The 60948-nt window shown below is 38.5% G+C and overlaps 4 protein-coding genes across 8 annotated transcripts; 2 read left to right on the top strand and 2 right to left on the bottom strand.

Moving 5' to 3' along the window:
- The first annotated feature begins 512 nt into the window (after positions 1-512).
- On the top strand, positions 513-25766 carry rhoq (ras homolog family member Q). The gene is made up of 5 exons (XM_053639362.1): positions 513-929; positions 1269-1327; positions 17770-17934; positions 22418-22513; positions 24207-25766. Exons 1-5 carry the CDS (start codon positions 788-790, stop codon positions 24360-24362), a joined length of 618 nt encoding a protein of 205 aa, XP_053495337.1. The 5' UTR covers positions 513-787; the 3' UTR covers positions 24363-25766.
- Positions 25175-33657, bottom strand: pigf (phosphatidylinositol glycan anchor biosynthesis, class F). 4 transcript variants are annotated; one of them, XM_053639359.1, is made up of 7 exons: positions 33598-33657; positions 32948-33002; positions 32395-32635; positions 32186-32277; positions 29752-29868; positions 27524-27632; positions 25175-25310 (listed from the first exon to the last, which is right to left on the bottom strand). In XM_053639359.1, exons 3-7 carry the CDS (start codon positions 32620-32622, stop codon positions 25197-25199), a joined length of 660 nt encoding a protein of 219 aa, XP_053495334.1. In that variant the 5' UTR covers positions 32623-32635; positions 32948-33002; positions 33598-33657; the 3' UTR covers positions 25175-25196. The 4 variants fall into 4 exon arrangements, with proteins under 4 accessions (XP_053495334.1, XP_053495336.1, XP_053495335.1 ...); XM_053639361.1 differs by lacking the exon at positions 32948-33002 and having other exon boundaries at positions 33598-33652; XM_053639360.1 differs by lacking the exon at positions 33598-33657 and having other exon boundaries at positions 32974-33515.
- Positions 33658-33939: 282 nt separating this feature from the next.
- On the top strand, positions 33940-37470 carry cript (cysteine-rich PDZ-binding protein). Of its 2 annotated transcripts, XM_053639364.1 has the most exons (6): positions 33940-34026; positions 34186-34231; positions 35976-36041; positions 36249-36303; positions 36402-36505; positions 37172-37470. In XM_053639364.1, the coding sequence occupies exons 2-6, from the start codon at positions 34216-34218 to the stop codon at positions 37234-37236; spliced, it is 306 nt and encodes a 101-aa protein (XP_053495339.1). In that variant the 5' UTR covers positions 33940-34026; positions 34186-34215; the 3' UTR covers positions 37237-37470. The 2 variants fall into 2 exon arrangements, with proteins under 2 accessions (XP_053495339.1, XP_053495338.1); XM_053639363.1 differs by lacking the exon at positions 33940-34026 and having other exon boundaries at positions 34046-34231.
- Positions 37471-37684: 214 nt separating this feature from the next.
- gch2 (GTP cyclohydrolase 2) lies at positions 37685-45065 on the bottom strand. The gene is made up of 6 exons (XM_053639357.1): positions 44635-45065; positions 42619-42728; positions 42200-42255; positions 41413-41444; positions 41218-41302; positions 37685-39491 (listed from the first exon to the last, which is right to left on the bottom strand). The coding sequence occupies exons 1-6, from the start codon at positions 44900-44902 to the stop codon at positions 39365-39367; spliced, it is 678 nt and encodes a 225-aa protein (XP_053495332.1). The 5' UTR covers positions 44903-45065; the 3' UTR covers positions 37685-39364.
- Between the last annotated feature and the right edge of the window lie 15883 nt (positions 45066-60948).

The following is a 60948-nucleotide window of genomic DNA, read 5'->3' as shown; positions in this document are numbered from 1 at the left end:
TATATAGTAGGTAAGTACGCAGTTTCAGACGCAGCCCACGGCTTCAAGCAGTCGTCTATTTGCGCGTATAGCATGATAAATAATTAACTACACTTGAAGCTTTCGTAAAATTAAGAATGAAACACCCAAAACTGTATACGGTACCATAACGAAGACGAACTGTATGTTGATACGTGAAATTCTGGAGGGAACGTCGGACGGCGTGGCGTGGGGACGTAATGACGTGTGCCGTTAATCGATCTATCTTCTATAACATGTAAAACAGGAACATGAAAGGAATATTCTAAAAGCAACTCATGTAAACACCTTAATCACAATATTATCTTATTCAGAATAAGGTCGATAATTAGATTACTGCTGTCCATGTAAACATAGTCAGTGATATTTTTAAGAAGTAGGCTGTCTCTGCTCACAACAGTCTCTGCGTTAAATCTGTTGCGCTCCAAAGTAAGACTTGTACTTTTGCCTCGATCCCTTGATCGGGATTTCTTCCCCCGCCCATGTGTGGAGAGTGAGCTGAGCTCGTGGAGTCAGAAGAGACCGATTTTTGTCTTTAGAAAGTAGGCAAAGTGGAACAATAGAGAAGGTGTTGAGAAGCACAGAAAGGGTTGGGGATAGAAGGGGTTTAGAGAGCACAGGGTGTGTGTGACGGGAAAACGCAGAGGGGAGGAGGAGAGACGGCGTGTCAGGTGGTGAGTCAGGCTGGAGCTGCTCTTTAACAGCGAGAGGAAGCGGATCCGGAGCTGAATATGATGGTGATGATGATGATGATGATGTGCTGTGTGTCATGGCCAGCGGGACCGGTGCGATCATGTTGAAGTGTGTAGTGGTCGGCGACGGCGCCGTCGGCAAAACTTGCCTCTTGATGAGCTACGCCAACGACGCGTTTCCAGAGGAATATGTGCCCACTGTGTTTGATCATTACGCAGGTAAGTTCAGGATCGATGCATGATTTGTAGTAATGCAGTTTCATGATGTTTCTTACCATGCACGACCTTCTTTCTGTCTGTGCGTAAAAAATGCTGAAAAGAATCAGTGTATGCGCGCGTTCTCGCGCGTGTGTGATGTGGTGTGGTGTATTGTGGCTTTTCATTGTCTCGTGCTTCCTCTGATCGAAACCACCTGTGGGCTTCAGGGAAGGCAGCTGATGTGTTTAGCCACACTTCCTCCCTCACATGCCAGTCACATCATTAAACCTCATGACACATTACAGTATGTGGATCATCACATGTTGTAGTAAAGTAACTGTTGCATGTTTGATTTTGCAGTGAGTGTGACAGTTGGGGGAAAGCAGTACCTTCTTGGGCTGTATGACACTGCTGGTCAGGTATGAACAAAATCCATCTACCTGTCTCATTATTTTATCTTTTTCTCTGGTTACATTTTAATAAGAACACTACACTGTTATGCACGTCTGTGTGTTAAAACCTGGCACCTTATACTTTGTTAAAATGGTGCAATCATGAGTCACTCAACAGCTGATGCAACTTTATTTATATAGTCAAATTATTTTCAACAAATCGGTCACGGAATGTTTTCCTTAAAATATAATCTCATGAAATCTGGTGTTTGGTTTCTTTCTCTCCTACTCGTCATCCTCCTGTATAGGCTTAGTTGCATAGTTGTTAAAGCTGTTGCTTTTTCTAGTCAATTGAATAGAATAAAATTCATTTAAACATGAGTAATTTGGAAAAGGGTTAATAGGTAATGTGAATCTAACTGCAATTTGAATAAAACTAGTTATACATAATGTAATGTAAGGTGGGGTGGGTTCAAGAATAAAAAATTTTTAAAATCCAGAACACCAATCAGCCGTAACATTAAAACCACCTGCCTTATATTGTGTAGGTCCTCCTTGTGCCACCAAAATAGCTCTGACCTGGCGAGGCATGGACTCCACAAGACCTCTGAAGGTGTGCTGTGGTATCTGGCACTAAGACCTAAGCAGTAGATCCTTTAAGTCCTGTAAGTTTTGAGGTGGGGCCTCCATGGATCGGACTTGTTTGTCCAGCACATCCCACAGATGCTTGATCAGATTGAGATCTGGGGAATTTGGATGCCAAGTCAACACCTTCAACTCTTTGTCATGTTTCTCAAACCATTCCTGAGCATTTTTTGCAGTGTGGCAGAGCGCATTATACTGCTGATAGAGGCCATTGCCATTAGTTAATACCATTGATATGAAGGTGTGTACTTGGTCTACAACAATGTTTAGGTAGGTAGTACATGTCAAAGTAATATCCTTATGAAAGCCAGGATTCAAGGTTTCCCAGCAGGACATTTCCCAGAGCATCACACTGCCTTTGCCAGCTGGTCTTCTTCCCATAGTGCATCTTGGTGCCACCTTTTCCCCGGGTAAGTGACACACACGCACCCAGCTGTCCGCACGATGTACAAGAAAATATGATTCATCAGACCAGGCTACCTTCTTCACTGTTCCATGGTCCAGTTCTGATTGTCAGCTTCCCATTGTGTGTTCTGACACCTTTCTATCATAGCCAGCATGAACCTTTTAAGCAGTTTGTGCTGCAGTAGCTCTTCTGTGAGATCAGACCAGACAGGCTAGCCTTTGCTCCACATGCGCATCGATGAGACTTGGGCGCCTATGACCCTGTCACCGGTTCACCACTTGTCCTTCCTTGGACAACATTTGGTAGGTACTAACCACTATAAACTGGGAACACCCCACAAGACCTCTAATTTTAGAGATGCTCTCACCCAGTAATCTAGCCATCACAATTTAGCCTTTGTCAAAGTTGCTCAGATCTTTACGCATGCCCATTTTTCCTGCTTCCAACACACCAGCTTCAAGAACTGACTGTTGACTTTCTGCCTGATATATCCCACCCATTTACAGGTGCCACTGTAATGTGACAATCAATGTTATTAATTTCACCTGTCAGTGGTTTTAAGGTTATGGCTGATTGGTGTATATTTGCATGTGGATAATATTCATACAGTAAATCTGTGGAGTGATCATAACGAGGTCTGGAAGGATTTGCTTTCATGTGTGTTTTGGCAAACTAATTCAGTCACATTGGAAAAACAAATATAATTAGTCTTTGAGTGTGAATCTAGAAAGTTAATACGCTTATGGTGTCTTACTGGATTGAAAGCAAAAGTGCAACCATGTGATCCAAAATGAGGATCTTATGGAGTGAAACAGTTGAGCGCACTAATCAGGAGCGCCTGCTCTCAGAGTTAGAGAGGAAGCTTTTTTCCGTTCTTAGAAGGTGGTCTGCTTCAGAGAAACGGATCTCTGTGGGTCTGACGCTCTAATGAGATGGCTGAGGAAGCATGAGCTGTGTGAATAGAAGCAGATCTGCTGCGTTGTGCTGAGAGTGCACTATAAGAGGAGCTCTGAGACCCAGGCTTTTCTCCAGAGCAAAGCCGAAAGCTGGATCCGACATGGCTGCTATTTTTCATTCAGAGCACTTTAAAGGGTGCTGGAAATGAAGGAATGAAAATGTGAGGAGTGGGCCAGATGTTGCAGAAGGGTCAGGAAGGGCCAAATGCTGGGGTTTGATTTCAAAGCAGGCAAAATTTAAAGTCTTCCCTGTGCGCGCACAGCTGGGTTTGGTTTAAAAACACTACAGAGTTTGTGATTGATCAGAGCCCTTGTTTAGATGAGAAATGAGAGGGTGTGTCTGCAAACCTGGCCGTGTAACTCTGATTGAAAGAGAGCAAAGGAAATTCTTCGTGTTAATGTATTTTTGAGTATACGTAACTGTCTAGTGTGTTTACACAGAGAAATTCAAACAAATGTAGTAAGCTAAAAGATGGATTATGGACTGTATTTGACAAATAAATGAATGGTGGAGCAACAGAGTGCTGCAAAAATGAGTCCTAAAGTCCGGAAATTAGTTATTATTTTTGCACTTCCGGTTCCGTCGTCCCGAAGTCAATGGGGTTTTTAAATGGGTTGTTGGTTAAATGCCTGAAATAAGGTCTGTGGTTAACACAAGCTCAAGATATTTTCACGTTTTATTCTATGACATCAAATACATCAGTAATACCCAACTCGGGATTTTTGGCTATTGGCTTTTTGTCAAGGGAACCGGGGTGATGCTAACTTCTGGGTTGGCCTACTAAAAAAAAACATAATTTTTGCAGGACTCTATAGAGCAGTTTTAGCTAACAATGACAGTGGTAGAAAGTTTCCACAGAAATGTTACACTTCCATAAAAAAATGCATGTAGTACACCACCTTACGTTGTAGGTTAAGTTTGCTAGGTAACATCAGCTAGCAGTAAATGTGGTCTGGTAAGATCAGTCTTATGCTCACATGATCAGCTTCTCATATCGACTGTCAGTGTTGACATGCGTCTCTGCACAAAAATTGTTAGCATTTCAGGAATACTAGCTCACTAATAGCTTGGCTAGCAACAGAGCTGCCTCACTATGTGCATTAGTGAGTTCGTTTTTCAGCTCCGCTATTGGTGAGCTTTTTCAGTATGGAGGTGGTAGTGAAGCTGCTTTGTAAATTAAGTAGCTTGTTTTTTCTTGTTATTTAAAGTATTTTATGGACTGAGAAGCTCTAATGAATGCTATTATATTTACATTGTATATTTTACTTCAAGTTATTGTCTTGAGAAAATGACTTGCTGAAGTTAATGGCTGCTAACAAGACCAAATTGTTTGTCAGCTTCTTATGATTAGCTTTTGTTTATTAGCAGAAGATTAGACAAAAATTATCGATGTACCTCCGTTTGCCTTATAATAAATTGTACCTTTCACCAACTGCGTTTCCACAGGAATAATCTTTCTTTCATATAGGTTTTATTCCTTACAACCCACTTTGCTTGACATTTAAAATGTCTGGAAAAAAATGAGACTTTATGGTCCGTTTATAAAAAAAAGTTCTATGCCAGCTAATGTTAGCTAAATTCTTATAATATATTCTTCTCCAACCTAGCTACCTACAACATTTCAGACATCAACATTTTGTGTGAGATTTGTTTGAGATTAGTTGTATATACTTTGTGGTGTGTGTGGAAACTTCTTGAGCTTTAAAAAAATTTCCATTGCAGTGACATTATTGTTAAAATAGTAAGCATTCAAATTTATACCACAGCACTGTCGATTTCTCAGTTCTGATTGGTCAGAAACTTTCTGTAGCGCTGACGGCAAATCAAACTCGTTCTAATACGTTATCAAATACTTCTAATACACTATAATGTGTATTATTGTATTATAATAATCATTTATATTTCACAGTGAATTTGTATGGTAGATTCTCAAAAAATGTAAGCCTTACAATAAAACGAATTTAAACGTGAAAAAAAGTGTTATTTACTAAACTGAAATATGTACTGTTTGTGACAGGGAGGCTTTCTGTAATGAAGCATCTATTTAACATTTATGGAAGGAGAGTTGCTCCTTAATAAATAAAAATTAAATTGCAGTGGTTGTAATGGATAAAATACTTCACACCACCCTGTTGTTGATCATTTTCCTATAACAGCAAAGTGTTTTATTCCTTACTTAAGAAACGTCTCTTGTATAAACTGACTTTAGAATGTTTTGTATACTTATCTAGAAGATTAATGTGCTGTATATACTTGTAAGTTGGGTCAGAGTACATGGTTTGACTCAGCTGCAGAGTTTGCTCGTGGAGTGATCAAAGCAGCTGGAGGTTTTGGCTTGGGCAGTGTAATGCAACTCGCTCTCTCACTCATACACATGCTCGCACACACATACAGACGACTTGCACACATCAGGACACAGGATAAATATCTTACACAATGGTGCTTTATTTTGTTTGGCTCAATATTTCCAAGTTTATATTTTAGTTGCCAAACATTTCTTTATTCATTTCCATCAAAAGCAGCTTGGAGTGAGTATGCTGCCCAGAACAGTGTTTGAGAAATGTATTTTATGGTTCCTAATGCGTTTTTAATTGCTACTGATTTCACTGTACAATGTTTTTCTACATGAAAGTGCCTGGGAAATCATATTGGGTGTGTTTTTTTTTTTTTTTTTGGGTGGGGGGGCGGGGGGGGGGTCCTCTTTTTTTCTTTTTTTTTAATTTGCAATGCAACTTGTGGATTTTTTAAAATCTTTTTTTTGTGGAAAACTACTTGAATTAGCAAAATTGCAAATGCACAAAATTGTTTTGCAAGGCCTTTGCCAGTGTTTTTTTTTCTTCTGGTAAACGAGACCTTTTAGTTGTACTCCTGTTCGACACACGTGAATCGAAGAGGGCTTTGTCTGAATGATCACACATGACAAGTCTTGGCCCAAATCTGCGGAAAATTGCAAGTTCGTCCCAATACTGCGGAGTTGGCTTAATTTTGCATAATTTTTAACTTTTTATTATATGTTTTAGAATTTGCATTTCTGCTATCGCAAAGTCACGAAATCCTGGAGGGACTGTATAAACAACTGTATTACTGTATACAGTGGGATAATGGGGAAAAAAAATTGCCTATTGGGGGGCACGGTGGCATAGTGGTTAGCACATTTGCCTCGCACCTCCAGGGTTGCCGTTCTCCCCATGCTTCGGGGGTTCCCCTGGGTACTCCTGTCTCGTCCCACAGTCTAAAGCATTGTAGGCTGAATTGGCATTTCTAAATTGTCCGTAGTGTGTGAATGTGTGTGTGATTGTGCCAGGGTGTCCCCTGTCTTGTGCCCTGAGTTCCCTGGGATAGGTTCCAAGCTCCCCTGTGACCCTGTGTAGGATAAACGGTATGGAAAATGGATGGATGGATGGATATTCTATTATTAGTCTGATCCTCAGCTCAGGATACTGTCTGTGCAGGATTATTCTCCCCGTGTCCCTCCAGGTTCTTTGTTTTCCTCCTACCTCCTAAAAACATGCCATGGTTGGATTGGCTATGCTAAATAACCCCTTAGGTATGAATGTGTGTGAGCATGGTGACCTGCAGTGCCCTCCATCCAGGATGCATTCCCGCTTCATGTCCAGTGTTCCCAGAATAGGCTCTTGATACCGATGATAAATGAATGAATGATATTTTCATTAAAAAAATGATCAATTTTATAAAAAATGTCTGTACTTGGTTGTGGGTATAGCGTTTGTATCCGTTTTAATCCTGTCTAGAATAATGATTGCTTATGTTCCATCACCATAAATACAAATTATGCCAGTTATCAATCGATTTGTTGGGAGTGTGGTGTACTCTGTACTTGTGGGCGTGCATTGCATTAGCGTCCAATTAAATGCTTTCTTGAGGGCTTATGTTCTGTTTTTATAAGTATACTGTAAGTTATGATGGTTAGTAGTTGATATGGCAATAGTTCAAGCTCCTCAACATGCCTCCAACCCAGGGGTATAGGAGCGATTTTGAACCTGAGGGTGGATGCTGAAATGCTAACGTGTTTCGGGAGCATTCTCCCTCAAAATGGCTTTTTTTTTTTTTTTCCAAATAAAGCACTTAAATTCTCATTTCTAATGACTTTTGGGAGCAGAATGTACTAATTAGTGTGGTTGGAAGAGGGTATTTGCAGTGATAGAAGATTGAGAATACTCAGATTAGGGAGGGGAGATTATAAAGACTCGTGTGCATAGTCAGAGAGATGGACTATAATATAACTAGAATGAAAACTACGACATACCATAAACTGCATAATATCCTTTATTTTATTAAGGACGTTTTCCAGAATCACGGCAGAAAATGAAAACACACAGTCTCCAACTCATAGCTCCAACTGACCAACAGTGGGAGCACTCCTCACACGATGGCGCCCCCATCCCAAACATCCAACACGGCTAACTGGTAGCTATCCATACAACTTACAAGCTCGTCCTCCTCAGTCTTTTCTACTCCTGTGACCTTCTGTTCATCCTCTGCTGTCCTCTTCCTCTTTAAATATTGTAGTATGCTCATCTCTTTGTGAACATTCTGACTAACGTTACCATTAAATCGTTTATGGACACGTAGCAATAGCACATACACACAATTTTGGTGTGCTAGCTAGCTTGTAAACATATGCATATTTGACAGTTTCATAGGATAAATAAGCATTTTGACAACAAAATTGTTGATCAAAACCAGCAAACAATCAGGAATTTCATGGGCTGGAAAAGCTACGATATCCTACCTCAAATACAAAGTGGTAAATCTTTCATCTGTACGTTAGTGTGCTCAAGAGCATCTGAATGCTATGTCGTAACCGCCCTCACCTTACGATGAGAGTTTTTTTTCCACGGATGGTCACGGAATATTCTCGTCATCTCCAAATGAATCCATCCCTCTTTCATTGCATAAGAGTAGCCACCTCTCTGAAAGTCCATACAAGGTTTTGCTTGTTACCTTGCAGTGATGGACACTTTGCCCTCATCAAGCTAGGCAAACGGTTCAGCGAGCCCTAGCTACTCGAGTCTGACCCCTGTGCTTATTATAGTGGAGGTTTTTGTTAACTTTTTTTTATTGAATTATGTTTCAGAATGGATTCATTTGGAGACAGTCCAACTCAGAAATCCTCAGAGACAGGCAGGCAATGCGAAATAAAATTTGAGATTAGGGGAAAAAGGGGGGGGGGGGGCATGACAAAACCTAGATTTTGAAATGTGGCAGGCAATGTGAGCCATTATACATGCCCCCCCATGTATAATCGTTCCCATGCCCATGCTTCAACATAGCCCTACTGTTTCAAATGAAAATACACCAGCATGTGGAATCAAATCAGCACTCTCAATCAAGTCTGTGTTGACCAAATGCCTCTGATATGGTAGCAGACACTTATAGTGCTACATTTGCTGAAAATTTCATACAAGAAACCTCATGATTTTTGCAGTACTGAGCGATGTGTCTAGTAGATCTAAGCGTTTTTATCTGTGCTGTGTGTTTCTATGGTGCTCATTTTCAGTATGCATGTCTCTGCTTCTGGGCTTGTTGTTCCTGTTAGGTGGTGATGGATGAACTGTGCTATTCTCTGCACTCCATCATATTCCCACAGCCAGCTGATTAAAAAACCTCAGACAGACCTCATTTTATCTCACAAACTCTGCACTGCTGTGCTGAACCCAATGAAACTGTCTGTTACGTGCTGAACAGAGCTCTAGAGCTAAAGGAAAACACAAACTGATGATTAACTAAGCAGCGATATTCCAGCTGGCTGGGATCATGTTAGAAACATCATGTCTTGCTCATCATTTCTTGTGTGGATGGAAACAGAGCTTCACGTAGCTCGTTAGACGTGTGGATGTACGACTTCATGTACACTGCCTGATTGGTGTGACATGTAGAGTGCTCCAGCAGCGAGCGTGCTGAGAAATGAGGGAGGTGAATCCTCTCTTTAACTCAGAAGAACAGGAGAATGAACTCCAAATTGTTAGTGGCGACAGTGTTCATAGTGTCCTGATTTCAATTTCTGCCTTCACTTTCTCACACTCTGTCTCTGTTAGCGTACTGAGATCTGAGCAGGCTTACCGTCACTCAAGCTTCGCTCTCTTCTTTGGAAAGTGCATTTTAAATGTAGTTGTTTTTAAAGATTTAGAATTTGGTGTATTATTTTATGCTTCTGTAATAGTAATAGTTATACTATGTACTTGTATTGCCTAAAGATGAAAGATTTGGCTTTCTTCACCAAAGCATATCGCAAGGATTATCACAATATTATAATTTTATCATCCACTTGATTTGTTTTATCACACCTATATAGCTAGATGATGCATTTCTTAGACTACTCCAGAACTGAAAAATCCCCCATCTTTAACTGTTATTTAAACTTCCTTCAAATCCCAAATGGCTTCCTATTGACTATATATGCTCACTACATAGGATTTTAAGATTCAGCCACATAAAAAGAGTGAGTCAAGTAAAAAAAAAAAAAATTAGTTTGCTTCCAATTACTCATGAAAGTCAGGACATTTGGGGAAAAACATCTGTTGATTTCTTTTTATGATGGTAATTGCCTTATTTGCATACTTTTAATAAATATATGTTTTTTTAAAAAACTGTAATATAAAAAACCTGTTCTCTGTTAAAAGGTTAAGTTTCACTTTGGTATTAGTAAAGGAAAAAATATCCCATTAAGGGTGTGGTATATCTGTACATTCAAGTCCTCATGGGAAGTTCGTATTTATGAGTTGGGAAGTCGTAATTACAACATCAGATGCGTTCAAGCCACTTTGGTCAGAGCTAAATGGAGGTGTACCTTCTCTTAATTAAATACAAAAAAATACAGCAAGGTTTTAATAACTCTACTTTTAGAAAATGAAGAACAAAGAATGCTCACTAGGTGTGTTTAGCTTTTTTATGTTTTAAATCAATTAATGAGCCACTGCAAACTTTAACGTTACATATTATATCAGAATTGTACAGTGCTGTCATACTTTGTGCAGGCAATTAGCTTTCAACAAATATACCGTCAACTACAGACGTTGCATCAATTGTTTCCACCATGTTCTCTTACTGTCATGCCCCCAACTTGGAAACTCTGGGCTCACAGAAAATCATGAGTTTCCAACTAGTATTTATGATATTGTGGTGCCATTCATGTGCTTAAATACGATCTTTCCGACATGACTCGAACCCACCATATGGCCTTAATTTAAAAATAATTTTAAAAAAAAGCCCTGATACTTGGTTCTATAAAGAAAAATTAAATACTGTTGCATGGCATAAATAACATGCTTTTATTCAGTGCTTTTTCTTACATCAAGTGACAAGCTTCTTATGACAAAACTTTTAGGAAAGCTTTTTCAATAGACGTACATTAAGCGACTAAATATATAATAAAATAATAATAACTAAATAGATAAATAAATTAATGATGATGATGATGATGATAATAATAATAATAATAATAATAATAATAATAATAATAATAATAATAATAATAAGCACATTCGCCTCACACCTCCAGGGTTGGGGGTTTGATTCCTGCCGTGGCCCTGTGTGTATGGAGTTTGCATGTTCTCTCCGTGATGATCACCTTCTGAGAACGCAGATCACTCTCACAGCCTTTAGAGTTTGTAAATGTCCAGATTTCCAGACTGCTTATTTATTTCTTCCTTAATCTCTTCCTGTTTGCTCCCTCTCTTTCTCTCTGAGCTGCTCTGCACTCGATTTCTTGAAGGGATGAAAATCTACTTTGGCTACTTTGGAAGAAAAGAAGAACGATTATTGATATTTTTTTTGTCTCTTACACAGAAACTTTCCTTAAATCCTCAGTCACTGAAGACAGGGCAGATGAGTCAGACCACAGCTGATCGTTCTGTGTGTGTGTGTGTGTGTGTGTGTGTGGCCTGGTTGGGGTTTGAGCAGCACATGGAGATGTTAGCACATGTAGAGTGTGTGTAATCCCAGGTGCAGGAGGCCTGGAGCATCACGCCATGGCACCCACTCACTTCCAAAGAATATAGTGGGAAAGCCTTATCTAGGATGAGCGTGTGTGCTGTGTGTGCATGCTGAAGTGCCAGCAAGCCTCAATTAATCTGCACGGGCTGAGTAAATACAGGCATGAATTATTCTCTTTGGATAACAGCTCCCACGCCCACCCATCTTTCTTCTACTGCTTACCATCTCCATAGCATTTCATCTTTCGCCTTGACTATTTTTTTTTCTTTGCTTGTTTGCCGGAGCAGGGGTGTAAATATAACTGTCTTATATAAGGAACTAAGTGTTGTCAGTAATGAAAGACTGAGCGGAAAGTTGACCCATTTACAACATCAAATGACAGATTTACAGCAGTGCGTACTGATAAACAAAACGAACAATAACTGCACAATTTTCTTTAAGGGATTGACTGACCAGACAGAGGCAGAAAACACAACTAGATGCATGCATACACTGATACACATTTACAAGCAAGGCTGGGTGTGATGCATGGAAATCATGATTTTTATGATTGTTGCGACCAAAAATGCATTGAGGTTGTTTTTTGGGGGGTTTTTTTGTGGAAAAATACTTGAATTGGTGCAGTTGCGCGGCCTTTCACAGTGATGTTTGTTGCTAAATGAGACCTTTTAGCTATACTCATGTTCAAAGCAGACAAATTGAAGAGGGCTTTGGCTGAATGCATGTCACATGACACGTCTTGACCCGAATCTGTGGAAAATCGGAATGTTGCGGCGTTTGCTTGATTTTGCATTCATTTCTGTGATTGCAAAATCACAAACTCCTGGAGGGACTGTGGAATAACACTCCATGGTTAAAAAGAAAAAAAAGATGATCAGATGAACATATCCTTTGTAAAAATAGCTAGACACCCTCGTTTTCAAGTTTATTTGGTTTAATGCATGGACAAGGTTTAAGAACAACCTGGATGATGCAAACCCAACTGGCCAGAGTAGAAGTGGCTTTATTTATCCCTCCAGCCATCCATCCATCCATTTCCTGTACAGCTTATCCTACACGGGGTCGCAGGGGAGCGTGGAGCCTATCCCAGGGAACTCGGGGCACAAGGCAGGGGACACCCTGGACGGGGTGCCAGTCCATCGCAGGGCACAATCACGTGTGCACACACACACACACACACACACAAAATTTGGAAATGCCAATCAGCCTACAGTGTAGGGGAGGAAATCAGAGTACCCGGAGGAAACCCCTGAAGCACGGGAGAACTTGCAAACTCCACACACACATATAGTTATATAGTGTAGTTGTTAGCAAGAATGTATGGCGGAAAAACTGGCTAATTGGGTTGTGTTTTACTTTTACAAGAGCACCTGTTCCTGTTGGCTTGCACCATCGCAGTCCCACACTGTATCTGCTCGAATAACTGGCTGACATTTGCAACAGAATGGATATTTTGTGTGGGGTTTTTTTTTTTTTTTTGTAAGTAAAACCAAACCAGAGGACAGTGTTGTCCCTGTCTAGGAGGAACTAAGTTAGTAGATGTTAACAAAACTCCTGGTGATACCTTCTAAAAAAAAAACAACACACAAAAAAACTCCATGCTTCGTAGTTTCTTAGTTACGTACATTAATTCTGATTTGCTGTTATTTCAATTTTCCAGTTTCATGTCAGCTTGTTTTGTTTAGTTTTCACCCCTTTTTTTTTTTTTTTTTTTTTTTTACATAAAGGCATACAAATGTGAGAGCTCAGAACTGAGGAAAACCATTAAAAAATACTAAACATCAATCACAGACTGCTTTAACCAGCATGCAGAAGTGAGAAAGCTACAAACAGGCTGAGACATTAGTCATCCAGAGACCACTGGTGAATGCTTTATGACTACATAGGAAGCATGTCCTTCCCAAAAATTCCCTAAAAATACAGTAATGAAATGTTTACCCATATATCTGTATTACATATCACAGAATTCTACAAAAATATCACTGCAGTATCATCCCGTTTGTTCATTTAACGCAAACTGTTTCTGATGGACAGCACAGATTGCTTAAAAATGTCCACTGAAGCCAGTAACCGTATCACTGATAGAACTCCACTGACACTTTGCTTCAGTGGGATCCTGGTCCAGATTCAGGGTCACTGTGTTTTAATGGCACAAAGATTAAAGTTCATTATACAGCATGCTTTTAACATCATTTTGGGTCCTGTTAAGATACATGGATTCACTGGGAGTAAGTGAGTGTATGGTTGGGTGGGTTTTGCACAGGGGAAAAAAAATATAATTGGACAGTACGCTCTTCATAAACGAATTTTTGTCCTGCATGGATGCCTGGCTTCTCCATATGATTGTTGGGGGTTCAACCTCATAATCAACAGCCGGTCAGTGAAAAATTGAACATGATTGGCAGCATTTCAGACTTAAACATATCATCGCCAGTCAGTCAAACATAGACTCGGAGTGCTCGGAGTTTCAGTATGTCAGGAGCCTAATCCATAACTGTTTTACACTAATACTATAACTTATTTTATGTTTGTTATTTGTAGACATTGTAAATAAATTGCAAATATAAAGTTCTGTTAATTATTTGTCGTTGTTTCATTTATAATTTATCATTCTAGCTAGGTAGCTAGTTGTCACTAGCATTTTCAGTGAAATTTAGGTAGCTTAAGTAGCAGCTGATCTACTTTCTTGCAGACACCGTTAATGTTATTGAACGTTTGGAGTTTGGAAAAGTCTTTTCAGACTCTTACTTACAAGGAGACTGAGAATTAAACAGGAGGGCAGACAAATACCTAAAACTGATTTAATTCAGAATTCATGGTGCAAAAACAGCTCTTTTAAGATCTCTTGGTACAGTAAAGTAGACTGGCTGACCGGTAGTGATGTAACAAAGCGCGCGTACCACATGGCCTTGTCTCCTGACAGACTGATGTGCTTCCCCTATTTTTAAAAACCACTGCCGCAAACGTATGCTTGTACTTCAGTGGGTAATCTATGCTTTTTTTGGCATTACATCAGTACTTCTTTGTTGTTTAATAACTGATCTAAAGCAAATGCCCAGTGCAGTGAATCTTTAAAAGTAGCATTAATAGCCTTGTTTGTTCATATCACCAGGCTCAGTTAGAATGAGAGTCTACATCCAGAGGCTGTATACATGTACATACCTGTTCTACTGTTACAACCTCCAGCACAAAAACTCAAACTCTGCCTTGGCATTGATTGATTTTATTATACCACTTAAAATTTCACTCATGGGATTCACACAGCAAATTGCTTTAGTGGTATTGGATGTCAAAACCTGCTTCTTCTTTTTTTTTTTTTTCAATTGGGGAAAAGAATGATTTCTGGAATTAATAAAGCAGTAAATGTGAGATTATAATCTTGTAATTACAATCTTGTTTTTAATCATCACTGTTTTTGCATTAATTAGGTTAATACATTTATAGGCTGACTTGCTAGCCATCCACTATGGTGCGTCCCATCATCCTATTTGAAAATTTTCTCCACTTCAACAATGGCTTATTGTAAATCCTGTGAGTTCAGCCGCAGTGACAGACGTATGCTCTGAGCAGTGGCCCGTGAGCTGAATGTTTTATCGGACCAGTTGCATGAAACACACTCTCTACCTCTTTCCCTCTCTACCAGCCTGCGTTTCGGTCGGTATCGTGCTCAAGCTCAGCACGAGCTTTGCAGATGGCAAGCCGACGTAAAAGCCAAGGGTAGAGGTAGGAGAGGACGGTAGGGGAGTCGTTGATTTGTGTGCGTGTTTGTGGATAATGTGCATGTGGAAACAGAAACTGATCTCTCAGGAGCTGTAGAGGCAGGAAAAGTAACGCACTCCTGCTTATCCTACATAGACATTCAATTCCAGGTCCATATAAGACATCACTGTGGGTGTGTGTCTCTGTGTGATAGCGATTGTTCAGGAGCAATTGAGAGCGCTCGATTCCTGTACATTAGAGATAGCTTCTTGGATGTATTTCTGCACAAAATGTCATAACTGGATTATACCAAAAGCTTGATAAACATTTCTGTTGGGAAATAAGTGTGACTGGAAATACATTAAGCATGTGTTTTAATAGCCCTGGGAAAACCATAATGCAAGCTATAGAAATAATTTTGTTTTTCAAAAGCATAAAATCTTGGCACCCTGGATTGAAATGACCACTACTGTACCCAGCACGGAAACGTCTGCATGAGTGGGAGTGTGGTTTACAAACGACGCTATTGTGGAGAAAGCGAGCTTTGAGAGTGCTGGTATGTGTGCTGATCTGTGTGAGCTTTGCACGCTGTGAGCTGTGTGAGGCAAGCTGCAGTTGTTGGAGAGAGAGAGAGAGAGAGCTTTATGGCAATGCTTAAGCCACAGAGGGAAGGGTGTTTCCAGGTTCGCTGCATTAGACTGCTGTCTTTCTTTGTTCCAGTACATTTCCCTCAGCTTTTAAAAGAGCCAGCTGAGCACACACACACACTATACACACACACACACGTACACATACAGCCTCTGAAATGTCTTATACTTCATTATTAACGAGATCCAGATTGTTGCCACTGGTAACCTGCTACAGGGCGTAACCAGGGCGTTGAGATGCTCATCTAATAGCCTATTAAATCAGTGGTATTTAAATCTGTGTGTCGGAATACATCTGAACTTTACTATCAATGAGCTAATGAATTTAATAACCCTCACAGATCACGCACTGCATCACAAACATGAGTTCTAGTGAACGATCCAGAGAGATCTGGTGGGTGGCTGATTAGTTTGTCTGGGTAGAGGCCAGCTGTAACTAAACCTCACTCTCCCTCCCTCCAGAATGTTTCAACAGGCCAAAGAACAGTTGAGTGGTATATTTATAACACCACTGGTCCACAGAGACATGCATACATGTGTGGTCACACCACAGAAGCACCTGCTCTGTGCTGTGTATCTTGGTTGTGTTCCAATAAATATGATAAGATTATGAACAGGACAATACTTTGCTCAGATGAAAAAAAAAATACATCAGTTTGTAGTATTCTACCGCTTTTAGAATGACTGTAGTAGAGATCTGCACAGGTCTGCTCTGTGTAGAATAAATGAGACTCGTCTGTCTTTGACCTTTTGACGATGTGACTCGGTGCAGGGAGCCAGTGTCGCCGAGGCTCGATGATCACAAGCTTTTGTTTTGAAGAAGCAGAAGCAGAAGGGCAGCATTGCTCAAAAAAGGGACAACGGTAAAAAGTGTGATTGTCGGCTGTTTCGAGGTGGAGTCACCAATTATGTGAAGATGATGTATTGTTTTCACAGAAGCAGTGCAGAGCTTCAGTTCTTTTAAATGAAGCGCAGTCTCAGCTTTATGCCTCAGAGCAGTGCTGGGCCGGTTCTGACAAGTGTCTGTCACTTATTGAAACGTTTCTACAGCCACGTCTGCATGGCCAGAGGCGCACACTGATACAGCGGAGATGCTCAGACTTGAAATAAGAACCATGAATAACTCCCATAAACGCACACGCACGCGCGCACACACACACACACACACACAGATACAAATGGTCCCAAAAATATCAGTCACATGTTCCCTGTAAATCCAGGCTTCAGTTGTAGTGTTTGGTTTCCAAAGCACACTTTGCTCTTGCACGCTTTCTGTAGCCTGTTCGATCCCCACAAATGAATGCAAATTATTAAAGCACAAATATCTGGGTCATAATTTTTAATCTAAATCGGACTAACGTCTGCTCTATTGTCAGGCCAATGTAAAACCAGGCTCACTCTTAGGCTTAAAGGAATTGTCCGGCTTTTTTCAGCTTAATCGCTCCTATAGATAAAGATTATCACAGACAAGAATTTCAGCGCGCTTCCATGTACTGAGGAGAAACAACAACAAGCAAAAATACATTCTTTTCTCAGTCTCGTTTATAATGGATGTCTATGGGCAATGAATTCTGTCAGTAAAGATCTCAAGAGGTACACCTGTTACACTCTTGCATTAAGGTCTTCAGATGAGAGAGACATACTTATTGAGTTTTATCCAACCTTCCCAACACTGGAGTAATGGTAATTCAGATTACATGCACTCTCTCAAAGGTTTTATGTTATCCATGTACCTTCAGACCCACACTACGAACATAACCAAATGCTTTGTTCTGTAAACGTAGTCTTGTCTCTGAAATAATGACACGTTTAAGATGTTAATCTGACTAATGTATTAATGAAAAGCTTCTACAAAATACAACTGCTCTTACACTTCCATTGTAAGTGAGTATTGAGTAAACACATTTCTTATAGATTTCTCAGTAAAGGGAAAGAATAAGAAATTATTGTCTGGGGTAATCACACCTACGCAACAGATGTGGTAGATATTACAGAAATTATGTTGGAAAACACTGGAGTATTCCTTTATTGATTTATTAGAGTGGGTTTGTAAGTCTTTACACAGTAAAAAAAAAAAGAAATGACCACTTTTGTCTCCAAACCAATTCGAATTGCCCCCAAACCTGCTCATGTGCTCGTTCTGTATTCTTTCCCCATAGGAGGACTATGATCGTCTCCGTCCCCTGTCTTACCCCATGACGGATGTCTTCCTGATTTGCTTCTCGGTAGTGAATCCGGCCAGTTTCCAGAACGTGAGGGAGGAGTGGGTCCCTGAGCTGCAGGAGTATGCACCCAACGTCCCCTACCTGCTCATTGGCACTCAGGTATTCTCCTTCACCTTTCAAAGTGTCCACTTGAGGTGTTTGAGATCCATCAGTCTGCATTGCCATGACTTGCTCCATGCATCTGGTTATGGCTGTTTTTGAGGAAATCACGTAAACAATATCCAACCATATTGAGAATGAAATTTGACACCACTGTTTGACATCAATTTGATACTATTGCTATTGCCATAGTTTTATTTAATGGGTCAAAGCATAAAAATAAATGGTACATTTTTGGAAGAATCTGTTTTACTGAATCTTATAAAACAGTGCTTTTGAATACTCCATTCTGATTGGTTAGAAGGTGTTTTATAACAGTATGGCTTAACAGTAGATCTGGCTACAGGTTTATATTAATGCACTCTTTGTAATGTGCTACTCTTTCTATAGTAACAGCTCATGCACTTATATAGCAGATGTTCCAGATACACAGATAATAACAGAGGAACAATATTGATATTGATTAACATAGTTGATATTGTGAAGGTTCCTGTGAGGAAACGTCTATGACCACGTTTACATGGACAGCAATAATCTAATTATCGATCTTATTCTGAATAAGACAATATTGTGATTAAGGTGTTTACATGAGTCTCTTTTAGAATACTTCTTTCATGTTCCCGTTTTACATGTTATAGAAGATGGACCGATTAACGGCACACGTCATTACGTCACCGTGCCACGCCCTCCGACGTTCCCTCCAGAATTTCACGTATCAATATACAGTTTGTTTTCGTTATGGTACCGTATACAGTTTTGGGTGTTTTTATTTTTAATTTTACGAATGCTTCAAGTGCAGTTAATTATTTGTCATGCTATACGTGCAAATAGACGACTGCTTGAAGCCGTGGGCTGTGTCCGAAACCGCATACTTACCTACTCTATAGTAGAGGAAACACATGCACTTCGCCTACTATATAGCAGGTAAATATGTGGTTTCGAACACAGCCATGCTCTCTTGTTTGCCATCAAACAGTTGAGCACTGCCGTGTGTGTACGTGTCCTGTCGCACAATGTGGTGAAAGCTCCCACATTTACATTTACATTTATTCACTTAGCAGACACTTTTATCCAAAGCGACTTACAAATGAGAAAAATACAAGCAAAACGACATTAATAGTATGATTAAGGTGTTTACATGTCTGTAATGCACGTCAATAATGCGACTAAAACAGGAATACTCCACATGTCTTAATTCAGTTTGTGTTTACTTCAAGTATGACTTTAATCGGATTAAGGTAATAAAAAAAATTGCTGTTTACATGGTAGTTTCTTAATCAGAATATTGTCGTAATCGGGTTAATATTGGATTATTGTTGTCCATGTAAACATACTGTATTTGGCATTGTTGTAAGGAGTCTCCAGTGTCAGCATCAGTGGTTAGGCTGTTCTTTTAAGGTTTTAGATGTGGGAAATTCTTCAGGTCGAAGGGCTTTTCAGTGTCTTGGTAAAATGTCAAGCGGCATGCTGGTAAGGGAATGGCTGTGTGATCACAGGAACTAACTTATTTTTTAAAAAAACAGACATTCCACACCATTAAATAACTATAAATGGATAAAATGAACAATGTGTTATTCTTTTAATAAATCAAAAATTGTGATTGTTTGCAAACTGTGGTGGTAGAAAACACTTCAGGGAATGCTGTTGTAGGGATATAATCAGCTTTAGGGGGGTAACAATAACTCTGCTTCATCGGGCTGTGTTGCATCAACACATCGTTGACTACTTTCCTTTAATTCCTATAAATGTTGTAATAACATTTGTTATTTCAGATAATACACGGAGTGTTTAGAAGTTAAGTAAAATCTTTCTGCTTTAAATTGATCTCCTGTATCAGTTGACATGAAATTGAGCTCTACTAATCTTTTGCCAGATTTCATCTCACCATGATATCAAGTGAACAAACAGTACTGTGCAAAAGTTTTAGGCACCCTGTTTCTGTTTTTTATTTATTTATTTATTTTTTAACAAACTTCGTTATAGATTGTTATTTTATGACTTCTACATGATCGAGTCAGTACAAAAACATTTTAGATTTCCAAACATTAGTTTTCTAGCACAAAATTCAATGTTACAGGAAAATGTTTGTATGTCAGTAAAGAAAGCAACATATTAAGTAGTAAGAGACACTTTTCAGACAAAAAACACAATGAAGGCTGCTGGATTTTGTTGCAAAAATACGAAGCAAGTGCGACAGTCAAAGTCTCCCGAAGACCGTGATTGGTTCTGCAAGATGCTCAATAACACTTACACCTCATTTCCTTATAAAACTGCACTAATTCTACCGGAGACGACTTAAAAAAAAAAAATAATAATAATTTTAAGCAAAGGGTCGTGACACCAAATATTGACTTTGTTTCATTTCTTATTGTTTACTGCTCTTTATTTGTAAAATGGAGGGTTTTTTTAATGGAGAAACATTTAATTTCATTATTTCTGGAGGCATCTTTGCTCTACAGACTTTTGCACAGAACTGTATGTAGAAAAAAACAGAGTGGTAAGGGATTGTGGGTCAGGACTGTCGTGTCATGTATTTCCTTGTACACAGTAGCTGTCTCCCATAGCTGTTGCATTGCTTCTCAGACCATTTCTCTGAAGGATAGTCTATACACCAAATATCGATCATATGCATCACACATGGTTTTATGTAACTCAAAATTCTGCCATACTGTGTTAGACTTTCCATCTCCCTGACTAATAGGCAAACATAGTGAAGTAAATAACTTGCTCACTCATAATCTGTTGAGCATTGATTGTCCTTCAGGACCCACAGCGCATTAAATTAGGATTGTCTAATCGTTACAGTGTAAGTGATGTCACCTGTTGCCCAGGGAGAGGTAGTCCAGACGATGAGCAAAATCATGACGGACATCATGACGCTCTATTTAGGTCTGTGCAAGTTCTCACTGGTATTGATGCTGTAACCAAAGAACACGTACACCATATGGCCAAATGTATGTGGACACCTGACCATCACACCCATATGTGGGCCTTCCTCCAACTATGGCCACAAATTTTATAAAATGTACAATTTCCTTCACTGGGACCCAAACATTTTCCAACATGACACTGCCTCTGTGCACAAATTGAGCTCTGTGAAGACATGGTTTGCCAAGGTTGAAGTGGAAGAACTCGAGGGACTTGCACAGACCTGAGCCCTGAGCCTCAAGCTCACTGAACACCTTTGGGATGAATTGATATGCAGACTGCGCATCAGACCTCCTCACCCGACATCAGTACCTGACCTCACTTCTGGCTGAATGGTCAAATCCTCACAGCGAAGCTCCAAAATCTATTGGAAAGCCCTCCCAGAAGAGTGGAGGCTATTAAAACAGCAAAAGGGGACTAAATCTGGAATGGGATTTTCAACATGCACATATCAGTGTAATGGTCAGCAGTCTACATAGCTATATAGTGTATATTAGAGGCAGTTTATAGCTTAATACCTCTCAGCCTTGGGCAAAAATTCAGTGAGGTTGCATTTTGTTTTGAAAACATTAGTCACTTTTTACATCCATGGAACACTTTTTGACATTTTATATACCATACAAGTACTTTAGTTGAGATCTTGACGATCCATCTAATCAAAAACAATAATTATTACAATATATCTGTTTACAATTAACCCAGATACTGTCTCTTTTAGAAAGTTTCCTTTTGTCCAACTTCCCGATCTTTCATGGTTGAGGGCCACTAAATACTTTTACTGTTATTTAAAAAAAAAAAAAGTACAAGACCATTTAGAGATAAATTCAGTGTAATTATCAGCTTAGGGACGTGACCGTGCAGTGAAGGACATGACTGTACATCAGGGTGTGTAATTATACTAGACATATGTAAATGTAAGCAGTTTGATGATTCATACACAGAAAAAATGCTCTTTCCAGCACTTCAATCACCACTTGTTTTTGTAGTCAGTGTGTGTATGCATTAGTGTACATGCTTTCCATTCACACTTCTTTTCAGGGCTTGGTTATTAGTGAAACTGTGTAAAATGTCTCATTGAGAGGACACGTAGATCAAAAAAGGCTGTTACTATTATTGTGCAATTTTCAGAACTTGAAAATGTCTTTTATAGATATATTTAAAAAGATGACGCGCCAAATAAGCAGCGCTATGAAAACCAAACTGAGCAGTGGGTCGATTTTAATTAAAGCCAAGATACAAAGAGATTGAGAACCTTCCAGTCAACTGTAAGGGAGGTTTTTAGGGCAAAGGGCAATGTGTGCAGATGAACGCCAGCATCTGGCTTTGGGTCAGATATCCTGGAGCCTTCTGCTCTAAAAACAAACCTTGACATATGGAATCCCATCCACCGCCCTGAGAATAAAGATGCATAGACCACATATGTGTGCATAGTTAACCGCTCACATGCCTCCAAGAAAAGTTTTGAACTTGTTTAAATGTGTTCTAAAGTTTGAGACTGAAAATTGCAGTCGACATATTCCCTCCCCTCACATGTTTTTTTTCTCCTATTCTACAGATTGATCTGAGAGATGACCCCAAGACCATCACAAAGTTGAATGATGTGAAGGAGAAGCCCATAATGACAGAACAGGGGCAGAAGTTGGCAAAGGAGGTAAGGCACAAAAAGGACACACTCCCAATATCTGTTGGTGGATCTAAACTACAGTCCTTTCCATTAGCTTTACTATAGTTACTGAATAATTACAGAGCTTGTATTCCTCATTATTTCTTTCTTTATATTTCTCTCCTCTGATAAGAAATTGGTTTAGTATGAAGTTAGAAGTTTAAGGAGTTACCTACGTAAGGAATAAAACATAATGGGTCATGCAGTTATAGGACAATAATCAACAGGGACATGTGACAAAAAGCAGAAGGCAGTTACAATCACGCAGTTGATTATTTTCCAATAACATCACGTATTATTCCCGTTAAACCACAGCAATATGCCAATAATTACAATTTTATATTTATATTATATTTAGCTTCATTTAATGCTATGCAGTGTCTGCAAAAACAACTTCGTTCCTGATATCACTTGTTATAACAACTATATAGACGTTCCCCAACCCGCCTCTTTTTTCCCGCTTGAACCTAAATGAGAGAAGAAGAAAAAGAAAGAAGAAAAAGTGCAGCTTGTCATTTTACTGAGAAACCGCAGAGCACGAACTCCTCTGTCCTGAGAACTTCCTCTTAAAGGAACAGCTTTCTTTCTCACCGTTACAAAGCACTGACACCAATGATAAAGCACTTTTATGTTTATTTTTTTTTTCTTTAGATTATGTAGCGCATCCAGCATACGAGTCTCCATCAGTTAGCTGTTACTATAGAAATGGTAACAGATTAGAACAAACACATTAATATGAATATTTGTCTTGCAAAGTAGTGTCAGAGCCATGCTGTTCTTGAAAATTCTACCAAAATGATCAGAAATCAAGAATTTACTAGCACTATGGTGTAGCAAGAAGTAACGTATTACTTAATTATTAATTAAATACAGTGGGGTCCAGAGACCACATTGAAAAAAAAAAATTTTTCATTTAAAATTGGAAATAAACTGAAAGTTTTAGAAGTTCTAAATAACAAATAAAGTAAATGTTCGATATCTTGAATATTTAATATTCAAGATTCTGTACTGTTTCTCTGTCCCTATTTAAATGTAAGCAAATTTTGTGATGGTGATCATGTTAACTGCTTTATATAAAAGGTCAGATAATCTCCTCATGCGTAATCTCTTCTATTGAAGCATGTGTTCAGACGACAGTACTATGGATTTAAACTAAAATGGATTATAAAGTTTGTGTTGCCCATGCCAGCTCGAGTGCACACTGCCATTAAAGTAAAAACAGGACATACCAAATACTCTGAAATTCATGTTTTATATATTTCAAATATACTACTTTTCACTCAAGTTGTTGTCAGTAATATAATTTGTAATGAAACGTTTTTGTATGAAATTAGAAAATAATGAAAAATAGAAGCAGTTTCACTAGTGGTCTCAGACTTTTGGACCGCACTGTATATAAAGAAATTAAAAAGCATGATATGCCATTCTTAAATAAATAATAATGGTTACTTTTGGTAAAATGTTGTTGTATAGGAGGAGTAAAACACTTTAGGGTGGTAACAGTATCTCCACTCCACCACATCAAGCCACTTCATCACTGATTCATTTCCTTACTAATGTAACTCCTTACTGGTAACAGTTAATGGGGAAAAAAAGAGATGTTTTTAGGGAAGAAATCCAGTATGTAACGCATGGCGTGAAGCTGTTCTGAATTATAACCATTTTGTGCATGTGTGTATAGATTGGTGCCTGCTGTTACGTGGAGTGCTCAGCCCTGACACAGAAAGGTTTGAAGACAGTGTTCGATGAGGCTATTATCGCCATTTTGGCTCCCAAGAAAGGTGTGCTGAAGCGACGTCTCGGCCCACGGTGCATCAACTGCTGCCTTATCACGTGAGCATCCTGTCACACACCAGCTCAGGGACAATTCGGTGTCAGAGCTACAACACGTCCCACGAAATAAAAAGAGGGCGATTTTAAAAATCAACCAGAGCGCAACCTTGCCATAAACAGATGGCGAAAAAAATTGAAACACATTCTGGAGTAGGTGAGGGGGGAAAAAAAACACAGGTATGAAATTCTTTACTGCTTAGAAAATAGGAACAACTGCAAGTCTGGAAAGGAGGGAGTGAATGAATGAGAACAACAAAAAGCATGCGTCTGCGAACTAGTGACCAAGGAGGACACTAAACATGAACGAGACGACACCAGATTAAATCACACAGAAGCACAGAAAATTTAAACTTGCAAGGGCAAGACAATGAATGGCACACTACAACAATCCTGATGATTGAAAACACTCTGACTGTATTTCTAGTTTTGCTTCTGCAGGCATGTGTGGTCTGGAGAGAAAATGCAGACAGCCTAAAGAGCACAACCAAACACCCCAGAAATTTACAGAAGCAAGACTTTATTTCTCAAAAAAAAAGGGAACCTGCATCTGGCAACATGGGGTTGCAAAATGAATGCATTTTACAGAGAATTTCTCTTTCCAGTCTGGGGTTTCTCCAGGAAAGATGAGACCGAAATGATCAAGTATACATGTATAAAGCCACTGCAACAATTGAAGGAACAAATAATTTAAAATATACTTTCTGTTGCTGCATTTGACCTCACAGGACCTTTAAAAGAGCTGGTGCAAGCATGAGGAACTTGTAGGGTGATGATTTACAACACAGCCCTTGGTGGACACTCGTGCAGAGTGTGGCCTGTGCCTATAAATGCCTGTCCCTCATTTGAGTTTGTAGGTGAGCTGCTTGCGATGCCAACGGATCCAGATCGGAGCGGCTAGAAGTCCTGTCAGAAATCCTCCTGTCGCCCCAAGGGAACAGGAAATTGGCCACACCTAGAGGGAGGAGCCACAGAAAAGCTCGAATCAGCAACAACCAATCAGCTCTGTAACTGCACAACTCACTGGCTGCAACCAACAAGATCACTGTGGTGTTTTAATGGTCAACTTTCATACCCAAAGCTTTAAACTGTTCTTTCTTTTCTTTTTTAAATGCACCTAGCTTTGATTTGTATGTGTTTTTGAAGCCTCAGCTCAGATTTATTTTGCATTTTCAAACTATATCGAGTACTGAATTGAAGCATCACTAGCTATTTTCAATGGATTTTTATTGCACAGTAAATGCAATCAGTGATTTGAGTGTTTTTGCAGCTTCCAAAATGAAATGATTTTTTTTTTTAAATAAACAAAGCTTTATGAATATTGTGGATTAAATACCTAGTGAGTTGCAAATGGGAAACTCCATGAAGTCTATTAAATGGTGCGAATTATTTTCTTAACGTAAAAAAGTTACAACTCAGTGAATAGTGATTAATACTTTATGTACATTTTATCTGACTTGCCTCAAACTGATGTTTGCTGAACATAAAGTTGTTGTTTTTTTTTCATAAACGCTGTCTCTGTTGAATCCTTTCTCTGATCAGAAGGTATAAAAATGTTATTTATTATAAGTATTTATAGATGCAAGCATGATCTCATACAGGGTAAAGCTGTGGTGCTGAGGTGAAAATTTATAATCCTTGCTCGTATTGGTGATAGACATGACATTTCAGTGAGATTTACTAAATGACTAAATCTGTTATGGTCTGTGTATTAAATTGTTGTCCTGAAAACATCTCAAGCAGTGACCTTTAAAGATAAAGGAGCGACGTTTCTGTTCTACGTTTTGATCCGGTCTTCATTGAACTCCGCAACGTTTAGGACCGGTATTTCCACTACAGTCAGAATTTTCCACTTTGATCTCCTTTTGTCATGTTTGGCAGATTTACGGTAATCGGCTCCAGCTGGCTCATTACAGGAAACACTAGTTGATCCCATGCATGCTCTCCTCTGCTTTTTCTCCTTTCTTATTAGAGGAAGAAAGTCTACTCCTCTCCCATAAAAACAAGAAGATTTGAAGAGAGGCTCAAAATTAAAAAGTGTCAGCAAGATTGATTTTCCCAATTATATCCTGAGCTGTGCTTGTGATATGGGCTTCATTACAGTGGTGGATCAAAGTGCTGAGAATAGCAGTTGTACAGTATGAGTCAGAGCTCTCCACCTCTCTACTGAAGAAGATCCTCCACTGAGCTGTTTTCTCGTTAGTTAAAGCCCACTACATCATACCTTACACTGATGAGGACCATAGTGTTCCAGTTAAACTGCATACAATTCCACTTTTAGTGCTAATTCTGGACAGGTGTGTGTGAGTGAGTGAAAAAGAAAGAACAAATGGGAGACTTCAGTATGACATTTTGAGGGCAAACACCAGCTGCTTTTCTGATCGATGTCTCTGTGCCATGCATCAATAATTTAAGCTGCAGTGCAGCTCTTTAACGCTCTGAGAACTTTTAATTTTTCATGAACATCACTTCATTCTTCACAAAAGTTCCCTCCCTGGAGGCTATGACAGACTTGTTGGTCATTTTGTGTCCAATAATATTTGCCCCCAAAGTTGTTTGCTACCTGACTGTGGTCCCTCCCTACAGTTCCTACAGGGAAACATTACATACTATGACCGGATTACTCTGAAACTTGAGTCTCTGACATTGATATTGCATCTTCAGCCACTTGGCCTGAATAGGACCTGAGCTAAATGTGAAAGATTTTAAATCCTCTCTAATGTTTTTGGAGTGAGTCCTGGAATCAGGTCATTTACAGGCCTTATGGGAATGTTCCTACTGTAAAGAAAGTTGCTGAAACTGCTGAAGAGATTAAAAACAGAAGCTTGTTTAGCATAAATCCCTCAAATCACAGAAACAACCTTGCAAGGTTGTCATACCCAAGTTACTTTCAACTTTCTAATGGTGGAAACCACCACCCACAGGGACACTTCTCTCTTACGTTCCTGATTTTGAAGTTTCCTCTTTTCTCTGCACAATAGGCAGAGTTCAGTGACACGTAACTAAATATTTCTTGACATCAAAAGTGAAAACGCTCTACATCAGCATATCTGCGCCACTTTATATATTTGGTCGGAGTAAAGTGTACACAGCCTTGTTGTCCATTACTTTTAAATGGGCATTACAGTATGATATTAATGTGTGTATGCTATCTGATTCTGTACTGACCTGCCAGGGTCTGTCCCAGTCAAGAGGAATGGGGAAAGCTCCAAGCCAGGCTCCAACTACGCTGCAGCCAGTAGTAATCTGAAGTGAGGTGTCCCACACGGACATTGCCCTGCAACAGACATGCGCTTTTTACTCAACACTGCAATCAAAAGCCATCGGGCACAACGTACAGTATATTCATTTCTAGGAATCGTTTTAGAATCTCTCATCCAGGTTGCGTTCCTGGGATAGGCTCCGGATGCAGTGTGTTCCTGATCAGGTTAATGCGTTTGCTGACGAATGAATGAATGAAAGGTGTGCATTGGGAGTGGGATCCCACTGGGATTTTTTAAAAAAAAAAAAAAAAAAGGAAAAAAAAAACAGCAGGAGCAGGTGGATTTTACTCTTATGTGGACAGTGTGGGCAATCAGATATGGAGTTTGTGGGACAAAGAAAGGTCATGTAAGGCTGCATCACATGTTTTCCACATCTGGTCGAAACTGGATGTTAGTTATTCATACATTCACCCTCAGTAACTGCTTTATCTTGATCAGGGTTACTGTACTTTAATTGACATTTATTATGTTCTGGGAAATATAGCAAATCCAACTAACTTCTTTAGAAAATATCGAAGGCAAGTACAAAAAACATCAGAAACTGATTTTTTGAAAAATAAATAAATGTGTGTGTGCACCTTTATAATGAATAAATTACTAAATGACTAGCCAATTTTAAAATGAACACATTATGAATAACATTTGTTTAAGGCCCTTTAGTCATTGATACATGCCTTATCTAATTATGAAAAACTCTGGTGCGTTAATCCCGTTTCTTATTTATTTATTTCAAGATAATACTGTAATAGTGATGGGTCAAATCAGAGAATACAGTACATCTGATCCGATGCGATCCCGAGTTTCAGGTCAATATTAGCTCTGGTATTGATACTCAATATCAAATTTGTACATCCCTGATCTAAACACAAAAACAATCCTGAAGTGATGGTAAACCTTTATTAATGAATATTTGTTTAAATGTTAATTAAATGCATTTGCATATACACCTGTGAACTTTTTTTTTTTTCTTCCATTTTTGGCTTAAGTAAGTCCACATACATTTACATAATACAACATGTTACTAGATGTTGAAAAAAAAAATGTTGACAATAACTAGTTATTAATGCAGGTGTTCATCATTTGGCTTAACTGGATTATCATTTGATAAAGATTAATACAAACATTAATTTCTTTATCATGACTCACTGTCTTTCAATGGTAAAATTGATGGTTTTTAAATGTTAAAAGCTGTAATTAATGCTAATTAAGGAAAACTTACTTAGTCTACCCATAAATTAAGTGAAATTTCTGTAATGATATGTAATTACCAGATTTCAGTGCAAGTGCGTTAATGTCAGATTGTTTGCGTCCAAAAGAGATAAACTTCCTGTAGTGGGTTCAGATAACACAGCTGTATAAACACAGGGCTTTCTTGAGCTAGGGCCATGTAATGTTCTCTTCTCTCAAAATTATACACAACCTTGACTCAGATAGAAGACCAAGTCCTACCAATATCACTTAAAAGATTTTCAGCTTTAACCTCTGTTAAGTTTACATTTGAGTGACCTGGAATATTTGCAAACACTGTGATATTTACTTTTAAATCATCAGTAACTGATACTTGATACAGCATGTGTTACTGTTCTCAAATGTATGTATGGGTCAAGGTCTCCACCTAGTGGCATATATCTATGGGGGCTGTCTTTCTTTGATTTCAATGAGAAATGTTTATGAAAAGTTCTGGATCATGGTTGACAAGGTCATATCAGAGAGAAGCTTGAACAGTGGGCTGAGAATCTACATACTCAACAGTCATGTGACGACTATCAGAACATATCCTGCAGGACAGGAAAGCAACATACACTGTATTGCCAAAAGTATGCGGACACCTGACCATCATACCCATATGTGGGCCTTCCCCAAACTGCTGCCACAAAGTTGGAAGCACACAATTGTCTAGGATGTCTTAGTATGCTATAGTATTAATATCTGAGATGAAATGGAACGCTGACTGCACCCCAGGACTCCTCGCTAGACATTAGTGCATGACCTCACTAATGCTCTTGTGGCTGAATGAACAAATCAATGGAACTAAATCTGGAATGGGATGTTCAGAAAGCACATATGAGTGTGATGGTCAGGTGTCCCTAGACTTTTGGCCATATAATGTATATGTGAAGTAACAGCACTCACCCATCTCTACTGAAAACCCGGATCCACGCCTGTACATTTGGACCGAGCATACACAGACACCTCAGTGTAGTAAGAGTGGAGAGCAGCACAGCCAGAGAAAACGTCTCCAGAGCTGACCTGCACAACAACAAAAACAGCATTAGTTAAACACTCAATTATCCACACTTACTTATTTACTTGACCTCATAAATTATTTTCTACTGTGTTGGTTATGGTCTGGGGGGCAAGGCTGGCTTAGTGGCTAGCATGTTTGCCTCGCACTTCCGGGGTTGGGGGTGCAAATCTCTCCTCCACCGCGTGTGCGCGAAGTTTGCATGTTCTCTGTGTGCCTTGGGGGTTTCCTCCGGGTACTCCAGTTTCCTCCCAAAGACATGTATTGCAGGCTGACTGGCATCTCTAAATTGTCCATAGTGTGTGAATGGGTGTGTGAGTGTGTGTGTGATTGTGCCCTACAATGGGTTGGCACCCCATCCAGGGTGTGAATGATAGACTCCAGGCTCCCCGTGACCCTGTGTAGGACACGGTGTTGGATAATCCATGGACAGATGGATGGTTATGGTCAATATGGCCAGCTACTGACTGTGACCTTGAAATGGATACAATTATGTTTATTTGCTTTAATTAATAATTTACCACTTTTGAATCACTATACCACATCACACTACCACTGTGGTGTGAACTGTTTTGATAAACTTTTATTTACTTATTTAGTTTTAACGCCATGTCAGCAACCAGGCTATTCACATGGAAAACAAAGGTTCAATAAATATTTACAATATTAAATAATAGACTTAAAATTTATACAAGATAAAAACTGTCAAATTGTTCAGATGGTACTTTTTAAATATCTATTAAACAAGTCTCTCTATAAAAGCATTGTCTGATAGTTCCAAATGTTTTACAATTCAGTAAAATGTGCTTGATGGTTATAGGGGTTTGGCAAGGTATACATATGGGACGATCTTCACCAGTCATTAAAAACACATGTGTTAGTCTTGAATGGCCCAGTCGGCATCTGGTAAACACTATTTGGTCATGATTAGATTTAAAATTCTGAGAGTAATTTCTTTGGATGCTGGGGTTTATTTTGTATAATTTATTGCTGTTGCACTCATTCCCATTCTGATGGGAACCCACTTATTGGTGATATAGGAGTTTTTTTTAAATGGCCTGAGGTCAGAGGATGGTATCAGACTTTCCGAGATCTCCAAGTTGAATGCCTCTTTTGCAGCCATATCTGCTTTTTCATTTCCCGCCAGACCAATATGTATGTCCCGGCACCCAACAGAGGATAATGTTGAAATCCTTCTTCTGTAATCGATGTATTTTAGTCAAAATGTTTATGATTATGGGATGATCTGTCTCCATGGATTCGAGTGCTTGAAGGAAAGCACTCTGAGTATGAAACGATTATAAAGTTTTGTCCTCGACCCTGCTCAAAGTTTCATCATAAACGTTTCAGAATTTTAAAACACTACTGCTTTACAATACCTGCTCCTTTAGACAATACACATATAATCCTTTCTTTAAAATAAAAAAATTAAAAAACACACAAATTAAAAATGACACTTTCAAAATTTCCAGAGACACTGTTAGGTTGTCTAAGTAAACAAAGTGAATCAGATATAGAATGTGTTATTTATTCCTGCTGTCTAAACATGGCCTTATTTACACATATACTATATGACCAAAAGTATGTGGACACCTGACCTTCACACCTCTATATCACACCCATAAATTGGGAGCACAGAACTGTCTACGATGTCTTTGTATGCTGTAACTTAAAGATTTCCCTTCACTGGAATTAAGTAGCCTAGACAAACCTGTTCCAGCATGTCAATGCCCCTGTACACAAAGTAAGGCTTATAAACACATGGTTTGTCAAGATTGGTATGCAAAAACTTGAGTAGCTTGAACAGAGTCCTGACCTCAACACCACTGATCACTTTTGGGATGAACTTGAACTCTGACTGCGTACCAGGCCTCCTCGCCCGACATTAGTGCCCGTTCTCACTAATACTCTTGTGACCGAATTGGCACGCTCCAGAATGATAATGAGTCTTTATTGATTACATATTCATATGCACAGTGAAATTATTTTCTTCGCATACCTTTGCATTTCTGTGCATCAGAGCAGGGTCAGCCATGATACAGCACCCCTGGAGAAGAGAGGGTTAAGGGCCTTGCTCAAGCTGCCCCAGCAGTGGCAGCTTGGCAGCTGGCTTGAACCCCCGACCTTCTGATCAGTAACCCAGAGCCTTAACCGAGAAGCCACCACTGCCTTCTAGTGAATCTAGTGGAAAGCCTTCCCAGAAGAGTGGAGGAAATCACAGCCGCAAAGGGGGACTAAATCTGGAATGGGATGTTCAACAAGCGCATATGGGTGTGATGGTCAGGTGTCCACATACTTTAGGCACAGTACTGTAATACTCACTCCAGCAGAGGTGCCCCATACAGAACAACCACAGTGTGGAAGAAGAGGCAAGACAGCAGAAAATACACACAGGATCTAATCAGTCGAGACAACTAAAACAAAAGAAAGAGATATACAATACGATTAAAATGGATATAACGCACAATTATTATTTCTTTTTGAAGGTGTTGGACTTATAAATATAAATCTTGGACTTGGAATATCTGTACCTTATAACTTAGTGTGTTTTTCTTTGTTGGTGGACTGATACCAAGAAGCCAAAACACAGCAATGTTGACTACAGCAATACAAGCCGAAACAAAATAGAGCCACACCAAGTGTGTCCCGTACACTGAGAAGTTCTCCACAGTGAGAGCAGGCATCAGGCTCCCCACCAACACAGAGCTGGCGAGGAGGGCATGAGCGGATGCCATGCCTCTGATCTCCACCTCCCACATGACTCAGACAGGTCTGGTTTAAAGAAAACATACATTCATTATTGACAGATTGATTGATAGACTGCATACATGAATGAGTGCTCGGATATGCAAGAATATCAACATTAGGAGAGAAAGAAAAAAACCCTTTCATGGTAACATTCCTATTATTACTTAATCAAATTATCACAAAACATATCTCAGCACATATATTAAGTTATTGCATATGATGAACAAGTAAAACCATTTCGTGCAGATAAATAATATACGTATAACATTATGTGTATGAAATAATATTTGCAGTGTATAACCCACACAGGGAAACCTTATGAATGAAGATAGTCACCAATCACAGGGGAGAGAAAGAAACACCTGGTTTATTCCTCAGCTTAACTTTAAACCTGCAAAGAGGGCTCTTGCTCTTTGTAGCCGATTTAAATGATCATCGGAGTCGAACGACACAAATCACAAAAGACCTTATTCATAATAATATTAATTGTTATTATTGTTGTTGTTATTATTAATACAGGAACAATCCCAGAAAGACGGCACGAGCGATATAATTTAGGTCGATTTCTTCCGGCATCATAATGTCACGTGACCTACAATGGCGACGACAAGGTCAAAACTCTTCCGAAGCAAAATAAAGGGTTTGCACCAACCTTCTACAGGGTGCAACGAAATACGTATTAACGATGAAATGTTAAGATTTAAGCTCAATTTAACACAAATACGACATGTGGAAATCATTAACCCATCCTGGATCAAAATACTTTGAACGATGCTTTGCTGGTCTTTGAGTTTGTGATCTCTTGGCCCATTGCTCTTCTTGTTGGTTTTGTGACTGTACATCATTCCCTTCAAATGCTATTGAGCTTTACAAAATGGTATATTTTATGTATGGGCCCATTCTGCGGTGAAATTCATGTCTAATTTAAATGGGATTTAATAGTTTATTTTCATAAATATCAAAAATCTAAAAGGTGTTTCTCATACCTGACACCTAGATGAACACTTTCCAGTTGGTTTTGTGACTGTACATCATTCCCTTCAAATGCTATTGAGCTTTACACAATGGTATATTTTGTGTATGAGCCCATGCAGTAATAAAATACATGACAATATTTATATATGATTTAATAGTTTATTTTGATAAATATCAAAAATCTAAGCGGTGTGCATTATAGCTGACACCTAGATGAACACTTTACAGTTAGTTATATGACTGTAAGTCATTCCTTTCAAATGCTATTGAAGTTAGAATCGTGTTTAACAATGTGGTATGTAACTTTAGAGACGGTCCCTTAATTTCCGCATTTCCGAATATCGAACGTCCAACGTCACACCAACTTTATTCCAGTTTTCAAACCAACATTTTTAATCAGATATATATCTCCACTTGTAATCTACCTTGTTTTGAAAGAGGTACATAATGAATTCTGTTGAATTTTGTTGATTTGTAGTGTTTGCGCGCAGTTAGGACTTTTATTTTAAAAGCTGAGAGTGTGTTGTGTCGTCTTCAGCTTCAGTCCATAGTCTGTGTTTTCACGGTCTTGTTTCTTTCTTTTCTTTTTTTTTTTAAAGGCCTTCGGCTTTGTTTTACAGCTTTGCACAATGGTTTGTGAGAAATGTACGTATCTCTCTCTCTCTTTTTAGTATTGAATTCCACAATGTAAATAAGTTTGGGTAACATGTCTTAATATTAGTTGTTTCTGAGTGTGTTTTAGCTGTAGGTGGCTGGCTAGTTAAGGTTGGTGTGAGGTCCTGTTAGCTGGACAGTGTTGATGTCTCAGTTAGTTTATTTTTTTTCAGTCTTAGGTAACATGACTGCGATTTGGAAAAGCGAGCTAAATTACTCAGAATAACAAGAAGTAGCTTAAATTTATTTTATTATCGTATCTTAACTTATTTTTCGGTTAGTCTTTCTCCTCTCATCACCTAAACAAATCTGTTTACTCGAGATTGTTCACATGCCTAGTGTCATGAGGACTGTTATACTTTTCCTAAACTGATATGGCTGGCTTTAAAATAACTTTACACCTTTTGTTAATGTATCTAGCTTGCTAGCATTACAGCTGTTTAGCTAAGTAAGCTGTACAGTTTATCAAATGTAACACCAAACTTGCATCTTCACATATACAGTAGGCCATGTTGTGCCACATTGCTATTATACTGTATGTCGTTCTGCTGCCATATGAAGACCACTGCTCACATACACTACATGAACAACAGTAGATTGGTACACCTGACTATCACACCTACACATGAGCCTTCCCTGCTGGGGGAAAGAAATAGAAACCATCACAGAAATTCTAATGGTTTCCACTACAAATATTACAACAAATCCATTACAAACCACTGGCCATTATTGGCCCTTAATGATATACACTAGACATAACATGCCATCAATAGAAGGCAACAAATTACCAATAGAGACCCAATGGGACATTACAGTTTCCATTTAAACCATTCCCATTAAAACCATTACAAATTTTATGATGGTTTCTACAGTATTAGGTTTGGATGTTTCTTCCAGCAGCGTTCCCAAAACTGATGCCACAAAGGTGGACGCACATTAATTGTATAGGATGTCTCTGTATGCTGTAGTATTAGTTTCCCTTCACTGGAACTAAGGAGCCCAAACCTGTTCCAGCATGACAGTAATTCTGGAACTTTCCGATGACCTGGAGCATTGACTGCACCCCAGACCTTCTCACCCCAGAACAAGAGCCAGACCTCACTAATGCTCTTGTGGCTGAATGGGCAAATCCTCACAGCCATGCTCCAAAATCTAGTGGAAAACCATCTCAGAAGAGTGGAGTTTATTATAAGAGCAAATAGAGGACAAACTCCATATTAATGCCCATGGTCTTGGAATGGGATGTTCAGCAAGGACATCTGGTTCTGATAGTCAGGTGTCCAATTACATGCTGTGAAAAAGTATTTGCCTGATTTCTTTTGTTTTTTTGTATATCTCATACTAAATTGTTTCAGAACTTAAAACAAAATCTAAGATAAAGCAAAGGTTGCCTGAGTAAACACACAATACAGTTTTTAAAGGATAAGGTTATTTATTTAAGCAAAAAAGTCCAATTGAATACCAAGTGGGCCTGTGTGAAAATGTATTTGCCCCCGTGCATACAATACAGGCATTCTTATGCCTGTATTTTATGTATGCACTTATAGTTTATATTTTTTAGGGTACTATATTTCACTTTCTCTATCTATGCTATTGTGAGGAATGAGAATAAGGGTGCTTTAAACACACTATTTGGAGCCTTAAGGTGTTGTTTATCCATATTGTTGTGCTTTTGTGTTGTATTATAAAGTTATCATTTCATGTTCTCTGTAGTAATTGAATGTTCTTCCTCTAGGTGAGAAGAAACTTGGCCGAGTTATCACTCCTGATACCTGGAAAGATGGTGCAAGAAATACGACAGGTTATGAACTTTATCTGTTGTTGGATATTATCTGTAGTCATTGTGTCAACACTATGCATATCTAGGCACCAAGGCTCATGCTGAGCCTAAGGGTGCATGTTTTGACCATATCCCAGCAGATTCCTAGCAAAAGACAGATTCTGAAGATCATCTGAAATCAAAGCTTATGTCTACGAAATGCCATAATGTGTGTAATGTGTTTTACAGAGAGTGGCGGACGGAAGATCAACGAAAATAAAATGTTGACCTCAAAAAAGGCCAGGTATGTTTATTCTGAAATGAACCTCATTTTGCATATGCTGTCGCATTGCAAATCATTTTTCAGTGCGTGCAATATTCACACTCCTGTGTCTGTATTAGGTTCGACCCCTATGGGAAGGCAGGGTTTTCCACGTGCAGAATATGCAAAAGCTCTGTCCACCAGTTTGGGTCACACTACTGTCAGGGATGTGCTTACAAAAAAGGTAAACTTAAATAAATAAATAAATAGATAGATAGATAGATAGATGGATAGATAGATGGATAGATAGATAGGTAGGTAGGTAGGTAGGTAGGGTTTTTTGATCATTTAAGTCCCCATGAAATCAAACTGGAAGTTTTGTGGCTTTTAGTATGAATTTTAGCCTTAAGGTTATCTATAAGCTAGTGTGCTCCAAAACAGTGACAAAAATTCACATTTAGATTAGAAGATGTATGCATTCAAAATTTACGGTCTCACTCTACCACCAATACGGATCAACAATTTTGATGACATCATTCTGCACTTCAGCTTCTCGTCAGATTTTCTGTCCAATCAAATGCTCTCAAGAATCTGATGTGTCCCGTCCCCAACATTATATATGTATGGTATGTCCAACTGTAATGTACGGCTATGCCCGGGCTGTGAGATAAGCTAAACACTATTGGCTATTTTAAAAAAGGGAGGAGCCACTCAGTATGTCCCGCCTGGACTTCCTGTTTCAGTGGAAATTGAGTCAACACATCGAATAACGCTGCACGTTTCAAGGCACTTCATGGGGACATTAATGTTTAAGTGGTATATGACATAACTGATTACATAACCTGCTTTAATAGTAGGTTTTTAACATTTTACACCCTGAATATTTTTCCCCCGTTTTCTGTTTTGCTAGGGATCTGTGCTATGTGTGGCAAGAAGGTTCTGGACACCAAGAACTACAAACAGACCTCAGTGTGACTGACACATTTGGATATATCAAATCTTTTAGAGAGTTTAGAGAGGGTTGTGTAGAAAAACTCCTCTTTATACCAGACAGTTGATTTAGTGGCCTATCAGTTTCTGGTGGTGTTCGTGTTATTGTTCAGCCCAGTAGTGCAGTTTTATATAACTGTACCAAAGCTGGATATATGTTGTTGATGTTTTTTCCTCAATAGATTACTTTAAAGCAATATAGCAACTTGCACTGTTTGGATAAAATTAGATGCCTTTCCTAAATGAAAAGGACTAAATAACTGTTTTACTCCTGTTTTCTGAACAGACATCATTTAGACGTGGATATAATTGCAAACCTCATTCTCTCTCTCTCTCTCTCTCTCTCTCTCTATATATATATATATATATATATGTATGTGTATGTATATATATGTATATGTATATATATATGTATATGTATATGTATGTAATATACAATATACACACACACATGTATCATACTGTAGCCAGTGCCTGCTATTTTATTACCAGGTATTCACCGACATTCAACCTGAGGTTCCATTGTTGACATTTAAAGATCATCTTTAGCTAGAGGCAGTTTTCTTTTCCCATTTGTGTGATTACATGAATTGTGTAAGGTTGTGTGTTATTCTAAACTGTTTAATGTACACTGCACCCAATAATTTTGATCATGAATATTGTTTTTATTATTATTATTGTCATCTTTTCTGCTTCTCATAATTTTATGGCTGTAAATATGTTTTTGCCCTAATAAAATGCTTGAGTAAGCCATGTAGATGTACATTTGTTTTTGACACGTGAAGGTAAAAGATGAAAAGCATGTTATGTTATAATAATACATTTTATTGTTTTGAGAGTATATTACAGGGTTTTTCGTTTTGAATAAATTATGATAGAAAGTTAGATATTCAATGATGCATTTGTAATTTAATGGGCCTTAAAATGTGATCTTAGTTTTAGTCATACTACTAACCGCTTACAGTGTCATAATGCTATTGAGCAAATCATAAAGTATCATACCCTTCAATTATCCTGCTATTAAACAAGCAAGCGCAACCAAAGGGAAATTTTGGTTGAAAATTAAAATTGGATGATTGGAGTGTTTCTGTCAGTCCAGCTGTGTTTGACAGGTCACATCTTTTAAATATTTCTGTTCAAAGCATTGCCATTTCACAGCTCTGTTTCACATGTTCTCCCCTGTTACCCTGGGTTCTCTAGACTACTCAAATTATCCCTAGGTGTCAAGAGGTGTGTGTGCGCGCGTGTGTCTTAATCCCAGTGTTGCTGGGAGAGGCACCAGATCGAGATCAATTAATTGTGGGCTTACCAAAAAAAAAAAACTCAGCTGTTCAGGATATGCAGTTAACAGTGTTCATAAGCTGGGTTTTTTTTTTTTACAATTATATTTTCCAAGAAAAGATGTCAACTGATCAGACACTTATTCTCGTAAAAAAAAAAAAAAAACAGTGAATGTCGACCTGTGTACATTTACAGATCCAATAAATATTCATACAAGAAAGATTGATCAGACCCACTCAAATATCTCTGATTGCATGAAATTTGTCATAATAATAACAGGAGCAGACGTCGAATAATTAGACATGCTTGTCATTTAGATATTAAAAAATACTGTCAGTAAAATCACTTTGTTAAAATGCTACTAAAGCAAAAATAGATATTTTATCCATTTTTCAAGCGGCAATAATTAGAATTAGTTGTATATAGTAACATGTTGCAAATCAAGATTATGTTAATAAATTTAATATAAGTAAATAATAACAAAAATAATTGCTTATTATAGAGTATTTATGACTGGGTTGATGTATGAGGGTATAACATCATTTTATCTAGTAGATGGCTGGAGCAGCATGTACATGAATGTTAACCAGAGAAGAGTCCTGAAGTTGTAAAAAAAAAAAAAAATACAGTATACTCCAAATGACACTCATACTCTGCTAAAAAATATATAGATTATTCAGTAATTTGCAAAGTGTTGCCCTAATAGCAAGCACATTTAGGTTGTGTGGATGCCAAAAGAAGTGAATGTTATGGATCAGTTAGATGTGAAACCACTTTGCTGGTGTTTCATGTTGAGATGAGACTTTTATGAAGGAGCAGTGGGACAGCTCCTTCAGCTCTTGGTCAGGGCCAGAAACTCTTCACGGGTCTTCGGATCCTCTCTGAATACTCCCAGCATGGTACTGGTCACAGTGCGGCTGTTAATCTTCTGCACGCCACGCATGACCATGCACATGTGACTGCAACGAAACGTGAAATATGTACAGTTTAAAAGGGGGAAAGTATGACTGTGACTGTATACTAGTGATGTGTTAGTAGAGTTAATAGGGGTGTAATGCTGTGAAATATTCACATAATATGCATGTAGCTCAATATTGCTATAAGGTTACACGAAAATGACGAAACTATATTTGAATTATAATAATGTATATCAATTATTCAGCCAGTTTAGGACAAATTCGTTTTGTACTTTATTATTTTAAATGAACACAAAATAGACTTACTTTTCACAGTATAAGCCTGCATTGCTTTAAATGGTTATATCAGACACCAAGTGATACCAGTCAAAGTAACAGTTAATATGCCACCACATCGTACAGGCAGTTAAAACAGATAAATAGGGAGACTATACTAAACCATACTACTAACTATACATTTATGAGCACTGATTTTCACCATTCTGTCATTAGTGTGGAACTGACAAACATCTTTGTGTCACATAGATTAGCACGGAGATGCATTCTGACAGTGTGAGAATGAAATAAGCCCCACCCCCACATTGCACTGAGGTCATGGTCCTGGGCTCAAGGTCAACCCCCAACCTTTTTGTAAAATATGGACATCCTGCAGAGCACCATTAAATCCATTATTAAAAATGGAAAGAATATGGCACAACCGTGACACTGTCTAGAGGAGGCCATCCACCAAATGTCAGTGACCAAGTAAGGAAGCCATTACTCAGAGAAGTTACCAAAAGGTCAAGGGTAACTGGAGAGATCCACAGTTCAGGTGGAAAAAGCTGTTCCAGGACAGCCACAGCCTGGACACTCCACAAAGCTGGGCTTTATGGAAGAGTATCAAGAAGAAAACTATTAAACAAAAAAAGCCAAATTAAATCCCATTTGGAATTTGCCGAAATGTATAAAAGGCTCAGCAAACATGTGGAAAAAGGTTCTCTGCTCTGATGAAACCAAAATCCAATTGTTGGCTTTGGCACAAACTGTTGTTTTTGGTAAACACCTGGCACTCTTCAACACTCTTAGAACACCATCCCCACATTGGAGCATGGTGGTGGTAGCATCATGCTGTGGGGATGCTTTTCATCAGGGACTGCAAATCTGGTCAGAATTGTGTTAAGATGGAGCCAAATACAGAACAATCCTAGAACAAAGCCTGTTCCAGTCCGCAAGACACTTGAGACTGGGGCAGAGGTTAACCATACGCATTCTGCCAAAGTTACCCTGGAGTGGTTCAAAACCAACAACCTGATTATGTTTGATTGGCCCCATTCAAAACGTAGACCTAGATCAGATTTGAGAATTGCTTTTCATCAATGGTCTCCATTCAGAGCATGACAGAGCTTGAACAATTTTGCCGAGAAGAATGGGCAAAAATATCAGCATGTACTTGCAAAGCTGAAAGAGACATATCCTGGAGGATCTGCATTTGTAATTGCAGCCAAAAATGGTTCTACCATGTATTGCCCTCAGTAAAAGCACAACCAACAACTAACAAATATCTGCTTATTTTTTTGTTTAATTACCCTTTGTGCCACAAGAAAACAATGTGTTTTGGACCTTCAAATGTTAGAAGTATAGTGTAAATCAAATGATTAAAAATCCAAAATTAGTGTATTTCAATTCCAGATTGTAATACTACAAAATGTGGATAAATTCAGTGGGGTTAAATACTTGTGCCAGTCATTGTATATATCTGTGTGTGACTGATTAAACTAAGGGAACTCACGCTGCTTCAATTATTACTGCTACTCCTGCAGGCTGCAGGGCTTCAGCAATGGCCATGGCAATTTGCTTCGTCAGACGCTCTTGTACTGGAAGGCAATTTGGAGGAAGTAACACATTCAGTATAGAAAGCATGTTATCTATATTAAGATTTATTCATGAAACATTCACCAACATTCACTTCATCAGTTGTGATTACCTTGCAGTCTGCGGCTGTAGATTTCTACAATCCTGTGGGGTGACAATATTAGGACAGGAAGTTAAATATATCACAACTGACACCCTAATACAGTCCGTTATGTCTAAAATCACTTATTTAAAGAATTATGGTCTTGGCTTTGGATGACATAAAGGGTTTTCGTTTTTAGTTTGCACTTCTATGGGTTGCATGTAAACCAGCCTACAGCCTGATTACTAGCCTGCAGTAATCATTAATCTTTTGATCAATATCCTTTTTTAACCAGGTCTGGCCTCATCTAGCCTCTGGACTCAAGTCCTGCAGTGATCATATATAGACATCAGGAAATGCTCTGTCAATCATTCATGTCTCTCTATCTGTACATAAATGTATCAATGATTATCACTGTGATTTGTTTTAACCCACTGGTGCACACTCAGGACTGAAGAACGATAGCCCCAGGTCTGCAGTTGATTAGTGATGTACTCTGGCTCCACATTACTAATGCAGAGTCAGCACTGAAAGGCTTCTTGCTAAATGTAGTGACAATAGCATGGGTTCCCAGAGGCTGGTTCGAGGGACGAGTTGAGGCTGATGGGGATTTCCTCAGCGCCAGAAGCGTGTTCGGCTGTTTGTTTTCAGATCGAATAGGATGCATTGTCAGGATTTGCATCTAAGCCTCAAGTCAATGGGCTATAATAACGGAAGAACTCAGTGGCCTGTGACTAATGTGTCCCCACAGTCTCTAGACTGCCACTCTGATGAGACATCACATGCTTTTACAAACTGCTATGCACTGCATACTCACCTTGCAAGTTTACTAAGGCCAACCACTTTCTTTCTTGGCAAATATCCTATGTGGACCTAAGGATCAGAGAACACGTGAGAATAGTGTTCAGTCCAGTCTGGTCAATTTGTTTTTGTCTGCTTTCTATCTTACAGAACATGAACCTTTAACCTTGATTTCTCATCAATACTCTCTCTCTCTCTCACTCTCACTCTCTCTCACTCTCTCTCTCTCTCTCTTACTCTCTCTCTCTCTCTCATTCTCTCTCTCTCTCTCTCTCTCACTCTCACTCTCTCTCGCTCTCTCTCTCTCTCTCTCTCTCTCTTACTCTCTCTCTCTCTCTCTCTCTCACACACACACACACACACACATAAACCCTCTGGATAGCTAAATGAAAAGCTAAATATCAAGCAAGATTACATTTGTTTGATAAAATTTACCTTGCCGAAGAATGGTACTAGATGATGTTCACAAAGCGAGAACATGTCAATGTCTTTCACTATAACTATCTCATCATGATCTTCTTCGAAAATGGCATTATTAAGAACATCTGTAAACAGAAATGAATCATTAGTTTAGTTATTGGCAGTTGTGTACCATGCTGCATTTGACCAAAAGGATTTTTTTGTTATTCATGCTTGCATGCATTGTGTGCAGATTATACAGTTGATAATCCAAACACTCAGTGTTCCTGACAATCTCAAGATTTAGCGAACACTGCCAGTTGTAAGTTACATTACAAGACTGAACTGGGAGGGCGAGCTTAGGGTTTCCTTTTCTACATCTGGTCATGTGAAATTGATGGAACACTTTGTTCTTGCTCATCCATGATTGCACAATTTATAAGTCTAAACCACACACATGGCAGAATACAAACACAAAATTACATTTTAGTTGAGTCATCAGATTTTTGGTCCCATGTGTCTAATAAAAATCAAAACAGCCTTCTGGAATTTTTAAGGAAAATCTAGAACTTTAAATGGTTCCTCGGTTCATCCCGGACCAAAAAAACCTATTGGTTGCAGGTTGCTGTTGCATAGTCTGTCTCTAGGTCAGGGTTCCTAGATCCAGTTCTGGAGTGTCAGCCCAGTTTTGATTACTCTACTATACCTAGTAATTTAATGATGAACTGAATTAGTTAAGAAGGAAGATCTTCAAACTGTACTGCATTTGGCACTCCAAGATTGGAATTGGGATCCCTATACACTCTCAGAGTAGTATTGTAACCTATCTTTCACAGGGTCATGCAGAAGCCCTTTTTCTAAATGATTTAAAAGTGCCCCTCTCAACAATAATTAATAAACAGTTATATTATGTAAAAAGCATTTGAATTCAAATTAACATGAGAGCGTGCCCAAAACAGTAGCAACTTAATCACAAGAAAGTCTGAGAATTTTCCTATTTATTTGTGCAGCTTGAGTTTGCAGTCAGCTAGTCTCGTTGTCATGACGCAATCGCGATGCGTCTCGCTTCGACAGGTAGACAGGTATGCTGAGACCACTGCCTCTTCTACTAAACTACTACTAACAGCATTTTACAGCTATGCTTATCACTGGTTTTCATATTGATTGAGAGGGAAGGTGGTGGTAAGTACTACTCAAGTTTGTTACATTTCCAGAGATGCAAGAAACCTTGTTATATTAGGCCTATATGTATGTTATATACAATAGTCAGAAAGGCACGGTGCCATACAGACAGTGTCCTGAAGTGATATGAAAAAACATTGTGATATAAGATCATTATAATCTCAATTTATCTTTTTAAAATGAAATTTAGAAGGCAAAAATGACAAACTTTGAGACTAAAAAGCCAGTTCAGCAAGCAGTGCTGCAGTTTTATGGAAATCAAAGTGCTGCTGCCAGATGTAAATGTAACTGTGACATGAGTAGTTTTACTGACTTTTACAGTAAGTGATGGTAATACTGTAGTTCTGTAGGGTTTTTTATATATATATACATATATATATATATATATATATATATATATATATATATATACATATATATATACTTTTTATGATTCTTTGGACTCATCTCTCCACTAAAATTTCCTTATTGTTGTAATTATTTCTATGAATGTAAAAATAAAATACCATTAGGTTATATTAGTAATCTCATTCTCATGTTCATTATTGTGACCACACACAATCTGTTTACAGTGTCTTCCAGGGTGATAATATGTAGTGAAATTAAAGTTAATAAAGCAGTTCAAGCAGTAGACAAATCAGCTCTTCGGTGATATAGCCTTTTTTGACATTTGAGCCCTTGCCCCTGATGAACTCTCTGCACGTCCCTGAACTTTCACTTGGAACCGCAGATATGGTGTAGAGCACATAAATGGACAATAGTTAACAGAGTAAAGCTTTTTAAAATAAAGCTATGTGATAATAGTGTGAAATACTGAGGACTCACGGTAACAAAGTGCAGGTGATATAATGCGCAGAACTGCTTCCTTACCGTAGATGGTTTGGTGGTAGCCCTTGGTGAGGAACTGCATGGCCTTGGCGGCTCGGAGAGGAGTTTTGAGCAGTCCTTCACGTTCGGTGTCCTCTCCGAGAGCGCGCAGGATGTTGGAGTAGGCTGACTCCATGGACGCCGCTCGCCGCTCCTCCAACTTTACGCGAGACGCTTCGCCCCTTTTCATCTGCTGCACGGAGCTGTCGCCGTTATGGTACAGCAACTCTGTCACACCGTTCATTTCCACGCCGTTGTGGTACTCCATCATGCACAGTTACGTATACTGAGCTGCACTGAACTGGGGTTGACTGAAGTAGATGATGAAGCGTCCTGCTTTGGTCGGAGGAGTTCTGTGCGTCGTGCGTTAGGAGGCACCTGTGCCTCTGCTCCTTTTTATACCGCCCTAATTATCCACCTTACCTATTGCCCAACGCTGTTACTCATATGAAAAAATGCGTTTCTACTCAGTGGACTGGTGAATGGACGTCTAATTGAGATCATAGTAGGTTACACTAAGGACTTTTCTTTTTCCTGTAAGACCTCACGTGCTCCAGACTCATACATTATATAAGTATATAAGTACCTTTGATCCTTCTTTGTTTCACAGGTTCAGCTGTGAAACTACAACCCCAATTCCAAAAAAGCTAGGACGCTGTGTAAAAAGACAAAACCAGAATGCAATGAGTTGCAATTCTCATGAACCCATATGTTATTCACAATGGAACATAGAAAACATATCTCATAATGTTTAAACTGAGGAAATGTACCCTTTTAAGGAAAATGTACAGTAAGGTCATTTTGAATTTGATGGCTGCAACATGTCTCAAAAAAAGTTCTATGTTTTACCTTGAATAACTCTCACTCGGGAAGGCTAGGGTCCAGTTACAGAGGGAGGGGATGAAAGCTAGAAGGTCCAGATTTTCAATCAGCTGCTGGAGGATGATTGTGCTGAATGCTGAATTGAAGTCTCTGAACAGCAGTCTGAACAGTATTTTTGTCAAGGTGGATTAGGGCCAGGTGAAGAGCATGTGAGTTTGAGGAATGGTTGGGGAAATATTAAAACTTCATTGGGAGTCTGGTCCTGTGGTTTAAGCGGCTGGTCATGAGTCACTTCATGATGATTTGAATGAATTGATTTAAATTGGCTTAAATGAAATAGATTAAGTAAGTTCAACTCATTTTTTAGCTAAACAGATACACATTTTTTGAGTTGGTCTAACTTTTTTTCCCCCATTGACCTGAAAGGTTTTTTGGTCAACTTACTTAAAGATCTTTCATGTTGAATCTACACTGAAAAACAAACAAACAATTTGTTGGATTTACTTCAAGGCAGTGTTTTGCATGCTGCTTTTTTCAGTGGGGTTCAGTAGGTGTTCCACTTCATCCCAAAGGTTTTCAGGTATTTTGTGCTTCATAATGCGCCACACGTTCTCAATCAGAGACAGGTCAGGACTGCAGGCAGGCCATGCCAGCACCCGCACTCTCTGCTTACGCAACCATGTGCTTGTAATCCGAGCAGAATGTGGTTTGGTGTTGTACTGCTCTGGATGGCAGCATATGTTGCTCCAAAATGTGTACATAATTTTCTGCATTAATGGTGCCCACACAGACATGCAAGATACCCATGCCATGGGCACTGACACACCTCCATACCATGACAGACTTTGGCTTTTGGACCTGACGCTGATAACAGCTTGGATGGTCCTTTTCCTCTTTGGCCCGGAGAACACGATGGCTGTTTTGTCCAAAAACTATTTGAAACGTTGACTCGTCGGACCACAAAACACGATTCCACTGTGCTACTGTCCAGCTCAGATGAGACCGAGCCCAGAGAATTCAGCAGCGCTTCTGGACCATGTTGATGTACGGCTTCTGCTTTGCATAGTAAAGCCTTAATTTGCATCTGTGGTTAGATTAGACGATTGCCTCACCTGTTTCATATCACCTTCTTATTTCAACTTGTCACATCACTATTACTCCTAAATTGCCCCCGTCCCAACTGTTTTGGAACATGTTACTTGCATCAATTTCAAAATAAATGTTTATCTTCAAAAAACTATGCAGTTGATTAGGTAAAGCATCAAATACCTTGTCTTAATACATTTTTCTTCAAGTCAAAGTACATTTACAAATCACTCCTCTTTGTTTTTATTAGCATTAACTGTCCCAACGTTTTCGGAATTAGGGTTGTAAGTCACACATTTCAAGATGTCTAAATGTAAGGCTGCAGAATATACAGTTTAATGATGTGCATCTACCAGTTTGTATCACTGCTCATAATTATTCGATTTATCAAATGTCTAAAGTGTAATAGGATTATCTTTTCGCACAAGGAGTATAATTGTCGTATGGGATTCTTACAGTATACTTGAAATCTGTTCATTCAAGTAAATACATCCAGTAACAAGTCAAATCATTCTTCCCTGCATGTCTGCTTCTGATCTTCTGTTTCTTATTTTCTCCATTCAAGGCAAATCTGAAATATGATGGGTTTTCTGTGACTAATAACTGCACTGCCTGTTGTCTTTTGAGGACATTACATAGTTCAAAATTGGACTGCAAAATATATTGTTTAATGGTGGCCCTGGTAATACTGGTGCCTGAGAAGATGGCCTTACAGATGGCCATTAAATGTTGAATTGTTGAATGGCTATATAATACTTATAACTAATGATAATATAGCAATATCAGATCAATGATTAGAATGTTTCACTCCCCTTAGAGAGACTGAACTAATTTCATTAATCTCTTCAGCAAAATCATCAAGTTGTATACTAGATCCCTTACCTACATGTTTCTTCAAACAGATTATTCCGGGAGTAATCAAACCCCTTCTAAAAATAATCAATGATTCCCTTAGCACTGGCTATGTACCTAAATCATTTAAACTAGCAGGTATTAAACCCCTGGTTAAAAAACTTGACCATGACCCCATCAACTGTCCAGTTATAAGCCAATATCAAATCTCCCCTTTATCTACAAGATCTTAGCAAAGGTTGTAGCACAGCAGCTATGCTCGTACCTACATAGGAATAACATTCAGGAAATGTATCAGTCAGGATTTAGGCCTCATCATAGCACAGAGACAGCACTGGTTAAAGTGGTAAATGACCTACTACTGGCCTCTGATCAGGGTTGTGTCTCCTTGCTTGTGTTACTTGACCTTAGTGCAGCTTTTAGACAATGTCCATTGTTAAAAGCGCTATACAAATAAAATTGAATTGAATTGAATTGGAGTTGTCTGCAGTATAGGGCCAAAGCTCTTTTCTCCAAATAGGTAAGTAGTAGCCCAGTACCTGAGAATTAAACTCTTTGTGGATGCATCACGTTTGAAGTGAGCCTACGATCTTTCACTAGTCCCATTATATATGCATTGACATTCTCTGAAATGCATCTACTGCAAAGCTAACCATGATCTTTATCTTGAAGTTGTTGTCAAATCTAATGTCTTAGCATGTGCAACATATGTGGCTATAGCAGATGTGTATGAATTGAGTTGGGATAAAAAAATTATTTAGTAATCTATTTCTGGCATCAACCAGTCTTCTATTTCTGTGTGCTATTGACCTAAACACACCCCCAAAATACATCTTTGTTTGGTAATTATTCATTTATACACTCTGTTAAGACAATCCATTGTACTAAAATAGCATGGCATATTGCATCAGTATATTGCATCACTAGTCCTTTTCTGTGCTCCTCCAAATGTTATAATAGACCCTGGAGGACTGAGGAAAGACATACAGATTTGGCTGTCCTTTTCATGATGACTCAGGGCCATGAATGGAAACAGAGTGAAAGATGTGATCAGATATGAAGCAGGTGTGTGATGTGAGTAGAGATGATGAATCAGCACATGCTGGCATGGACTATTGTAGAGCCCCTCTGGCGTAGCAGAAGTGGGTTGTGGTCTTCTGCTTTGCGCCAGGTCTGACATCATCAGTTGATGATAGGGTTAGGCGATCAGAGTGTGGCATGAAACACGGCTGCCCTGCAGTCAGATCACATCAGCCATATTGCCATGAAGCGCAGGTGACCAGACTGTATCGCTTAAGGCTAGGGGAGGGGTTGGTTAACCATGTGTTTAAATGTTAAAGTGGAGAGTAAAGCATCATGATTCAAGTAATACTTATCTGAAAAAGTAATAATTATGTAAGTACATTTCCCCACATTTTGATCTGATTAAATGTACAATGTCCTTTAAGCTCAAAACACCAGACATTTATAGGCTTATAGCTCAAAGTAGCTTACTGTGAATACCCAAATACATATGTCCTTGCAAGACATAATAACCTGGAATCAAATCTGTCTTAATACTGTTAAACAGTTTCCTGTAAGAACAATAAAGAAAATAATATTATAAAATGAATAGCATTATATAGATATTTCTCTTATTACCTTTCCCAGCAGGCATAACTACAGATCGTTTTAAGTAAACAAACAACATTGAGTTATAAAATACCATTAATTAGAATCACAACCAAAAATGGACAAGAATTATTGCTTATCTGCCTGAATTAACCCAGATTGAACAAATAAAATCTTCCTTTTCGTTATGTCTTAAGTTCTGGTCCGATCCCAGTCACAGAACCGGAATTTGAATCCTGCTCTGGCTGATTTCCCCTCATCTGAAGTCAGGAAGAAGTTTACACAGACACACGGAGTTCAGTGCAAATGCTTCTTAGTTTTAATATTCAGAAAGCATAGGATATATATATATATATATATATATATATATATATATATATATATATATATATATATATATATATATATGGGGGAAGGGGTGCATTGATTCAACTGTTAGTGAATGTGACCCAGACAATAACCCAACAGTTGGATCACACAAAACTACCCAAGATGCATGAATATGTGAACAGTAAACAGACAGAGTGGAGTCTTGAGGAGTTCATTCCTATATTTGAAGGTATGTATTAAAGGGGTCATATCATGATTTTTAAATGTTTTCAGAAGTTAATTATGTTGTTTATTTGGTGTAATAAAATAGGTAAACATGCTTTAATGTTCAAAAAACACATTGTTTGTCACATACTGTACACTATTGCAGTACCTCTATTCCCAGGCTGCCTGAAACACTCTGAGTTCTCCAAAGGCCCTCCTTCCGAAAAGCACAGAGTGATCTGATTGGCTAGCTTACCCATTGCATTGTGATTGGCCAAAAGCCTTGTGTTTGTCAGAACTGTAACGCCCCTTGGCTTAACTGTAGCTTGTGAGGGAAATTATTCATTGTACTTGTTCTGTTCATGTACATCAGAGGACAGAGAGTGTGTACAGAGACACAAACTGTTTTTCTGTTGCCCCTTAATGCATGAGTGGGTCTAAAATGACACGGTGAGGTCATTTGTTTGGAATATCTTTTAAATAAAATGTTTTTATAATTTCATATATTAGGTATTCCTCAAAAAAATAAGTTTTTGATGTCATGACATTAAATTAGGTGTCACCACTCAGGAAAAATAATTTACACAATAACGTCTCGTTCATGTAAGTGTAATTTTTTTTTCTGGAAATATGTGATGTCAACAGGTTGATATACAGTTTCTCAACAACATACTTGCACATTCGTGTTTGTGTGCGTGTGTGTGTGTGTGTGTGTATGTGTGTGTGTGTGTGTCTGTCATTCACAACTATTTAGTGAGAGTATGGGTTATTATCATGCGTCATGAGAGCTTCACAGCACAGAGTTTGGATTCAATGGCAGCCTTACCATGGTCAGCTATGTCAGAAAGAAAGGAATGGCTGTCATGCTCCTAAGCACAATGCACCACAACAAAGTGGTGGATGAAAGTAGCAGAATGAAAAATAATCACATCTACAATAAGACCAATTGGGACAAGCCCCACACCCCTAGAGACACACCCAAAACTGAAGGAGGTGCCTCTCGAGCTGTGGGCCCAAAGGAAACATGACGTAGGCCTAATTAGAAGTGCACCACCAGTCGTGATCACACCCAAAACTGATTTCAGACCTAGACAATCTCAATACCCTCTTAAATCAGAAGCTATTGGGGGAATTAGACCAGTATTTAATTCACTACTAAAAGCAGGGGTCATTGTTCACCGCCCAGATTCGCGAGTGCACACTCCAATATTTCCAGTAAGAAAAGCAAGAAAACCCCTGCAACCCAGTGAATGGTGATTTGTACAAGATTTGCAAGCGTTTAATGCAGCAGTAAAACAGAGAGCTCCAGACGTGCCAAATTCTTATACTATATTAAGCCAGGTTCCAGAAAATAGCAAATGGTTTTCGGTCGTAGATTTAGCTAATGCGCTTGTCAGTATACCTCTTGATAAAGACAGTGAGTTTTGGTTTGCATTCATATTTGATGGACGTCCTTACACTTTCACTCGCTTGTGTTAGGGGTACTGTGAGTCACCAATGATATACAACCAAATGCTAAAGGACAGCTTAGCACCTCTAACGCTTATTCCAGGGGAAAGTGTGAAACTGACACCATTAGATTGTTGCAGCATCTCGCTAAGGAGGGACACAAAACCAGTCTCTCAAAATTACAGTTTGTTCAGCAAGAAGTGAGATTCTTGAGTCATGACATTTCTGCAAAGGGAAAGAAACTCTCCGCAGACAGAGTATCTGCAATCCAGAAGATTCCCAAGCCTCTGACGAAGAAACAAGTTCTCTCCATCATTCCAAACTATTCCTTTCTAGAAGCACCACTCAGAGAGATGGCATATGCAACAGGTTCGACAACTCATCCTCAGGTAAGTTGGATCCAGTCGCTGCAGGGTTTCCCCCTGTGTACATGCAGTAGCAGCAACTGAGAAGGCAGTAGTGGCATCCAGAGACCTGGTAGATTATTCTGAGTTGATTCTGAGTTGGTTCCACATGTAGTGTCACTCCTCCTGTTAGAACAGAGAACTCTCACATTTATTGACCCAAAGGTGGTTGCGCTATAATACCGTCCTGTTAGATATGCCAAATGTCACCATTAAGCGATGTACTATTCTTAATCCTGCTACTCTTCTTCCAACAGAAGGAGAAGGGGAACCACATGACAGCATCTCACTAACTAATGAACTTTGCTCTCCTAGGGTTGACCTCAAGGATATGCCTCTGGAAAACCCCAATTTGATTCTCTTTGTGGATGGATCAGCATCACGTGGCCCAGAAAATTGAGTGGGCTATGCAGTAGTGACCGCACACAAGACAGTCATGTCAGGAAGTCTCCCCTCAAACCTCTCAACACAAGCAGCTGAACTGTATGCCCTCATAGTGGCATGAACATATGCTGAGGGACAGTCAGTAAATATCTGCACAGACAGTAGATATGCCTTTGGGGTAGTGCATGATTTTGGGACAATTTGGAAACACAGGAACTTCCTGAAGAGTTCTGGAACATACATAGCCTACCATAAACTAGTCTCTGAGCTGCTGGACGCAGTCCTACTCCTCAAAACTAGTGCAGTATGTCAGTGTGATGCACATTGTAACACATTAAATTAAAGTGTTTTAGAATCAATAATGGTGTGTACTTAATTACAAATAAAGTTTCCAACCCCACTTTAATTGAAACAGTGAAATGTATCAGTTTATTTTGGATTTCTTCAGTATGATTTCAATTGAGGATATTTCATTACAGTATATAAATATTATATTTGGATTGTACTTCTACAGGTTTTTAATATTACATATTTACACATTAAATCTAAACACAAACACTGCAAGGTAAAGTGATTTTAATCTGTTTTAAATAGTATTTTGAGAGACTTTTTATTCTGTCTTCCAAAATAAAACTGTTATTTTACTGTCATGAGCATGTAACAGTTGACTGAAGGTGTTTGATTGTAATAATTCAGGAAAAATCTGTAAAATAACAGTGTTTCTCTGCAAAACCTTTAATAATGTCTGTAAATTTATTGTTTTTTCATTTTATTTGAATTAGTATACTTTACTTTAATCTTACGGTTTTTGTTTGGCAGCCATTTCTGCCAGTCATTTGGCCGTTTATTTTTACAGTGTGTGCTTGTGGCTTTTCTCTGGGTTATCTTTTTTCATTTAAAGATTTTGACACATTATCTATACTTTCCCTTTAGTTTTATTGTAAGTATTTTCCTCTTTCTCTCAATCTTTAGTTATTATATAACTACGGTAGTGCAGCATGTAGTGCTGCCGCCTTATGGTTCCAGTGTCCTTGAATTGACCCTGAGCTTGAGTTACTATCTGTGTGGAGTTTCAAATGTTTTCCACATCTGTGGGTTTTCCGCCAGGTTCACTAGTTTCTTCCCATATCCCAAAAACATGCTGGTAGGTTGATTGGCTACACTAAATTGTGTCTAGGTCTGAATGAGTGTATGAATGTGTGTGTGTGGTCCCATGCAATTGATAGCAAATTTTACTGATATACTGTGAATAACCTGAAATAAATTGATTAGGATGGATGAAAAGATGAAACCCATAAAAATGCGGTTGATATGCAACTCTCCAGTGCACATTAACATCAAAGACCTGAAATGAAGGATAATGGGATAGTGCTGTTAAAATTTGTTAGTTAATTATCATAATTTTTCCAGTAAATATGGTATATTATTAATCAAATGGTATATGGTATATGTTAAGAAATCAAAGTGAAATCCAATCATGTGTGACCAATTTATAAGGTATGAGAGAGTAATCAGTATGTTAATCAGAGAATCTAAAATCAAAGTAGGCCAAGCTGGTGTGACTCTAACTCTGAATGATAAAGTGTATCATTTTCTTTTAGGCTTGCTCTGTAGTTTCTCAGTGAAGACTCACCCTCTGTACCTGCAATCATTGTATTTGTCAGATGATCTGCGGACATCTCGGCTTCTGAGATTCTTCAATAAAAGTTAGATCTTTTGACATCTGTAACCCCTTGACTCTGAGAGGTTTTATTTTTGGCTAAGGAGATTTTCCATGACATATACACATGGCCAAGACCATCCCAACTTTGAAAGAGGTTTATCAGGGGAAAATCAGATTATCAGAAGGCTTATGCATTGTGAAATCAGATAATATTTGGAGACGATTAGTTCTGCAGTATCAAAGGATCAGCTTCATTTCCTTCTGCAGCTCAGTATGGCACGTGTGCTTCATGCACCATACTTGTTCACACACTTGAACTGAAGGTCCCTGGGATAGGCTCCAGGTTCCCCATGACCCTGAAGGATAAGCGGTATAGAAGATGGATGGATGGCTGGATGGATGGATGGATATAATATTTAATAATATTTTCAGTATGCGACAAACCTACAGTAAGAAATTTAATCCATGAAAATGAATGAACCCATAAAAGGTTCTGTATAGGGTTCTTTTGATTGAACTCTTAAAAAGGGTTCTATATAGACCCTTTTAGGGCTTCCATATATGAAGCAATGAATAAACTGGAGTTGTTGTTTAAATAAATAAATAATTCCAGGTTTCACAACTTCAACCCAGTGAACCTGCTGCCCTGATTAGCTGGAAATTACTCTAGGCTCTTGGCTGACAATAGAGCAAGTGGTTACACTAAGGCTCAGTAAAGATTCTCAATGTAAGACTATGTACAAACAGCTTAATGTGGTCAACTCAATTCCTAAAACTAATTCAAAGGGTAATCTTAGATTAATATGTGACTAGCTTTGTTCAGAATCAGGGACAGGCATACTGTTAATTTACAAATGTTGATGACGTAAAGAATCAAATGATTCATTTACTATTCAATTATTCACAGATCAGATAAAAATGTGAATTAGTTTTACATGCCAGTTGTCTGTTCTTTTTGCAATAAAAATACATTTATAATCAATTACAATAAATAACAATCCATTTTTGATTGTTGGCTTGATTTATTTCAATAGTTGTCATTTAAATCGATGCATCAATCCAAACGTCTGATCGTCACACCGCTAATTCATATATTGTACTACACTGTAAATTCATTCTGGCATGCTTCCACACACTCGCATATGATCTGTTATCATGCATTTCATTCATTTTCTCCACACTTCTGCACCATGCCATCCAAGGATTTAGTCATTTCTTGTATCTGTAAATAATTGCATGCTTTTTTTTTTCTCCACAGATATTTATTTATTTATTAAATAAATATCTAAATTATATTACAGGAAGACTGCCAGCAAATGTATGTGGGTGATCATCTGACTGTGATTGTAATTATTACTTTGAGCTGAAGTTGATTAAAAGATTTCTTTTAATGCCCTTATGTAACAGTGAAAACATGAAAATCAGAAGCAGCTTTATAGCAATATGGCATTCATTTATTGGATAAAGGAGTTTAAGCGCCTTTCAGTTATTGTAGGACAGGATACAATTCAAGCATGGAGAGCTGAGCACTTAGGAGTCTTGCTTGCTTATAGTTTGCAGACACACCTTCAACTGAGTGGTATAAAGAGTGATAGTGGTAGTGAAATAAGGTGAATAACTGAGAACTAGGGGGGAGTTTATCATATAACAGTGATGCACAGCCTCAAGGGCCTCGGTTCAATCCTAAGCTTGAGTTACTGTCCGTTGGAGTTTCACATGTTCTCCCATGTGTCCACGTGGGTTTCCTCCAGGTGCTCCGGTTTCCTCCCACCTCACAAAAACAGGCCAGTAGATGGATTGACTAGGCTAAATTGCACTTGATGTGAATATGTGTGAATATGTGTATGCATGATGCCCTGGCATCCCATCCAGATGGTATTCCCGTCCCACACCCAGGGTTCCCGGGGTAGGCTCTGGATCAACCCCGACCCTGACAAGGATTTAAGTGGTAGCTGCATGTGGATGATGAATGAACAGTGATTCTCTGACGGTCCTGTTAGACCAATACTTTTGTGTTCACTATTGCAGAGCCTAGACTGCTGAGCTACTACTGCATGAAGAAATGAGTTTAGTACACAGGAGATAGGTGTATGGAAGTGTAAAGTGGATAGTTTATTAAAGTCTTTGATTTTGTAAAGTCTTCTTTTTTAAATTAACCTCTGCCCCCTTTTTACAATAAATCAAATCAATCATCTCAATGTACCACTACATAAAATCACTAGATGGCAGCACATAAATCTGATGTAAGCAAATATATACTGTATTTTGCTATCTTCTATGTGTAAGTTACTCATGGCCAATTTAAGCTGAAACTGAAAATAAAGTGCTGTATTAATCTGTACCCAATTAATTCAAATGTATTAAAATACCTTCTCATGTGCACACAACTACCTAACAGTCCATTTCTGTTTCATTTATGAAGAGAAGCAGTCCCCAGGTCAGTTTTGAGCATGACTATGACCAAACTGTGTCATATTGTCTGTGTTATTGGTCAGAAGGTTATGACTGCCATATAACAGTGTTGTTCCATTTTGTAAGACAATAAATTGCTCAGCTGTGTGCTTGGGAATTAATCTGTTCCTCACTGAAGTCCTGGACTTAAGTCACAAATTTCATGGCTTGTAACTTGAAACCCACTTGAAACTTTTTAACGTTATCATATCATATCATATCATATCATATCATGTCATATCATATACATAATTCCTTCATATTAAATTATCTTACTCAGACTACACTGCTACCACTGTAATTACAACAAAATTGTCAATGATGTCCCATATAGATATATAATTTACAAAAAATGCCGTCCAATTGTGATGCATTTTGGGATATTTTAGTCCTGGAGTATTGTTCAATTGATTTTAAATTAGTTTAACTTTGTTTCTGTTAATGCCAAGCTGAATATAGTTTTACAGTTGACTGATAACAAATAATCAATATAAAGATTATTAATGTAAGACACAAAGCATTTATAATTAATGTTTTTAATTAATGAAAATGACAGTATTTTGCATCAAATACAGTTTTACAGTCTAAGAGTCTTTACCCTCAAGCCCAAGTTGAGGTAGAAAAAGTTGGTAAGTAAAAATACCATTATTCAGTTAAAAGTTTTTTCTTAAAGAACACATATACTAAATATCCATTATTGTAAAGATAAAGGCTCAGATGTACGCAGCCTTCACAGTTCTCTTTCAGTTGACCTTGCCTGTAGTCATGGAGGCTTGAGTAGAGCAGCAGCTGATGTCCTGTTGGAATTAAAATAGGAATTAAGCGGAGAACAGTCTTTTGTCCTACAATACACATTACAATACACACAGGTTATGCATGACCATGTTGGCAAGAGGGGACACTGCACCGAGAGAACATGCTCACATGATTGGAGACTCATAGTGTTCTCCACTGCTCACTCTGTTCACAACACACACACACACACACTGACAAGAACACTGCACAAACTCACTAGTGGATTATAGTACAATTGATTAAATAAACAACTGTAGATTTTTTTTACACTCTGAACACTTTTTAAAACTAAAAATTTTATTCAAGTCTGATTGAAGTAATGTTTTTATGTAGGTGGTATAATTAGTCACAGACCTCAGGCCTATCTCATCCTTACAGGAGATATAAACATGTGAAGAACAGTCACAGTGGGAAAACACAGTGGATCACTGTAACTACATAATTGTCTTTTGATAAGCTTTATACATGTTGCAGAATTTTTGGCAATAGAATATTGTTACTTTTAAATACACTTACAAACAAAGCTCACTATTGTTTGATAACCAATGTATTATTAGTAACTGTATGATTTTAAACATTTTTAAACAATATGGTCTAATTGGTCCATTAATAAAAGGTTCGACCAGCGATTTCCCCATCAATCGGTGACTAAATTAAGAAGAAGAAGCCTTTATTTTTCACATAGGCATTACAGCACAGTGAAATTATTTTCTTCAAATATCCCAGCTTGTTGGGAAGTTGGGGTCAGAGCGCAGGGTCAGGCATGATACGGAACCCCTGGAACAGAGAGGGTTAAGTGTCTTGCTCAAGGGCCCAACAGTGGCAGCTTCCCAGCTAACAGAGAATTCAGAATTCTCAGAAGTTTGGCTAACGTTCTCTAAAAGTTGTCCCAAAGTTATTAAGTAAACGTTCTTGCAGTAGTAGTATGTTTTTTCAACGTTATATGTCTTTTGTAAACGTTAGCTTAAAAACGTTATTCTTACATTGTTAGTGGAAGGTTTTAAAAACATTACTACATTAAAAATATGTCATGACATAAAATTTGTCATAAAATTAGTAAAAAAAAAAAAAAAAAAGTAGAGTAGAGTAATGCAATTGATAAATAAATAAATAATAAACAAAAACAAATGTATAATTATTTGTGGGCGCACAGTGGTGCACAAACTGCATTTCCTCAAACACTTCTGTGAGATCGTTATTACGAACTCTTCTTCCGTCCAGTCTCTCTACAAGCTTTTTGTTTTTTAGTATGTTCAACAAATATTTTGTCTCCTCCATCGACCAGTTCTTTCCATCGGACGCCATATTTAAGACTTAAGACATCAGACGCACCATTGCACTGCATATGTGCACAAGGTATTTTTGAATCCGATTGAGAAAATAATAGGATTCAACACTGGGGATTTTGCTGTGAAAATGTTGGCTTTTTTTTTTTTTTTACATATTTGGACAAGCAAACATTTGATCATATTTGAAACAGTTCTTATTAATGAAGTTGATATACTTGAACAAAACAACAAGAAAAATTAGCTTTTCAAACATATTTATTCAACAGAAATATCAACAGATGTGATATTTCTCTATGGAAAAAGTAAGTACACCCTGGGTCTTAAATGCTAGTATTGCCCCCTTTAGCAGAAATAATGTCTTGTGTGTGTTTTGCATAATTGTCCACCAGTCTCTGACATCAGCTTGCTGGAATTTGTGACCACTCTTCCATGCAAACAAAGATGTTTGAGGGTTTTCTTACATGTAATTCCCATTTCAAATCCCCCACGTTTCAATGGGATTCAAATCCGGGCTTTGACTAGGCCATTAGGATTTGCTAGTGTGCTTAGGATCATTATCCTGTTGAAAGGTCCACTTTCGGTTCAACTTCAACTTTTGGACAGATCGCCACACATTATCTTCAAGCACTCTTTGATATGATGCAGAATTCATAGTTGAATCAATGAAATCTGTCTTTGGTCTGCGCCAAACATGTCTGCTGTCACTGTGGCCAAACAACTGTATCTTTGTTTCATCGGTCCAGATCACATTATTCCAAAAAGACTGGACTTTGCCTATATGCTCATTGGCAAACTGTAGTCTTACGCTATTGTTCTTTTTAAACATCAAAGGCTTTTTCCTGGCACTCCTCCCATGCAGGTCAAATTTGTGCAATCTCTTTCTGATTGTAGAAGCATGCACTTTGACACCAACAATTGCAAGACTTACTAGCAGATCCTATGATGAAATTTTGGGGTTCTTGGAGTCTTCTTTTTGCATCAGATGGTCTGCTCTTGGGCTGAATGTGCTGGGACAGCCAGTCCTGGACAAATTGGCAGTCACTGGAAAGCTGCGTCATTTGCAGATTATTTTTCCTACAGTGGAATCACGTATTTCAAATAATTTGGAGATCTTTTTAAATCCCTTGCCAGACTCATAGACATCCACAGCCTTTTTTCCTGAAGGCCGTACAGAACTCTTTAGATCTTGGTATGAAGACACCACACACCTCAATAACAAAGGGAACACCAGACACTAGATATGAGAGGTTTAAATAAGACAGGTTCCACCTGCACTCCCTAAGCAGGTTCCAATTACTGGCACCCAACCAACACCTGTTTCTTATTTTATGGATATGAATGTGTGATAAATGTAGGGGTGTATTTACTTTTTCCATTTGACAGATATGTTTTGTTTTTTTTTGTTAATTTAAATTGTGAAAATTACTACTAAATGTCAATTTTATGTGTCATTTGATAGAATGTCTCAACTTTATTAATAGGCACTGTTTCAAAGAGGATCAAATGTTTGCTAGTCCAAATAGTGCCCTTGACTAATATTGGCACCATTGTTAAACATGAGCAAAGAAGGCTGTGAAAAATAGTCCTTATTGTTTAACCTTTGACCTTTTGTTAAAAAATTCACAAAACTACCCTGCTCTCATAGGGCGCACGGTGGCTTAGTGGTTAGCCTCACACCTCCAGGGTCCGGGGTTCGAGTGCCGTCGGGGCCATGTGTGTGTGGAGTTTGCATGTTCTCCCCGTGCAGCGGGGGTTTCCTCCGGGTACTCTAGTTTCCTCCCCCAGTCCAAAGACATGCATGGTAGGCTGATTGGCGTGTCTAAAGTGTCCGTAGTGTATGAATGGGTGTGTGAGTGTGTATGTGATTGTGCCCTGCGGTGGACTGGCACACCGTCCAGGGTGTACCCCGCCTTGTGCTCGAAGCTCCCTGGGATAGGCTCCAGGTTCCCCGTGACCCTGAAAAGGAGTAAGCGGTAGAGGATGGATGGATGGATGGATGGACTCTGCTCTCATGGAAATCACACAATTGCAAACGACATCATTTTCTAAATTGCCTAAATATCTGTTATTACAATAATAACTACATAAGCACAATATCTCTTTAGAAAAATCCTGATATTGAACATGATGTTGCCTTTTATGACTCATAGCTTGGAAAAGTGTCTGTTGTTTTTGTTGTTGTTGTTGTTTGCCCTAGCTGTATTTGTAATTTCAACATTTAAAATAACAACATGTAGGGCTTCCTAAATGTACTGTACATTGGATATTTGTCTGCTAAATTACTTAGTATTATAATTATACAGTAGATCAGTGGATCTCAAATAGGGGTACGTGCATCCCTAGGGGTACTTGGGGGTACTACAGGCAGTGCGTGAGAGAACGGAGAAACTGGCATTTAGGAATATATCATGAAAATAGGCTATTGTATTTTTTATATAAAATTAGCACTACACAAATATACATTGAAAATGAATTCATAAATTGAAAATGTATTTCAGTTTATTAGTTATTTATTGAGCACCGGATATAGGGCATCAGGAGAAGTGCCTGTGCAGTAATATTGTAGAAGAGGTTGGGACAAAATGGACAGGTGGCTTCTTAAAAGAGGACAAGCTCCTCCAATAGAAGACAAACATGCTAAAAAGACAACCAAATTAAACGTTGTTGATTGACACCGTTTCATGTAGAATTGACAAGATGGGCACTAATATTGTTGAGCAACTGGTGGATAAACTCAGGGCTGGTGAAACATTTTCACTTAAATTGGATGAATCGGTTGATATTAGTGGACAAGCGCAACTGATTGCTTTCGCAGGATATGTGGATACTAGCAACATTCGCAAAATCCTGGAAATCCTGTACCAGTGTGTGTACAGACGCAGCAGCATCAATGACCGGTCGTATCAAAGGCCTAGTGGGGCACATAAGACTGGACACATAAGTTCTGTGCACACTCTGCATTTTGGTGGCATCAAAT

The sequence above is a fragment of the Ictalurus furcatus genome, chromosome 13 (assembly GCF_023375685.1).
Source record: "Ictalurus furcatus strain D&B chromosome 13, Billie_1.0, whole genome shotgun sequence".
Lineage (NCBI taxonomy): Eukaryota > Metazoa > Chordata > Actinopteri > Siluriformes > Ictaluridae > Ictalurus > Ictalurus furcatus.
This window is presented reverse-complemented; position numbering and strand designations above follow the sequence as displayed.

What these genes read in the sequence shown, in the direction of transcription:
- rhoq (XM_053639362.1), top strand. Translation starts at nt 788, where the DNA reads ATGGCCAGCGGGACCGGTGCGATCATGTTGAAGTGTGTAGTGGTCGGC. An exon ending in TGTGTTTGATCATTACGCAG is followed by an intron (nt 930 to 1,268) that starts GTAAGTTCAGGA and finishes TTGATTTTGCAG; the next exon opens with TGAGTGTGACAGTTGGGGGA. An exon ending in TGTATGACACTGCTGGTCAG is followed by an intron (nt 1,328 to 17,769) that starts GTATGAACAAAA and finishes CTTTCCCCATAG; the next exon opens with GAGGACTATGATCGTCTCCG.
- gch2 (XM_053639357.1), bottom strand. Translation starts at nt 44,902, where the DNA reads ATGATGGAGTACCACAACGGCGTGGAAATGAACGGTGTGACAGAGTTG. An exon ending in CTACCACCAAACCATCTACG is followed by an intron (nt 42,729 to 44,634) that starts GTAAGGAAGCAG and finishes TTCTGTTTACAG; the next exon opens with ATGTTCTTAATAATGCCATT. An exon ending in GGCCTTAGTAAACTTGCAAG is followed by an intron (nt 41,445 to 42,199) that starts GTGAGTATGCAG and finishes GTCACCCCACAG; the next exon opens with GATTGTAGAAATCTACAGCC.
- cript (XM_053639364.1), top strand. An exon ending in TGGTGCAAGAAATACGACAG is followed by an intron (nt 36,042 to 36,248) that starts GTTATGAACTTT and finishes TGTGTTTTACAG; the next exon opens with AGAGTGGCGGACGGAAGATC. An exon ending in GGGATGTGCTTACAAAAAAG is followed by an intron (nt 36,506 to 37,171) that starts GTAAACTTAAAT and finishes CTGTTTTGCTAG; the next exon opens with GGATCTGTGCTATGTGTGGC.
- pigf (XM_053639359.1), bottom strand. Translation starts at nt 32,622, where the DNA reads ATGTGGGAGGTGGAGATCAGAGGCATGGCATCCGCTCATGCCCTCCTC. An exon ending in AAAACACACTAAGTTATAAG is followed by an intron (nt 32,278 to 32,394) that starts GTACAGATATTC and finishes CTTTTGTTTTAG; the next exon opens with TTGTCTCGACTGATTAGATC. An exon ending in CGGGTTTTCAGTAGAGATGG is followed by an intron (nt 27,633 to 29,751) that starts GTGAGTGCTGTT and finishes TGTCTGTTGCAG; the next exon opens with GGCAATGTCCGTGTGGGACA.